This window comes from Eucalyptus grandis, chromosome 3 (genome assembly GCF_016545825.1).
Source record: "Eucalyptus grandis isolate ANBG69807.140 chromosome 3, ASM1654582v1, whole genome shotgun sequence".
Classification (NCBI taxonomy): domain Eukaryota; kingdom Viridiplantae; phylum Streptophyta; class Magnoliopsida; order Myrtales; family Myrtaceae; genus Eucalyptus; species Eucalyptus grandis.
The window spans coordinates 32,289,354-32,360,717 of NC_052614.1; the positions used below are offsets into that span (position 1 = coordinate 32,289,354).

General features: G+C 40.7%; 5 protein-coding genes, 3 long non-coding RNA genes and 1 pseudogene across 14 annotated transcripts in view; 4 read left to right on the top strand and 5 right to left on the bottom strand.

The window, feature by feature from the left end:
- Positions 1–8,380: 8,380 nt before the first annotated feature.
- Positions 8,381–9,853, bottom strand: LOC104437231. Its single transcript, XR_001985797.2, has 3 exons — positions 9,813–9,853; positions 8,923–8,995; positions 8,381–8,472 (listed from the first exon to the last, which is right to left on the bottom strand). It is a non-coding gene; the product is annotated as an uncharacterized LOC104437231 (long non-coding RNA).
- Positions 9,854–20,690: 10,837 nt separating this feature from the next.
- On the bottom strand, positions 20,691–22,768 carry LOC120291156. Its single transcript, XR_005549006.1, has 2 exons — positions 22,283–22,768; positions 20,691–20,817 (listed from the first exon to the last, which is right to left on the bottom strand). It is a non-coding gene; the product is annotated as an uncharacterized LOC120291156 (long non-coding RNA).
- Positions 22,769–25,556: 2,788 nt separating this feature from the next.
- Positions 25,557–27,350, top strand: LOC104437232 (disease resistance protein RUN1-like). The gene is made up of 2 exons (XM_010050140.3): positions 25,557–26,198; positions 26,347–27,350. The coding sequence occupies exons 1-2, from the start codon at positions 25,687–25,689 to the stop codon at positions 27,332–27,334; spliced, it is 1,500 nt and encodes a 499-aa protein (XP_010048442.2). The 5' UTR covers positions 25,557–25,686; the 3' UTR covers positions 27,335–27,350.
- A 19-nt stretch (positions 27,351–27,369) lies between these two features.
- On the top strand, positions 27,370–29,849 carry LOC120291291 (disease resistance protein RPV1-like). Its single transcript, XM_039308463.1, has 3 exons — positions 27,370–27,435; positions 27,590–27,898; positions 27,983–29,849. The coding sequence occupies exons 1-3, from the start codon at positions 27,370–27,372 to the stop codon at positions 28,550–28,552; spliced, it is 945 nt and encodes a 314-aa protein (XP_039164397.1). The 3' UTR covers positions 28,553–29,849.
- A 1,337-nt stretch (positions 29,850–31,186) lies between these two features.
- LOC104439541 lies at positions 31,187–44,234 on the bottom strand (annotated as a pseudogene).
- A 10,357-nt stretch (positions 44,235–54,591) lies between these two features.
- LOC104439529 lies at positions 54,592–55,997 on the top strand. The gene is made up of 2 exons (XM_010052583.3): positions 54,592–55,059; positions 55,187–55,997. The coding sequence occupies exons 1-2, from the start codon at positions 54,592–54,594 to the stop codon at positions 55,277–55,279; spliced, it is 561 nt and encodes a 186-aa protein (XP_010050885.2). The 3' UTR covers positions 55,280–55,997.
- A 2,359-nt stretch (positions 55,998–58,356) lies between these two features.
- LOC104446618 (transcription factor bHLH121) overlaps positions 58,357–71,364 on the top strand; it is a 50,959-nt gene continuing 37,951 nt past the window's right edge. For both annotated transcript variants that reach the window (XM_039308973.1, XM_039308974.1), the window contains exon 1: positions 58,357–58,627. In XM_039308973.1, the coding sequence (XP_039164907.1) occupies positions 58,538–58,627 (90 nt within the window). In that variant the 5' untranslated portion in view covers positions 58,357–58,537. The remainder of the gene's footprint in view (positions 58,628–71,364) is intronic.
- LOC120286124 lies at positions 60,008–61,947 on the bottom strand. 5 transcript variants are annotated; one of them, XM_039308978.1, is made up of 4 exons: positions 61,839–61,947; positions 61,695–61,757; positions 61,175–61,299; positions 60,008–60,704 (listed from the first exon to the last, which is right to left on the bottom strand). In XM_039308978.1, the coding sequence occupies exons 3-4, from the start codon at positions 61,277–61,279 to the stop codon at positions 60,246–60,248; spliced, it is 564 nt and encodes a 187-aa protein (XP_039164912.1). In that variant the 5' UTR covers positions 61,280–61,299; positions 61,695–61,757; positions 61,839–61,947; the 3' UTR covers positions 60,008–60,245. The 5 variants fall into 5 exon arrangements, with proteins under 5 accessions (XP_039164912.1, XP_039164909.1, XP_039164911.1 ...); XM_039308975.1 differs by having other exon boundaries at positions 60,008–60,707; XM_039308977.1 differs by lacking the exons at positions 61,695–61,757; positions 61,839–61,947 and adding an exon at positions 61,400–61,609 and having other exon boundaries at positions 60,008–60,707.
- LOC120291504 lies at positions 68,313–70,509 on the bottom strand. 2 transcript variants are annotated; one of them, XR_005549579.1, is made up of 5 exons: positions 70,435–70,509; positions 69,943–70,044; positions 69,718–69,828; positions 68,581–68,672; positions 68,313–68,409 (listed from the first exon to the last, which is right to left on the bottom strand). It is a non-coding gene; the product is annotated as an uncharacterized LOC120291504 (long non-coding RNA). The 2 variants fall into 2 exon arrangements; XR_005549578.1 differs by lacking the exon at positions 70,435–70,509 and having other exon boundaries at positions 69,943–70,090.

Below are 71,364 nucleotides of genomic sequence, written 5' to 3' on the forward strand. Positions count from 1 at the left end.
ACCATTAATGCTGGCGAGGCTTCGCGAGATAAGCTCGGATGGGATGCCGGTTCGGCCTGCGGAGGCCGTTCCGCTTGTGAAGATTGGCGGTCGAAGCTCCGTCCACCGGCCACCCCTCGCCTATAAATAGCAGGCCACAAGCTTCATCAAAGGGCACGGCGAACTCGGAGATCTTCCCTTGAGAGACTTCAGGGGAGAATCAAAGAGCGAGCACGCGAGAGATCGGGTCGCGAACCTCAAACGACCTCCCTCCAAGAGACTTTCGGGGAGGTCGGCAGTAAGGGAGCCCGAGGAGGAGAGATCCGAGTGGGTGGAGGTTGAGCGAGAGGGAAACCGAAGGAGAGGAGTTCTAAGCAGAGGAGGTTCGAGATCTGTAAGGCGGGGGTTGCAAGAAAGGGTCAACCAAGGTTCAGACGGGGTTCTTCTTCTTGTCGTTGCCACCGGACGTTGTGCCAACGCCGTTGCCTCGACCAAGTCCCGATGTCGTTGCCTCGAAGGCTCGCTGTCGTTCCCCCACGAAGTTGTTGCCGTGACTGATCCGCCGACGCCACGCCAGATCTGGAAGCTGAGTGGCCGCCATCGTTGCCCTATCACCGCCACCGGACGCTGTGTCGACGTCGTCACCTCGACCAAGTCCCGACGTCGTTGCCTTGAAGGCTCGCTATCGTCCCCCCAAAAGGCTGTTGCCGTGACCGATCCGCCGACGCTACGCCGGATCCGGGAGGCCGAGTGGCCGCCGTCGTTGCCTTGTCACCACCACTGTTCGCCACCTCGTCACAGACAGGTAACAGTAGCCGTCACCGCTGCCAGTCGCGTCGTCGCCATCGCATTCCCTCTCTCGAACCATGTCGCCACCGACCACACCAACACAGCTGCGTTGTTGCCCATCCTCGCCGTCCTCGTAAGCGGTTTGTCACCATCGTCGCCGCCATCATCCCCGTCAAGTTTGCCGTCATCGCCGTCTACTCAGCGACGCCTCAGTCCCCCTCACTAGCACCAGAAACGAACGAAAGGGAAAGGAGGCCGGGAGGCCGGGTCGATTTGCGGGTTCATCCGACCCAGTTTTCTGCTTTGGGTAGGGTTTCCCAGTCGGACCCGCACTCGTCGAGCCGGTTTCGAACTCGGGCCAGGTCATTTTCAAATAGCGAGCTGCTGGGCCGAGATTAAAAAAAAAAAAATTGTCGGGCTGCGTTCGGGCGAACGACCCAGTCGGACCCAACCGCGGACCCGGCCCGGTCGGCTTTTCTATTATTTTAAATAATATTTTAATAAATAAATAAAAATAAACAATTTATGTTCAAAAATAATTTATTTTCAAAAGTGATTTATTTTCGAAAAATATTTAAAAAATAGTAAAAAATATTTTATTTTTCAAAAATAAAATATAAAAAATTTTATATTTTCCAAAAATGCCAAAAATCCAAAAAATGCCAAAAAAGACTTGTATTTTCCAAAAAATACCAAAATTCCCCTTTATGTAAAAAAAATAGAAAAGACCAAAAAAAATGTTTTTCCTCCCCACAAATACATGGAGAATCCCTCAAAAATCCAAAAATCCAAAAGCCTTAAGGCTTAAAAAGATTAGGTACCGAAAGGGCATTAGTGATTAACTAGTGTAATCAAGTCCTTGATCCTAATTTCTCTAGTTGCGCATGAGCAAGTATTTCTCCCGATATTTCGTTTGGATTTCTAATCGACCCACCCCAAATTGATTAGTGGCGACTCTGTTTTAAAATTAATTTATAGGTTAAAAACTTAGACTATTAAAGTCGTGAATTGGTGGACTTGGGAGAGTTCGGGCCTAATAAATTCAACCAAGCCATTAGCTTCCATCAGTGCCCATACCCAATTGCCGGCGCCAAAAAAAAGAGGTCGGGACACCACTCAGACGTTTCTTCCCTTTGTTGTTATGGGTACACTAAACCTGCAAAACAAGGTTAGCACTCCGGTGTAGGAATCAGTATCTAAACACTTCAAAGATCATATTTTTTTTCTTCTTACTGTTCTCGTTCTTACCGACACCATGGTTAAGGAAGATTCATCAATTTTTGGAGGAAAAACCCCACAGGAATCAAGTGTGCAGCAAGAACACGTCATGGAGCGAGAGCCAAGAACCCAGGCCCAGCCGAACTAGGGACAACCCATCATGGGCTAGGCCATTTCAGGACAACTGATCGCGGCCCAGCACGTTTCAGGGCAATCCATCCAGTGGCTGCCTGTTCAGATGGCACACAGCCCATGGATCTATGGGCCCACACAGACAAACCCATGGTCGATGGGCCAAGGCATCGGAGAACCAGCTCAGCCCAGTGGAAGCCCACCAACCGTTCTCGGGGCAAGCCCAACCATTGGGCCAAATCCAACAAATGCGGGTTATTCATCTGAACCGGGTATTCCGCGTCCGGGGCCAAACCCCTATCTGTTTTCCCAACCCGGTTTCCTGCCGTATCCGTTTCTCGCTGCTAGCAATCGACCAGAGCTCGTGATCCACTCTACACGGTGACGAGCGACGGGCCGGAGTTACGGCTCATCACTCAACAACTATCAGGGCCTAACAATTATTCCAACTGGTCGGTGGAGTTCCGGCAAGCGTTGGTCACAAAGGACAAAGAGGTTTTTATTGATGGCACATTACCGATTCCGTCGGATGAACGAATGGCACGATTATGGAGGAAATGCAATCAATTAGTTCGAACATGGATCGGCAATTGCATTACCACCAAAGTCACAGCCAGCTTCCTCCGACGGAAGATTCGAGAAAAATGTGGGAGAATATCAAAGAAATGTATGGAAAATTAGACAGGGTTAAAAAAATTTCTTTGACCCAACAACTCTCGGATCTAAAATAGGGAAACATGACCATCGCCATTATCTACAACAAATTATCAGCTTTATGGAATGAATTGGAGGCAGTCGAGGAGAAATTAGAAGGCCTAGATCTTACCTTGCAGTAGTACCGCGCCATCAGAGAGAGGGAAAGGGTCACGAGATTTCTGTTGATATTGAATGAATCTTACCAAAATTTTCGATCTCAGATTTTGGCGTCACTTGGCCGAATTTATCAGCTCACCGTCTAGGAAGAAAGCCAGTGTCTTGTTGGCTCCAATTTGCACAGATCTAAGGAAGGGATGGCGCTCGCAACTCATGCGAGTCACGGAGAAGCCGCGGCCAGAGAGCACGAAGGAAAATGGGCACCGCAAGTCTGGTTTGCAGGAGCAAACCCTAAAACCTTCAAGAAAGGAACGGACGGCCAAGATCAAATGATCCGATCTGATGGTCCGCGAGGGCTTAACCCGTCCACTAGATCCGACGGCCCACGTTTTATCTCTCCAGCGGGATCGGACGGCCCACAGCGCTCCTTTTCCACTCATGGATCCAACGGCTCAAATGAGGCCGCAATGGCTTCTTTTTTTAAACCATCCAACGGACCACATTTTGCCACGTCACCAAAGCATAATGGACAAAATTTTAAAGGAAAAGGTAAGTTATACTGTGATTATTGCAAGCGTCCACATCATACAATTGATACTTGCTGGAAACTTCATGGTAAACCTGGAGAGAAAGGGAAGAGAGATTTTCCAACAGCTTTACATGTGACAGGGCAACATACTAATAGATCAAATCAGCCAATCACCCATGATCAGTATCAAGAGATTATGAAGGCTCTTAAGAGGTTGGATGTCTTTGATAGCACCAGAAGTTTTTCAAGTACTTCTTATTGTTTGATTAATTCAATTTCGAAAACTAATTGGATAATTGATTCGGGTGTTAGTGACCACATTATCTGTGATGAAAGTCTTTTTTCAAAATAAAAAATAAAAAATTAGACTTTCCTATTTCAATCCAACTTCCAAATGGGAATGCTACCCAATAGGGGTGTAAACGATTCGGTTCGATTCAGTTTTTGAAAAACCAAACCGAACCGAACCGTTAGAGAAAATTTCCAAACCGAACCGAATAAGTCCCGAACTAATAACGACCGAACGGAACCGAAGGTTCGGTTCAGTTCAGTTTTTCGGTTTTCAAATTTTGGGTTTTGGGTTTCGGTTTTCGGTTTTCAGTTTTTTTTTCTCTTTCAGGACGGCTTACCTTCTGTATAAGCTCCTTGAAGCATTGATTGACGTTCTCTCTAGTTTTTGCGCTATATTCAAGAAACGAACATCTATGTCGTTGAGCTAGATATCTTCCTTCTTCCCTTGTTACAACCCTTTCACTCTCCTGAAATTATCACATCATGAGAAGCAAGATGACTTCTCTTTGAAGAGAAGTCAAGCAAGAAGAAATCAGGGAGGATAAGAAGCGATGACGAGGACGGGAGCTCGGAATGTTGTGTGAGAATTCTTTGGAAGGAGGATGGCGTCCCGAGACATGGTTTCTTTTGTGGGCTTGTCCTAGTTGAGCCTGGAAATGGCTCGAGTTTTGTATTGCTTCCAATCTAGTTGGGTTTCAAAAGGAAGCAAAAGCTTCACTTTTGACTTTCTGGGTTTCATGGGCAATTGGTTTGGATCAAAAACTACCCTGCTTTTAGCTTTTGCAATCTTAATTTGTTCCCAAAAGGAATATTTGGTCCTACATGCAGTGTAGCGATTTTAAGTGTTTTTTTTTACACTAGTGATTCGTAAATACAGCCATAAGCATATGAAATAGTGATAAAGTATGCTAACAACTTATCTTCTCATCTGAATGTTCTACTATAGTCTTTATGCCTCACATCACATTTCACTCAGCAAGTATACCCATTTAGTCTAGGAAATTGTCCTTCTCTAAGGACAAGAGAATCAAGACCTGCTGAGACTTAAAAAAGATGCTGTGTAGCATCCCCATTGTACAACAAAAATCGGTGTTGACAAAGAAGAAGAGATAAAAAAGAAGAAAGAATCCCGGATTAACAAGAACTCAAAGGAAACTAGTGCTTTTCATCCATAAAACAAGTATCATAGGGCAATTAATTATTGCAAGAATCCAAATTATAGTCATGGCAAGGAGCAAAAGTAAATCACATTAGACATCCATTCAGTCACTTCTTTAACCCCACGATGCTGAGACAAAGCAACAACATATATCTCCATTATGTTACAACCGCATCTTCTATATGATTCAAACTACAGAGTTCTCCAATGGCTCAAGGCCATTCTGCCTCAGGAATGGCAAGTTTCTCAAGCATCTCCACAGGAGTTGTGTGCACGCTAAGCCCAATAACCACAATGCTGCTCCTTTCTTTTATATACCCCGACCAAAACAATTGAAATAAAATTAGTGATCTCAACTTAGGAATCGATGTCACAATATATACTTTTCGCTTCGTGTTTTCTATTTGCATCATTGCTTGAAAAGGAAGAAAGTCACTCTCTATGAACATGCAGGATTGTTTTAAGCTCAACATATCTAAGAAGAGAGGGAAATAAGTAGTTCCACCTCAAAGGTGAAGAAAGGGGTACATCACCATAGGTACAGAATAAAATCCAAATTGCTCAAACCCCAAACTAGATTCTCAAGTTTAATCGAATCATTACGGTTTTAACCCAATTTGGACATCAAAACATCTTCAGTTAGCAATCCTACACTACCACCTAACTCTAAACCTCTTGCTTAGCCTTGTATGCATTTCTATCTAAAACCAAACGTAGAAAATGGTCCAGACATACACTCTCTCCCTTACGCTACTATGAATTTACCTCTTTGAGCTTAAAGACGACATTCAATCATCAAGAGAAATTGCTATTGAATTCAGGTCCATGGTCGTAGATGACAACTCTGCATTAAATTCACAATGAAAATAAGAATTGAAATATCAATTGTAATATTGAAAAATATAAATATTCCATGGTTATTTTTTTCTCACCTGACTCGAAATTTTCAAGTTCTTCTAAGTTCTCCTCGATCGATTGTGAAAGTGGTGCGGATCGTAGCCAATCTTGAGTACATATAAGAGCTTCTACCATCAGTGGGGTCAAAGAGCTACGAAATACATAAAGTACTCAACCCCCGGTGCTGAATGCAGACTCTGATGCTACACTGGAGATGGGCACGGCCAAAATATCTCGAGCAATGGAAGATAAGATAGGATATCTAGAAGAATTGACTTTCCACCAATTTAATATATCAAAGGTGGAGCTATACCGTTCACATCCTTCTTCTAAATACTTATCTAATTCAGATTTTTCTTCCACATATTCTTGTCCCGTTTGGCTAAGATACATTATAGTCATAATGTCCGCACCAACCACAGGAGACATTGAAACGTTCACTGTCCTTGTCCCCTTTAATCTCATGTTGCTTTGGGGGCATGTACCGGTGCGATATTGCTCAAATAATAACGTCAAAGATTTTGTCACTCTATCTCGCAAAGTTTCTGCCCGGTTGTCGTCATACACTTTATTAATCATCCATTTCACATACTCCATCTTATGTCGAGGGTCAAGTATACATGCAATGAACCATGTGAGAGATTTATGTTGTTCACATTCCCAAAATACTTATTGAACTTGATCTTCATTCTCTTGGCTGTTTCTTGCAAACTCCTATCCTCATCCCCACAATATTTTTCAATCATCATTTAAATCCCATAGACATCTTTTGCCATATCATTGCAAGTGACGTAAGAAGAGCCCGATACTTTTAAAGTTGCATCATAAAACAACTTCAAGAAAGGAAGAAATCGATGGGCATAATCCCAATCATCATCAGTAGGCAACCCTCTCACCTTGGAAAGCTCTTCGACAAATCTTCTATCCTGAATATCTAATAAGATGAAGGCATTTCGAAACTTCAAAGCCACTTCCAACATCAGGTATGTTGAATTCCACCGAGTCTCCACATCCAAACATACAAGATTATTGAAATCAATATTTTATAGCAGAATACACTCCTTAAACCATTGCAATCTCGATGGAGAAGATCTCGCATAACGTACAGCCGAGCGTATTCTAACAATAGAATCATCTATATCTTTCAAACCTTCTTTCACAATCAAACTGAAAATATGAGCATAACATCTCACATGGAGTAACTCACCTGATAATATCAAAGCATTCCAAGAGTTAAGTCTTTTCTTCAAGTATTGAACTTCCGATTCATTGGAGCTAGCATTATCAATAGTGATAGAAAAAATGCCTTTGATCCCCCAACTAGTTAAGCATTTCTCAACTCCTTTCCCTATAATCTCAGCCGAATGTCCTGGGATTTAACAAAAATTCAAAATTTTCTTTTGCAACTTCCAATCAGCGTCTACAAAGTGAGCAGTAAGACGCATGTAACTTAGATTTTGATATGAAGTCCATGTGTCAGTCGTAAGACAAATCCTTGGAGAAGTATCGGAAAAATATTTTTTCAATTTGCTTCTTTCCTCCAAGTATAACTTATAACAGTCCTCCCTTAATGTGTTTTTTGTAAGGATTAAAAACTTTGGCTGGATTCTACTCACGAATTTCTGAAATGCTTCAAGTTCCACAAACTTGAAGGATAGTTCACCAATAATAAACACCACCGCTAAATCTTTTCGACGAGCATCTTGATCAAATTTCCAAGGAACAGCTGAAGTAGAACTACTAACCCCAACAGATTCATTTGAGGCACTTCTCTGCCTTTTCTCCACATTCGCATATGGATAATTCTTACATCTACTTAAATGATTATGCATCCCACTAGTCCCTTGAGTAGTAGAACAACCAATAATAGCCCCCACAATATAGACATTCGGCTTTATCTTGGCTATTTTCTATCCTTTTGAAGTGTTCCCATGCAATAGATCTCTGCCTCCTTCTATTTGTACCGCTAGATTCACTTATTAAAGATTCGCTCATTGTATATTTAGCTTTGCAAATGATGTTACTGCCTTGACAGGGAGATCTACAAATGGCTTATTCTGAGTAGAAAGAAATCCTTTTTAAATTCACAAGTTTGAAAAGTTGTCTAAAGTCATCAATAAATTAGATTAAGAAAAGCCATGAGATATATAAAAACAAATTTAAATTCTAGAGCTTGCTCTCCTACTGTTATTATCTTGAAACAAAGCATGAAATATGCATTACCCAGTTCATGTTTACCCCAAGTCTTATGTAATGATGGTTAACTATTATAAGAATCCTCGGAATTCTCTACTAATGACGCAATAACAAATTGTTTGCAATAACTTGTATAGTCAAGTATGAATAAACAAACAAGCAAACAAACAAAAAACAACAACAACAACAATTAAGCTTTATCCCACTAAGCGAGGTCAACCATATAAATAAATAAACCATGGAAGAACCATATGCACAAACATGTTTCCAGCTTAACCTTCAGGCAATTCATACCCGCCCCTACAAAGCTAATGAGTATCTTCTCAAGCAAACTAGATTCACAACTCAAAGCGTCAAGCCAATACAAAAATGTCATCACTATGGTTCCACATAGCTAAAAAATAGCATACCTCCCAGTAATTTTGAAGGGGCCCAATTTTGCTAAAGCTCGCTCCACTTCTTCACTAACCTGGTCAATATTTCAGAAAGTAAGTTCTTAAGCTACGTTAAAAACTTCAAACATAGCAAATTCCTTTATGACCAATTCTGAGGAACATTATATCGTTATGCAGGCAAAAGCATGATCCATTCCCTCAATTCCAAATTAAAAGTGTAAACTAAACTATCATAGTCACTACATGATATTTGGCAAAATCAAAGATGATATTGCTAATGCATAGTCACCCTAAACTCAAACATACTAAACTATACATGAGATTTTTACTTCTCAAGGCTCTCAAGCCAATTTAAGGAGACAGTGATACATATAGAATCAGAATATCACTCACTCCCACAAATCATGATAACCACTGTTCTCTAGTTTCTTCATCAACCAATTTTACTACTCTTCCATTAACCAAGAGAAAAGAACATGGAAACACAATAAATGAATAGCATGCGGCTGCCGAATTTATCTTACCACACGCCGAAGTATGGGCTCCAATGATGAGCAAAGTTTCTGCAAACTATCCACCTTGAGAGCTTCAATGACACTGCGTCAATATAAAGGAACATTAATATATTTATGAACCTCAAAGGAGCAACCATTTTTACATAAGATGCATAATTATAGATAAATTCCCTCTGAAGAAGGCAAGGACACATAACAGAGACAGATCCAGGGCCCAAAACTTTTAGCTACATTAGATGCTATCTATGGAAGATGGTAGAATTCGAGTTCGTATAGAAAAGAAATAGGAAAACGGACGAAAAGAGTCAAGAATCTACAATGAGAAGTTGGAACCCTTTTCCAATTGTCGAACTTGATACTTTTGTGAAAAAGAATAATTGTTTAAGCCAAACACAGATAAAGAGACAAAGGGAAAAAGAAAAACAGATGAAAAGAATCAGGAATTCACACACACAAAAAAGTCAGGACACCCTTTTCAGAAAGGCAGACATAACTATATTAGGAATAGAGAGATAATTTAAGCCAAACACGGCAAAAAAGAGGAGGTCAAATTAAGAATCTGTAACCCAAAGCCAGAACACTAACACCATACAAAATAGCAAGAATCTGCGTTACTTTGCACCTTCTAAACATGAAATCAACCTTGAAGTCAACCACTGCAAGCATTTGACCACTTTGAAACTTGGTGCAATATTTATGTTGGATCTATTAGCAGTCTATGTTACATAACACCGACAATGCAAAAAGGGTTCTTCAGCAAAAATCATTAATTATCCGGTAAACCACACGCAATATACAATTAGCAGCCCTGCAACTTCCCAGTCCGAGTCTCGCTCCATTTACATGTTGCCCAATATGATAACATCAAAACAATTAACCTCAACTGTTTGAAGACAAACCTGAAAGCGAGCGATGGCATTAGCAGCAATGATGGTCTAGGCGCTGCCCAGTGCCCATGTGAGGAGGGGCATTGACGTAGTAGAGCGGCGTCGTGAGGACAAAATGGTCAGTCTCCAAAGTGCTGTTGCTCGACCCAACACAGCACACAGCTCCACGAGTCGCCGCTGCCGACGAAGAAGGAGAAGAAGAAAAGAAAAGGGCGTGGCGGAACAACCGGTCCCTCAATCGGTCGCCGTCCCTGCCGCCGTCGCCGTCCTTGTCACCGTCACTGTCGCACCTTCAAGATGAGAGGAGACGGGAGAGAATAAGAAATAGGGTTGACCCTTTTGCCAGTTTGGTTAATGCTTAATGGTTATTGGTTCTATTTTTCGGTTTCTCGGTTCGGTTCAATTCGGTTAACCAATAAAAACCGAACCGAACCAAAAAATTTTGGTTTTTAATGAAAACCGAACCGAAAAAACCGTATTTTTCAGTTCGGTTCGGTTCGGTTTTCAATTCAGTTACTGACACCCCTACTACCCATGTCACAATGATTGGCACAATAATTCTTAATTCTCTTATCACACTCCAGAACGTGTTTTGTGTCCCAGAATTCCGCTTCAATCTCATATCAGTTTCTCGGGCTTGTGAAGAAAATTCATGTCGTGTCCTATTCAATCCTCATTATTGTCTATTTCAGGGCCTTTCGACTGGCAAATAGATGGGCTTGGGTAGAAATTGGCAAGGGCTGTATTTTTGGACCAGTTTTTCCAATAATTTCAGTTCATCTTGTACTGAATTGAATAAACAATCATTGTGTAACATTACTACCAATGATAAGCTTTTTCTTAGTCATCGAAGATTGGGTCATTCCACTGCTTTTCCTTACCCCCAATGTTCAATTTGTCCTCTGGCAAAGCAAGCTCGTGTACCTTTTGAAAATAGCAAATCTCATGCAAAAAGTCTTTTTTCCCTAATCCATGCTGATGTTTGGGGGCCCTATCACACACCCAATCGTGATGGTTCTCGTTTCTTCCTAACAATTGTGGATGATTTTTCTCGTGCCACATGGGTATTTTTGATGCAATCAAAGAGTCAAGTTCTTTCTCATCTCAGAAATTTTCTCTCCCTCTCCAAAAATCAATTTGGGAAATCAATTCAACGTATTCGTACTGACAATGGAAGGGAATTCTTCAATAATGAATGTGCATTATTTCTATCTTCAAACGGAATTTTGCATGAGAATTCTTGCATCTATACCCCACAGCAAAATGGAATTGTCGAGCGTAAACACCGTCACCTATTAGAAGTAGCCCGTGCTCTTAAATTCCAAGCTTCCATTCCCGAGACTTTTTGGGGAGATTGTGTGGTCACTGCAACTTACCTAATCAATCGAATGCCAAGTCGTGTTCTCGACAAGAAGACACCTTTTGAAATGATGTATGGAAAGAAACCAGAACTTCAACACTTGAGAGTTTTTGGTTGTTTATGCTATGTGACTACAGTGGGGCCGCGGGATAAATTAAGTCCATGAGCTAGACGATGCATCTTTATGGGATATCCGAGTCTCACAAAAGGATATCGGGTTTTCGATCCGTCAAATGGGGATTTCTTTGTCAACAGGGATGTAATTTTCCATGAGAATATATTTCCTTTTGCTAAAGATTTATCTTTACACGATGGGACTGATAGGGGCATCGACACTCATCGTTTTTTATCTTAAGAAGATCTATCTCCTGGACAATCCTACATCATTGCACCTCCAGCATATTTGCCACAAGGTACGATTTCCTCTCCAACAGTAGCTGTGGATACTTCCAATACACTGAATGAGGAGAGGGATACTTCTTCACCAATAACAGCATCTCCAGCATCAACTGAAGAATCACAAGTTTCTTCAGTACCTCCACAGAATAACCAACCACGGTGATCCGAGTGTGCTAAGCGTCCACCCACATGGACAAAGGACTATGTTTTTGCGGCTACAAATTCTCAAGGTACTCGTTACCCTATCTCCTCATATGTCTCTTTTCATCAGTTATCGTCAGATCATATGTGTTGCATTAGTCGTGTGTCTGAAGAAATAGAGTCATCCCATTATAATGAGGCAGTGAATGATCCACGATGGCAAAAAGCCATGGAAACAGAATTGCATGCATTAATGGAGAATCATACATGGGACATTGTCCCTTTACCGCCTCATCGAAAACCGATTGGCTACAAGTGGGTCTACAAGATTAAATATAAAGCCGACGGGTCCGTAGAACGATATAAGGCTTGGTTGGTAGCCAAAGGCTTCACTCAACGAGAAGGTTTTGATTACCATGAAACTTTCTCTCCAATAGCAAAAGATGTTACTGTCACGCCCCGATCCTCGGGCATGCACACACCCTTCTACTTGGTCGATTTTAAAATGCGATATCCCAGGACAATGTATCACCGACCCTTTCAATTATTATGCATATGCGGAAACAGTTATAAATCCCCAGACAATAAAACAATGGGATAGAAAAGCAAGGCCATATTTTCATATTGAAACTTATAACCAAACTTTTATACTAAACACAAACCACTTCATAACTATTCACATCAAAATTGGATTCTCAAAAGAAGATAGAATCTCAGCCCATCCGGGTCATACTCAAGATTCCTCTCAGTATTATCTTTTTCTTTCGAAAATCCTTCTCCTCAGGTTTCACCTTCGAGTTCTCCTTCTCATACTCCTCCTCAGCTCCTCATCGGGGTCCTGAAATGTTTTCCCCAAACTGGGATGAGACTACGTCTCAACGAGTTCTACCCCACTAAGCCTGATTAGTAAACCATTATACTATAGGCTGCCTAAACACGCACAGGTGAGAGGACTTACCTTGGCCTCAGATCCCACCTGCAAGTCAGTACAATTCATAATAGGCACCCAAGCAATCATATCACCGATCGAAGCATCGATCAAATCGACCTAGTCGATTATATGCCAACAAGACCACTCACGGTCATTTCCATTCAATCAATCAATACACAACATCAAATCAAAGCAATGATCAATCGACCTAGTCGATTTCATGTCAGCCTGACCATTTCCCAGTCATTCAAGCTATTGCTATTCAGTCTCAACTGATAAAACCAATCACCGAGCCACGTGCATTCTCCAAGGCGATATTGTTTATCACCGAGCCATGTGCATTCTCCAAGGTGATGGAACCGATCATCGAGCCACGTGCTCTTTAAAATGTCATTTTGAATCAGCGAGCCCACATGCATTCTCCAAGGTGATGCATCAAGTCACCGAGCCCACGTGTCTCTTCAAGATGCCAAATGTACTCATTGAGACCACGTGCATTCTCCGAGGTAATGCATCAAATTACCGAGCCCACGTGTCTCTTTCAAGATGCCATACTTAATCACCGAGTCACATGCATTCTCCAAGGCGACATACTTCGTCACCGAGCCATGTGCATTCTCCGAGGTGATATATACATTTAGTCACCGAGCCACATGCATTCTCCAAGGCGACATACTTCGTCACCGAGCCATGTGCATTCTCCGAGGTGACATATCTAATCATCAAGCCCCGTGCATTCTCCAAGGCGACGTACGAATCATCGAGCCACGTGCATTCTCCGAAGCGATATACCAAATCACCGAGCCACGTGCTTTTCATGATGATTCATCCCATTTCTAAAGTAATTATCCACAACCTTAATCCGTACTCAATTTACCCAAATAATCAATTTAGGAACATATCCTAAATATCTACAATTAAATCAATTCAGCACAATTCAAAGCTCAAATAAATAAACAGACTGCGCCATGACAATCAGCATGAGATTTTGGTCGTCGGCCATCTCAAACTTCATTTCCGAAAAATAATTAATTAATTAATTAATTTCGAAAATTAATTATTAAATATTAAATATTCCGTTTAGCTCAAAATAAGGCCCAATTAAATAAACGGACTGCACCACGATTACCAGCATAAATTTCCGGTCACGGGCCATCCCAGTTGAATTTTCAGGAAATAAATAAATAATTAATTATTTTCGAAAATTAATTAATTAATATTAAAAATTCAATTTAGCTCAAAATAAAGCCCAATTAAATAAACAAACTTCACCACAGTCATCAGCATAATATTCCGGTCACTAGCCATCTCAATTGAATTTTCGGAAAATAAATAATTAATTAATTTAATTCGGAAAATTAATATTTAAATACCAAAAATTCCACTTAGGCCCGAAAAGCCTAATTGAAGCCCACTAAGGGTCGGGAAAATCCCGAGGCACTTCCAATAAATAATAGACCACGTCTACTTGCTAATTGCACAATTAATTTGTCTAAATCGCATCACAATTGACTAATAATTGCTAATTTATTCTAATCTAACCACCTAAACATAATTAATTAAAACTAAACCAACCTTAAGCATAATTAGCCAACTAATCCGGGATTAGTGAGATTACTCACCAAATCGCGCGCAAATCGGATCAATCCGATGGGGGCGACACGAGGAATGATTCTTCCCAAAGCACGACTCGGGTTCGGGGTCCGGAAACGGCCCAAAATGGCCCACGAACCAGCGGATACCCACTACGTGGGTTGCTGTTCTTGGCTGGCCGGAGCTAGTCCGGCGGTCGCCGAGGAGGTCAAGCGGTGGCCGGACGAAGCTGGGCGGTGGCCGGAGGCGGCTGGTCAGGGCGGAACCGAGCTGAGCAGGGGCGGAAGTCGCGCGGGGGAGGGGCGGCAACGAGTGACGGATGTGGGGTGGAGCGTGCGGCGTGCGCAGGCGGGCGTCGTGGGCACGAGCGGCGGGACGGCGGGGCGGTGGGGCGGCGACAGTCCTTGGCGAGCTGCTGCTTCTGTCCGCTGGCTTCACACGAGCAAATAGGAAGAAAAGGAGGACGGCGACGCTTGAGGTGTGTGAGGGAAGGGACGGACGGCAAATCGGTGGGGCGGTGCACGCGTGAACGGCGGGACAGCGACGGGCGGTGGAGCAGACGGTAGTCCGGCAAGCTGCTCTGGTCTTCGGTCTTCCGCTTCTGTTCGAACAGTGAGGGAGAGAGAGAGTGTCGAGAGTGAGAGAGAAAAAGAGATAAGAGAGAGAAGAGAGAGAAAAGATAAGGGTTTGGGGGTTTGACGAGTCAAAAGGGAAGAGGAAGCCAATTTGAACTTGGCAAGAGTGTTCGGTGGGGGAGAGGGAAATCGCACGAGAGAAAAGAGGGAAGGAGAGAGAGAGAGAAAAAGAAATAAATAATACCATTATTCAAATTTTCCTTTTCTCTTTCCCTTTCCCTTTCTATTTTCTTTTGGTCTTCAATTTTTCCTCCAATAATTTCTTTATTGAAATTTCGGACTCGACAATAATTTGACGGACGATGAGACAGGATCCTAAAAATGAATTGTGACACTCTCGAATATTCGATTCCCGAAACCAAATTAAATTTCATGGTTAGAATCAATCAAACGCAATTTTAGTCCAATCCAACCAATTGAGTAGCTTTTAGAGATTTTACTGCAGATACATCCCTTAACGGCTTCACCCAATAGGTTAGTTAACTCGTGAGTGATCAGCTCAGAGAAAAAGGACCATAGGCACGTTGACGACATGCCCATTTCACTTTATTGAAACGGGGTCCAATTTCAGGATGTCACAGTTACAGTTTGCACCTTCTTGGCAATTGCTGCATTTCGTGATTGGTCATTGCACCAAATGGATGTCCACAATGCTTTCCTTCATGGTGATTTGGATGAGGAAATTTATATGGACATTCCACTGGGATTACGGAGACAGGGGGAGTCTAGAGTATGTCGTCTCCGCAAATCCTTATATGGTCTCAAGCAGCCTTCTCGACAGTGGTATGCGAAGTTTATGGATGCACTTATAGGAGCAGGATTCTAACAGTCCAAACATGATTATGCCTTACTTACATGGACAAAATGTATGTCGTCTATCTACTTGATGATATATGTCGATAACATACTTATTATGGGAAATGATGAATCTGTTGTGACAAGTCTCAAGAAGTATTTACATTCCACTTTCCATATTAAAGATTTGGGACTGCCTAAATATTTTCTTGGAATTGAGATAGCTCGTTCAAAGCAAGGGATTTCTCTTAGCCAACAGAAATTTGTCTTAGAAATTATATCGGAGGTAGGTCTATTAGGATGCAAACCAACAGTTATTCCTATTGAGCAGAATATCAAGTTGACCACTACCGATTATGATGTGAGTCTAGAATTTACAGATAATGACTCGTTACTCAAAGATCCATCAGGCTATCAAAGATTAGTCGGGAAACTTATCTATCTCACTATGACCAGACCAGATATATGTTATGCGGTCCAGACACTGAGTCAGGGCATGCATAATCCAAAACAGTCCCATATGAATGATGCATTGAAAGTTGTGAGATATTTGAAGAAATGCCCAGCTTTTGGGATTCTCCTTTCTCGTGATTGCAACATGGAAATGACAGCCTAGTGTGATGCTGATTATGCGGCTTGTCCCATGAGTCGAAGATCGATTACTGGTTTCTGCATCAAACTTGGAGAATCTTTACTTTCATGGAAGACAAAGAAACAATCCACTGTCTCTCTATCATCAGCTGAAGCTGAGTATCGATTCATGGCCAAGACCGTGTGTGAAGTAGTTTGGTTACGAGGCTTACTTAAGGATCTCGGAGCACAAGTCAAGGGACCAACCTTACTGTTCTGTGATAATGATTCCGCACTTAAACTTGCGGCAAATCCAATAGTACATGAAAGAACAAAACACGTAGAAGTTGATTGCCACTTTACTCGAGAGAAGATTCAAGAAGGGATAATCAAAACAGCAGGAATCGGGACTACGGAACAGCCTGCAGATATATTCACCAAGCCCTTATGTCAATGGCAACATACATATCTTCTAAGCAAGCTAGGTGTCTTAGACATATACAAGCCACCAGCTTGAGAGGGAGTATTGGAAGATATGCCAAAGATCTACCAGATTACGTTGGATATATCTTTGAGATTGTAATTGATTATTTTTTATCAATCTAGGATTAGATCTGATATACTAGGATTAGATACGATATACTTCCTTTTTCATTGAACATCCTCTGTATTATTTAATTCTCTTTGTACATTGAAACAATCAATGAAGTGCACAGAATACATTCTCTCTCATTCACGATATCCTTCGCGTTTCTTCTTTATTTTCTGACACTCCCTGTAACTAGTCATGCCGTAGGAAAGATTGCTGGTTTCAGGAGGCAGCAAGCCATGCAGAGTCCTCTACGCGGTGCAGTGGCCCACTGTGCTTCTTGTTCTTCCTTGCCATAGTCCTTGGTAGATAAGGCGATCTCGGTGATGATATCGGCTGACATTAGCATAACGTAGATACTCTCTACGTGCTCTCTCCATGTCACGCCCCGATCCTCATGGCACGCGCACATCCCTTATCTTTGGTCGATTTAAAATTTGCGATATCCCAGGACTATATATCGCCGACCCTTTCATTTATATATGCACATGCGGAAGCAGTCATAAAATCCCCAGACAATAAAGCAATGGGATATACAAGTAGGACTAGGAAATTGAACCTGAAAACCAACACCCTTATGCTCATATACAAGCCATACTAAATCGATTGGTTTCTACTCAAATTGATTTTATAACAATCGTCATCAGAATCCTACTCCGGATCATCCTCGGGGTCCTCCTCCACGTACTCTCCTTCGGGTTCCTCAACAGGGATCTCCTCATCAGATTCATGCTCTTTAGGCTCCTCATCCAAGTCCTGAAATGGTTATTCAATAACCACTGAGACAACGTCTCAGCAAGTTCTACCTCCTAAGACCCGATTAGTAAACTAATACACCTTAGGGCTGCCTATGCACAACATGAGTCGAGGACTTACCTTGGCCTCGCATTCCACCTGCATATTAGTACGATTAAATAGGCACCCAAGCAATCCCATCACAGATCGAAGCATCGATCAAATCGACCTAGTCGATTACACGTCAACAAGACCACTCACGATCATTTCCACTATTCCAACCAATTTACAACATCAATTCAAGGCAACGATCAATCGACCTAGTCGATTACGTATCAATCAACCATTCACCGATCATTCCATTAAATCAATCAATCCACAACATCAATTCAAGACAACGATCAATTGACCTAGTCGATTACATATCAACAAGACCACTTCCGGTCATTTCAACTATTCCAATTCAATTCCCAATTATGAATCACGGTCCTTAGGACACAACTTAATTATAGGTGGTAATCACGGCCCCACCGAGCAATTTTCTTAGATTTAGTGGCATCACGGCCCCACTCGGCAACTTTTAATATGTAGTGGCATCACGGCCCCACTCGGCAATATTATATGTAGTGGCATCACGGCCCCACTCGACAATGTTATATGTAGTGGCATCACGGCCCCACTCGGCAATGTTATATGTAGTGGCATCACGGCCCCACTCGGCAACTTTCAATATGTAGTGGCATCACGGCCCCACTCGGCAATATTATATGTAGTGGCATCACGGCCCCACTCGGCAATGTTATATGTAGTGGCATCACGGCCCCACTCGACAATGTTATATGTAGTGGCATTATCAACCGATGCCCGGTTATTCTTCAATTAATAACCAAAGATGATTCAATTTAGGAATAAATCCTAAAATCATTGATAAATCAATTTAGCACAAAATCAAGCTCAATTAAATAAACAGACTGTACAACGACAATCAGCACGAAATTTCGGTCGCTGGCCATCCCAGTTGAATTTTCGGAAAATAAATAATTAAACAATTAATTCCGAAAATTAAATAAATACATACAATAAATTCAATTTAGCATAATATAAAGCTCAATTAAATAAACGGAATGCACCACGATCATCAGCATAAAATTTGGGTCACTGACCATCTCATCCTTAATTTCCAAAAATAAATAATTAATTAATTAATTTCGAGGATTAAATAATTAATATTAAAAACTCAATTTAACTCAAAATAAAGCCCGATTAAATAAATGGACTTCACCACGGTTATCAGCATAATTTTCCGGTCACGGGCCATCCCGATTGAATTTTCAGGAAATAATTAATTAATTAATTAATTTTGAAAATTAAATAATTAATATTAAAAATTGAATTTAGCTCAAAAATAAAGCCCGATTAATTAAACGGACTTCACCACAGTCATCCACATAATATTCGGTTCCGGACCATCTCCCTTGAATTTTCGGAAAATAAATAATTATTTAATTTAATTCCGAAAATTAATATTTAAATGCTTAAAAATCTCACTTAGGCCCGAATCGCCTAATTAACACCCAATAAGGGACGGGAAAAATCCCAAGAAGAATCCCATAAATACTACAAGCAATTCTCTATCTAATTACACTAATTATTTCACTAATATGCAATGAAATTAACTAATAATTGCTAATCCATTCAAATCTAACAACCTAATTACACTTAATTAACACTAATCAACCTTTAAGTGTAATTAGCAAACTAAGAAGGCATTAGTGAGTAAAACTCACTCAAAACGACGGGCTCGACGCGAGGATTGACTTTCCTCAAAGCGGGCCGAGCATCCGGGCTCGGGAAGGCGGCCAAAACGGGCCAAAACCCCTCTGTCATACCCATATTCTTACTCTCGGTTCACTGCTGGTTGGGGCCGAATTGAGGACTGAGATGGCGAGGCAAGGCTGGCGAAGGGCGAAGGGAGCTTCGACGGGTCGAGGTGACGACGCACGGTGGCCGGAGGTGGTCGGAGGGAGCTCCGATGGGTCTCTACCATCCCTCATGACCACCGAACAGCAGCTGGCTAGGCGGTCTGTGGACGGTAGCTCAACTGGACGGGGTGGTCGGCACGGTTGGGCGGTCCCGGAGCTGTGACGGTGCATGGCGTGAGGCGGCAACAACGGCCTTAGCTCGAGATTTCGGTTCCGGTTGTGACAACAAGCTGCTGTCTCTGTTTTGCCCTTGCTGGTTCGAACGGCCGAGAGGGAGAGGAGGAGAGAGAAGGGCAGAGGGCATTCGAGCAGACGAGAGGGAGACGGACGACGGCGGTACTCTGGCACGACGGCGGCAGCAACTTCATCCCACAGCTCGCCGGTCGCTGCTTTTGCTTCTGTTTCCGTTTTGCTGGTTCGCACCAACAAGAGGAGGGAGAGAGGGTCGGTTACGAGAGAGAAGAGAGAAGAAGATAAGAGAGAGAGAGAGAGGATAAGTGTTGAAAAGTCAAAAAGTAGAAAAGAAAGGAGAAGCAAAGTTGAAGACAGCAAGGTATACGGTGGAGGGGCATTTCGCACGAGGGGGAAAAGGGAGAGAGAGAGAGAGAGAGCTTATGGGGAAAATGTGTTTGGCCAAAAGGGAAAAATAAATGGGAATAAATTCAAAAGAAAAGAATTTCCTCAAATAGAAAATTCTTATTTCAATTTCTTTTGAATAAGCTCATAAATTCCAAAAGAATTTCATATTAGAATTCTTGATTCCCCTCTTGTATTTTTGCATCAAATATCCCTCTTAATTTCTCTCAAATAACTCTTACAAAAATCAATTGATATCTCCATTATCAAATTGATTATTTTCTTCATCCAAGAATCCCTCATGCTTCTCAATTTCACAATCCTCGGCTTCAACTGAACGAAAACGGCCCTATTTATCCAGTCGAAATTAAAACCCGAAATCTGGATGTCACAATTATGATACCACTTAAATGGGGATGTCACGCCCTGAACCTCGAGCGCGCGCACATCCCTCGGTGGTCGATAGAAATTTGCGACGTTCCCAGAACGCGTCGCCGACCCTTTTCATTTTATTGCACATGCGGAAGCAAATTAACTAATCCCCTGACAATAACATACTTAGGATAGAAAAGCAGCACAACCAATTTCAAATCAAATACACTTTTATAAACACTTCAAGCTTATACAGAAGGTCTATGTCATAAAGAACTACTGAGCCACCTATGCTCCTGACCCTTCCGCTTCAAGCTCCTGGCTCTTCACACTATGGACCTGAAAATGGTTATTCAATAACCAGTGAGATATAAATCTCAGCAAGTTCCACCCCTAAGCCCCGGTTAGTACACCAACTCAACTCGGGGTATCTATCCAGAACTACCCCACCACAAGCAACAACCAACAGTCGATTCGCATACAACCTTACCTGGTATGCCATACCCTACACTTTATAATTCAGCACGATACACGCAATGCATATGACCATTAGATGATACATTTCATCAATCACATACGAGTCGCATCACAAGCGATCTCACCTGGCCATTGTCACACTCTGCACGTTATCGATTCATGCGTGTGTGCCATAAACGATGTGATTCACTCACGCATATAATTAATGCATCAATTTAGATCGAGCTATCGATCAATCGACTCGTCGATTACATGTCAACTCGACCTTGCCTCGGTCGCTTAATTGATACCGTACATTTCTCTCGTGATGGAATATCTAGTCGTCGAGCCTACATGCATTCTTCAAGACGACATACTTATTCATTGAGCCCACGTGCATTCTCCAAGGTGATGCATCAGGTCACCGAGCCCACGTGTCTCTTTAAGATGCCATACTGAATCAGTGAGCCCACGTGCATTCTCCAAGGTGATGCATCAAGTCACCGAGCCCACGTGTCTCTTTAAGATGCCAAATGTACTCATTGAGACCACGTGCATTCTCCGAGGTAATGCATCAAATTACCGAGCCCACGTGTCTCTTTAAAGATGCCAAATGTACTCATTGAGACCACGTGCATTCTCCGAGATAATGCATCAAATTACCGAGCCCACGTGTCTCTTTAAAGATGCCAAATGTACTCATTGAGACCACGTGCATTCTCCAAGGTGATAGACCAACTCACCGAGCCCACGTGCCTTCTCCGAGGTGATGTATAACCTACCATGGATCCACTATACACATTTTTGGCGTTGTAAACCGACGCCCGGTATTTTCTAATCAAAATACCTATATTTCACAATCACTCACACAATTACACAAGTCATCACTCAATTCATGCGGATGCCCATGCATTTACACATCCATTCACTTCATAAAATCAGCACACGTGAATTTTAGACATTTTTCGCATTCTGGATGAACAGTGCTCGTGAACAGTGCTCGGTGAACAGTACTCATGAACAGTAATCGTGAACAGTACATGTGAACAGTATCATGAATAGTGTCGCATGAACAGTAATTCCCAGAATTTAATAAACTATAAATTAAATTCAGAAATCATTAAAAGCATTAATTAAAGCAACCATCAATTAATTAAAGCCAAGCATACTTAATTAACCACATTAAGCAAATAAAGCAAGATTAAGCTAGACTAATCTAATCCATCCATCTAACCACCTATCTTAGGGCTAATACAACTTAATTAAATCACTTAAACTAGAATTAAATCTAACTAAACCAACCTAAGCAAGTTTAGGCACTAATCGAAGGATTATGAGCTAAACTCACCCGTTAAGCGGACCGGAGGCACCGACGCGGCGGCGACGACAGTGGCTACGCACCGGGACCTCAACAACGACGATCTAAGGCGGTCCCAAGCTCAACACAGCAACCACAGCTCGGACTCCCACTGAAAACACTGAAAAACAGCCCTGCCGGAGGAGAAACTGAGTTGAATGGCTTGGCCGGAGCTCCGGCGAGGGGTTTGGCCGGCAACCGGCGACACCTGGGGGTCTTGGGGTCTTGCTGGAGGTTGGGATGGGCAAAGGAAGGGTCGGAATTGGAGAAAAATGGCCGAAAACGCGAAACAGTGCAGGCTGCAGGCGGACCGACGGACCGGCGACCGGTTCCTTCACGGCGGCGTCCAGGCCGGCTGGAGACTCTGTTCGGGACGAAATTGGTCTCGTTGGAACGTTCTGTCTCTCCCGGTCACGGTGATAGGTGGCTTGTTGGCTGATTCATCCGGGAAGATCACTTTTGACTCGATTATTTACCGAAGGGTCAGCTGGAGCAGAAACTGGAGGAGAGGGAAAACGAGGAAGAGAGGAGCTCGTCCGCTTGGAGGCCGAATGGGGGAGAGAGAGAGATGTGAGGGCTGGTGTCACACCTCATTAAGGCCATTAAATGGCCACTTCAATTCCCCATACAAAGTGACATCATCTTCTCTCTCTTCCTTTGCCTTATCCACATGCTTTTAGGGGCATTTAGGTCATTTCCACCTTGCACAAATTACTCATCTGACCTTGGGCTGAAATTGGTGGATGGGCCTAAGGATTGGGCTTGGCCATGAATAGGAATGGGCTTGGGAATTGGATGGGCTTGAAATGGCCAAGAATTGGCCCATAGGCTTAGAAGATGAATAGTTGGTTTGGCCCAATGGGCTCATTTGCTTGACTTAGGCCCATTTGGTGGCTGTCCCAACTTGGGCCTAAGGCCCACACTAGCTTGGCTCGGCCCACTTCCTCACGGGCTTGCTTCCTCCGTCCGAAAATCCCTTTTTCAATTGCTCAGCTTCACTGGCTCGTTGACTGTTGAAGCAGGCTTCATCTAATGTAAATAGGACATTCCCGATAATTCAAGCTCAATCTTTAGTCCTCAAGCCATGTCAATTTCGCCTAATGCCATTTCGGTCACAACTCAGACTGACAGGCGGCTCCGAGGATTCACGCGTAACCGACTCGTGCCAAACCACGTTCAAGACATCTCGACGCATGGACGTCCTTGACTGCACGAAATTACGGAGGATAGATTCTTATTTCAAAGTACACGATCACTGAGGATCGACATAGGGTCGTTCACGGGTTCGATAATGGTAAACGGAATCACCCGTCGTTCCATTATGTTCTGTCCGCAAATCGACTTCTAGTCGTCCTTAGAATCGGCCTGCCTATCTACAGGATCATCCTCACGCAAGTTTCATGGTCAAGTCGTTTTCCTAGGTCGAGTCCTTTAGTCGTACGAGTTTTGTCCTCATTAGCCTTTCCCCTCAAGGTCAGTATCTCAGAAGTGATCAATTCCGAGTGAGATTAACCAACAATGCATTGACGAAATTCACATTCATTCATCCCTTATAGGGCTCGAATTTCAGGATGTCACACTCCAGGTCGAATTTCAGCAAAATCCAGACGTAATCATCCACGCAAGGTCGTGGCTTTGTCTATGATGCCTTGTTCTCCTTGGGCAACCTTATCCACCATCCAAGTATGTCAAGAGAAATTAGTAACCCTGTCGATAGAGTCAAGCAACAGTTTATCCAAGATAAGAATTTTAGGCTGGCGAAGCACCATAATTTAAAATAACAGAGAGACCGTATGGCAGGAATTGAGACATCGCATCTAGGTTAGGACCTATTCTAAGTAGTTGTCAGACCTTGAGTACGCCTAGCACTACACAATTTATATTATGGGTTATATTCATGTTAGTGTGACAATTAATCCAAATAATTATTCGACTTGCGAAATTCTAGGGTCTTGTGGGATTCAAAATTGGAAAATTTCAGCGTTGGTAGGATTTTAAGGCTGCTGATAATTTTTTAATCATGTTAGTGAAAAATTATAATTAGCAACTTGCTTATCATGTCACTTGTTAGTAAGTTATCATCGCCATCGGAATTAACGTCCATATAATATAATAAATTATCAACTTGTTCCAAGGGCTGACATTGGCTTTTTAATCGGGATATATATGAACTTCCATTGATATAGAAATTCCAATTATCAATTTGAACAGTGATGAATAGAGTAATACAATTATTTATAGCAAAATATTAGTTTATTCCGCGCATGTGGCATGGGGTGATGGACTTTTTGGCCCCTGACTCACTGTCAAGACAAATAATTTTGTGAAAAATCCAAATGAGGGTTTTCCAAATTCATGTTGCTTTTTGCCATAGTAGCTTCCGGAGGCTCTTACAGATGCAGATTTTCCATGTCTCCCATCTGCTTTAAAGCTCATTCACTTTGTGCTATTTATTTCCAGTGCGGAAAATGGAAGAGCATAGCTTTCTGAACCGTCAATGAAGATGGAATATGTTGAAATTAAACTAATCTTCTTGTGTAGGCTATTGAGTATTGACAATTAACTTTGTAAGTCAACATTGACTAAAAGCAGTAAGCACGTGATGGGTCATTGCCTATCCATCCAATGTATCATTTGGCCACATCCACAGACAAGAATGTACCTTTATCTTCCACAAAAATAAATTAGTTAGAGTATGATAATTAAAGGAGATTCAGACTTGAATATTTGGTTTTTAATATTTTCTTTTGGACGCACTGGATTTTTTTATTTTTTTGGTTGGAAATTCGTACTTGAATTCACCTCATCATTTTTGCCATATCTCCCCCTTTTTCTTTAATTTTTTTCCTCAATTCTTTTCCTCAATTTTCTTCCATTTTGCCTTTTTTTAACGCATGACGATTGGATGCTCAGAGCAATTAACTTTCAAGAAATATATTTCCAAATTACATATGTCGACTCGGTCATACTTTGAAATAATTAGTAAAAAAAAAAATTCATTATCGATAATAATTTATATTTAAATATTTATATTTATTTATTTTTATAAGGGTTATAATTTTAAAATTGTTTAATTTCCGCTGATCAAATGGTGCTTTGTCAAAAATTAGTCAATCCTTAACGAAAAATTGAATAAGATAAAAATAAAACCGCCACAGAGGCGTGGAAAATGACAAACGGTTTGACTTCCCAACGGTCATTGTTATTTGTTTACATCCAGGGGTTCTTGGAAGCCTCAATGGATCTGGTCCACTCCAAGGAACCATTTAACTGTAGAAATTCCGCGCGGACGGAGCATCTACTTCTCCAATAATCAACCGGGCCAGAGCATTGCATTGTCAAGAGTCTGTCCGAGGAAATTTTCCGAGCATCCGAAGTCTCCTTTCCTGCTGCAAATGTCGCAAGAAGGTCCTCACGGCGTTTCGGGCTCTGCATCATCAGCTCCGGTGACAGGAAACAACTTCGACGTGTTCCTGAGCTTTAGAGGAAGCGACACCCGAAAGGGAATCACCGATGTTATCTACGAGGGCCTTGTTCAGGCCGGGGTTCGCACCTTTAGAGACGAAGAAGAGATTTCCGATGGAGAGTCCATCTCAAAGGAGCTTCATGGAGCAATCAAGTGGTCGAAGATTGGCATCCCGATCTTGTCAAGAGACTATGCCTCGAGTAAATGGTGCCTCCGAGAACTGGCTCAGATGGTCGAGCAGCTCAATGATGGAATGATCATAATGCCCGTCTTCTTTGAGATCCCCGTGGATCATGTGAAAATGAAGGACGGGGAGGGTCCCTACGCCGCTAAAATTGAGGCATACAAGAAGGACCCAACAGTAAAACCGCATATGATCCAGGAATGGGTGGATGCCCTAAAGAAAGTGACGTCTTTGAAAGGGCGGCAAGTCGATTGTGGGTAAGGTTTAAGGATCTGTAACTAGTTCTGCAAGCGTTTGACCATTCAGTCACGTTCACCTTTCATCAGTCTCAGATCTTTGTCCACAGTTACAGTGTCCATGACGTAGTGTTCTTTCCTTCGTTCTTAAATTCTTTCTGTTTTCTAGGCAAGGAGAATTTGCAAAAATTATGGTCTCAAAAGTTTTGAAGAAATTGAGAAAGACTAAGCTCAATTTGTCCGACAAATTAGTTGGGATTGAAGAACACTTGACTAAGCTGAGAAGAATGTCGGATACTGACTCTAGTGACGTGCGGATGATTGTCATCTCCGGCATTCCAGGCATTGGCAAGACAACCCTCGCAAAGTCTGTCTACAATGATATCTGCCACCTCTTTGATCGTTGCAGTTTTCTAGGTGATATTCAAGAAACTTCTGCAAAGAAGGGTCTTGTAGCTTTGCAACATCAGTTGGTTTCTGACATCATCCGAAGGGACTTGGCAAACTTCAACTCGGTTGAGGAAGGAGTTAGCTTCCTCCAAGATAGATTCAGCACATTGAAAGTCCTCATCCTCTTGGATGATGTGCATGAGAAGACTCAGCTTGAAGCATTGGTTGGAAGTCTCAATTGGTTTGGTTTAGGGAGTATAATCATTATCACAACCAAATATAAATTAGTTCTCAGTGGGCGTGAAGTAACAGAAACTTATGATGTCACAGAGATGAATCATGGTGATGCTCTAAAACTTTTCTGTAGACATGCCTTTGCAAAGGATTGTCCAGAACATGACTATGTTGATCTCTCTCAAAGAATTGTGTCTGCCACTGGAAGACTTCCTTTAGCTCTTGAGCTCGCAGGTTCACAATTGTCTATGTTTCGGGAACAAAAAGAAGTATGGGAAGCTCTGCTGGAAAAGTTAGAAAAACTACCTGATGATGATGTCCAGAAGAAGTTGAAGATTCATTATGAACTATCGAGCAATTCCCAACGGCATATTTTTCTCAACATAGCTGTTTTCTTGTGGGAGTGGATAAAAAAAATAGCATCTTACATGTGGAAGGAACTTGGCTTGTTCCCTTCTCTCGAACTCGAGAAGCTCTATCTCATGTCCATGATAAAGATTGGAGATGGCGATAGGATATGGATGATCAACTGAGGAAGCTTGGCAGGCAAATTGTTCAAGACGACCGCATGAAACATGGGAACAACAGTAGACTATGGGCCACTGAAGCTCGGAAGATTTTTAAACAAGATGAGGTAAGATTTGACATTTCCTTTTTAGTCTGTCTATTGAATATTTAACTCTCCTTGTTTTGATCCCCTTTGGAAAGAGCAAAACATAAATGATCCTCAGTTCTCTTCTGTATTGGGGTTACACTGGCTTCTGTCTAAAAATTGTGTTTGACCAACAAGCCAAACAAAGGTCGAAGCTCTGTGTCTTGACATGGATACCACTGAGCAAAATGACATGGATGATCGATCGCAGACCTGTTTGACTGCTGATGAATTTAAAAGAGTGCCAAATCTCCATCTCCTCATTTTGGATCACTTTGATATCAAGCATGATTTTAGCAATCTTCTTTTGAAGTTACTTTGGCTCCGTTGGCATGGTTGTCCAATAGCGTTTAATGTAATCAATTTGAATTTGGTGGACTTGGTCATTCTCGATTTACCGTGGAGCAAGGTAACTGAAGGTTGGGAGGGTTGGAATAATATAAAGGTAGCTCAAATACTTTGCGTTTCCCTTTTAACTTGAACACTTACTGCAACATTAACAGATCCTGTCTACTTGTATTGCTTGCAGTTGTCAAGGAAAATGAAAGTCTTAATTCTCAGAGGCTGTGTTGACTTGATACAAACTCCAAACTTCTCTAATTTCAAGGCTTTGGAGATACTGATTTTAGAATATTGCTCTCATTTGGTTCAAATTGACCCATCGATTGGTCAGTTGCAACATTTGCAAATTTTAGATCTGAAATTCTGCACTGACCTCAGTAACTTGCCCAGAGAACTTGATTCTCTGGAAGCTTTGAGAGAGCTCCGACTTGATGGAACTTGTGCAGAAGATATTGTGGTCTCCGAAGATATGAAGCATCTTAAAACTGTCAGCGCCTGCAACTGTAAATCATTGGCACAAGTATCTAGTGAAATTGGTGATATAAAATCTCTAGAATTTCTTTCGATGGATGGCTCTGAACTTAGGACACTCCCAGATTCCATTGAGAGGCTAGAAAAGTTGAGACAACTGTCTCTGAGGGATTGTCGGTTGATGTGGAAACTTCCAGACGCCATTGGAAAATTGACATCATTAGAGAATCTGGATCTCTCGAGCACAGGAATAGATAAATTACCACGTGCCATTGGCAATATGTGAAATTTGAAGGTGCTGAAAATGGATGGAAGTTTCATTAGAAAGTTCCCTCAATCTATTGGAACGCTGAAGAAGCTTGAGGAGATTCATGCATCACGCTGCAGGAGTTTGGAAAAAATTCCTGAGGAGATCAAAGGTTTGTCTAGTTTGAGAATTTTGGTGTTGTCATATACCAATATTCCCAGCCTACCAGAGAACATCTCTAGTCTTTCCCATCTCCAAAACCTTGATTTATATGGCTGCGACAATCTTCATGCGGTTCCTCTGCTTCCCTCTAGTTTAGCCGCTTTGCATCTCACTTATGACTCAAGTAAATTGAAGTCTTTGGATATTTCAAATCTGACCAATCTCAAAGAGTTGTGCCTTGCCAATTATGTGGAGGAGGCATCTCCTGGCGCAGACGGATATTTAATGGTGGAGCCGCTCAGCCTTTCTGGGATTGGTGAAGTGAGAAAAGTTGAGACCTTGAAGTTGTGCCTCTCAGGCTTCAGTACACTGCCAGAAATGGGTGCTCTTTCACAACTAAGGAAGCTTGATCTTCAATGTCCAGATCTGCAACACCTCCCACAACTACCCAAAAGTTTGAAAAAACTGACCCTCCGTGACTGCAAGTCCTTAAAGACATTGCCCGAATTCGAGTATCTTAAGTCTTTATCTGGATTGGAGCTTCTCTCATGTTCAGTAATGGAAATCCAAGGACTTGGAAATCTCTCATCCTTGGTAGCCTTGCTTATTTCTCACTGTGAGCTGGTAAAGCTAGATGGCCTCGAATGCTTGACATCCCTGAGAACATTGACCGTCTCATATTGTGATTCCCTTCAAGGATTGCCAGATTTGTCAAACTTGAAGCAGCTGAGAACATTTAATATCCAACATTGCAAGAACATACCTCGAAAGGACAGCCTCTAGTAGTCGAGTTCCCTAGAAAGGCCTGATATTTTCGAAGTTCATGGTAGGCCACTGATATAAATTAGGAGTCGAGAGAGATCCATTTCATGCTTCCTCAAGCAAGTCTGAAGTTTCTGAGGTACATTCTAAAGTTCGTGCGTCTTTACAATTTAATGGTGAGCCATAAGTTCCAGTTCCATTGTTTGGACTTCCTTGTAACTGCAATTCTTCCTTCTTCAAAGTTTCTTTTTTATCTTTTCCCTTCTATAGAGAATGCAATATCTTTCCTTTATGAAATTATTCTCAACAAGGCCCAGAAATCGCCTGGTTTACTTTCCTAGCCTTGAAGAGAATACGTACTGTTTCTGATGACTTAGAATGGAATGCATATTACTTATACAGTTCAACTTCATTGTCCTGTTTTCACAAATATGCAAATAAGTGCATGAATCATCATTTCGGAGTTTCCAATTCATCCTGGTCATTGTTGTTCTTAATTTCTTTCATCTACCTGACCGATTATCATTAATAAGATAATTTGCCCATTTATTCAATATGCATGGAGTATTCGCTAGCGGGAGTATTGTAATGGAAGAACTAACTGGACGTGCAGTGATCTCTATTCAATTATTTTGCCAATTGATGATGAATAGAATAGTCACTCCAAATGCAATGCAGAAAAACCACATATATGCCTGTACACCCATATATAGACAATACTGGAAAAAAAAATCACCATGGCATGCGCCGTTTATGTGGGAGTTTTATATGTGATTAATGAGAGGCACCTGATAACCCTGATGATCTAGATGATTATAGGATGAAAAATTTCAAAAAGAATGATGAATTGATTTTACTGAACATCATCCGGCATTAGTTTGTTGTTTTTTTTCCCCATTGAATAAATTTTGTACGCAAAGTGGTTTATCTACTTGAATGAATATCATTTGACTAGCTTGAGTGTTTTTCGGGTAGTCTGAAATATCACTGTAAACTGATGTCTCGGGCTAAGCGGCCGACTTAGGCTGACCAGCAGGTAACAATGCTGCATCATAAATTACCTGGATTATTATAGCACATTCCAGGACGGTCCTGCCTTTCACAACCAAATAAAATGCATCTCTTTGTTGCCAGGTCTGATCAAACAGAAGATTCAGAAGCTGTGCAGAGACCCGCATACATCACTACGGGACCCAATTACTACAGTTTCCTTCTCGGTCTCAAGTCCCTGGTACTAAAGACCACGCTGAGGAATCTTATGTCACATTGGTAGTGATTTGAGGAGTAAGGCACGACTTTGTTCAAAGTACATGTTTCCAAATTTTCTCTTTTCAACATAGTTAATCTTTACTTGGGTCTCTGCATGATTCAGACATCAGCTTTTGATATTTACATCTTGCTTTTATTTTTCCTTTTCTTTTATTTTGGCCTGGCAGACCACTGTCGAGAATTGTTGACAAGGTCATGCTTCAAGCAAAACACAATTATTAAGATCCACATAAGATTCACTGATCGACTTGAACATGGCTACTTCGAGAAGAAAAGTTAAATCTCAATCTGTCAAAGAGAAAGCAGCCCCATGCATTAATCTGGTTACAGCAAAAATCTACAACCCTGACCGTGAGTGACGTCGGTTTTTGTTGTCCTTTAGACTAATAAAAGCCTCATACGCTTCTTCGTCGTCATAGCCCTTAAGACTAATTTCCATTTCTCACAATACGATCCCTTCTGCTTCGAATGGGAAGCTCTTCAGAATGTGTATAGCTGCTGAATCGAATTAATGTCCAAGCCTTTCAGCATGACCAGGGATTCAACTTGGCCCTTCAGAGGTTGTAGCTCTCGAAGCCTGCAACAACAGAGTCAATTTGCCTTACCATCAGATGTCAGACTTAAATGGCGAAAAGGAACTGCTAGCAGCGAAAGGTTTTTTATTTTTGGTAAAAGTAAGTAATTAATATAATGGGGAAAGGTCAAATTGTACAACCAAACGGCTCCAAAAACTTGCACTCAAAATGAACATGCTCATTTTAAGTGGAAGGGAGCCGAGGAAAAAACCAAAAGGCAACAAACCAAACGGAGAGCCAAGAGCCAAGCAGCAAACGCCTGGCAAAAGGTTTAAACTCTCTATTGAGAAAGTAAGCTTCCTAAACTCCTTAATACAGCATGGCCTTTAACCTTCAGTTATCAGGCAAGCAAACAGGTACAAAAGCGAAGTAGGTGAAACTATGTTTTTCAGTAAATAACACCATTTTCTTACGAGCATTGAAGCATGAGAATTAAGGTGCTCACCTCGCAACCTCTGCTCGTCATTTGGCTTGCTCTGCAATCTCTGAAAGCTCCCTGTAGCTACTCTTGTCAGAGAAAAGGTTGCTGGTTTCAGGAGGCTGAAGGCTGTGCAAGTCCCACCGTGCAGTTGCCCACTGAGCTTCTTGCTCTTCTTTGCCATAGTCTTTTTTGGTAGTGAAGGCAGTCTGCCTGATCAAATTGGCCAAAATTAACAGAATGTAGGGCTTTTCATAATACATAATCCGTGGCAGTGCCTTTTTTTTTAGTGAAAATGCCTTGTTCTCCGAGAGGGTATTCCATGCTTTCCCGCTCAGAATGTAGCGGATTGCGTATTTCAGAAAACTCAAGCAGAACATGCGTCACCAAGCTGTAGATGACAGTGGTCCACCCCCATCCAGTTTCTTTTATCCTTGCGAAACCCCAGATTGCATAAACCGCTGTAAGTGTTGCAACGTGTCCATGAAAAATTTTGCATCAGGGAACCATATTGGCGAATGGTGATTAAGTTCTCGATTGTCCAAACTAATCTGAGCACTTTTGACAATTGACTGTCAGTTAAGGCTAATAAATCTGTAGTTCTCACTTCCACCGGACTCCAGTGAAATTAGTCAGTAGAAGGTACCATAGCAAACTTATCGCTCCCAGTAGAAAGTGAACAGACCATGACCGAGAAATTCTCACCAGCTGAGCAACTACGAATGCGCTTGACCAAGAGAAGTCCCGGGAGTTCCACAAAGGACCAGCTGTGCGATCTGTTGACAAAGATTAGAGCTTGGCTAACTATTCTTGCAAATATAGGGCTGCCATCATTTCATCGGGGCTATATCTGATTGATTTTTTACACAAAACTTGTCCTGCACAATAGAATAGGGTAGCAATATTTTATTACTTCTTCTTTTTTTTAATGACCCAGGGAACCCGCGCACCGTACCAACACGGACAGCCTCGGTAGGCCCGGGGTGACAGGGGTAAACCCTGGGGCCCCACGGGAGGACCCACCACCCCCGTGGAACGGGTAAGACGCCAAGCGTATCCGCGGTGAATCGAACCCTCTCCCTCCTAGAAGGGGTCAGTGAGTCCCCCCACGGTGGGGAAGACTTAACCAACGGAGCCACCGCGGCCGGTGGTGCGATATTTTATTACTTCTCGTTTCAATAACTAAACAAAATATATACATGAGAGACAGAACTAGAAAACCACACGAGAAACAGGTTCTTACTGAGAAGTCCACATCCTTCATGGCCCAAAATAATATTACAGTTATTAGTGCCAGGTAACTTCCAAGAACAATTCCGGTAGCGAAATTTTCTTTCAACTTCGGCTTTCTTGCTAGGGAGATGGCCTCACTCAATCTTTAAAGATTGTCACGATAATTCCTGAGATTGGTACAAAAAACTATTTAAATTAGTCTTTCGTAATCTGCTATTTTGAAAACCAGGAGTACAAGAATACACAAACCTATCATCTTATCATTGTTTAATACGGCAATGATCAAAACCAAGGGCGCAAAGTCAAACTTCCAGATCAAAGCAAAGAACATAAAACCAAACTGCCAAAAGACTGGATGCATGAACTTTCATTAGGGAATACTTTATTATCTTGAGTCTATATTTGAGGGAGGACACTTACCACAATACCAACTATAATGGAGACGGCAGACATCTGCAAAATTTTAGTCAGCTCATGCATAGTAAGCTAGGAACACAATTACCAATGTGCAGAGCCTAGGTGCATTATCCATTGGAAATACAATCCAAATCACTAACAGTGGAATCCTTCTTTGAAATGTAGCCCAGCTGGTCAGCACAGTGCTTATAATGACACCCGAGCTCATTTCAGTGAGGACAATGTCCAAGCACTTCTAGCAGCATCAGCGGCATCAGCCACTGCAATCCAATGTCTACCTTCTATTAGAGGTCATGAGTTTGAGAGAGAAAAAGCGGTTGCTTGAAGTATTACATCAAGAGACGTCAAGTTTGGAAACCCTAGAGTTTTTATATGCAAGTTATTAGGCTCCGACCTATATGGACCCAAATGACCATGCTTTCACCTATTGGGCTTGTATGTGGACATATTATTTTGGACTATATTAATAATATATCTAACAATCTCCTCCTATGTTCACCATACATCACAATCCAATAAGGTGATCAGTGTAATGTTCAAACAAACATGAATAATCCACATTCAATCCAAGACAATCAACTCGGATCAGTCAAAGAGTATTAAACTAAATCATCATTTACTCATCATTCTTACCATGAATTTGTTCTGAGATCAACAAATCAAAATAAGTATTATGAGTTTTAGATTCAGTTCACAACTAACATATGCATACTAGTCAAGTAAGTATAAATAAGCCAGTCAAAATAGTCCAAGGCCTTACAAATATAAAAAATAATGCTCACAAAATAGAAATAGCAAAATGTAATTCTCAAATAAATAGACTCCACCATAATAGGCAGTAGCAGGTAAACTATCAAGTCCCCACACACTCTAAACGATATATATTCATTCATCAAGTAAGTCATCCTAGTCAAGATCCCACTCATTAAGCTCTCCTCCATATCTGCCATCCCCTGTAGAATGTCAAATATGAATTTCATATTATCATGAATTCAATCATTTGAATAAAAACTTAGCAACATTCCATCAGGCAGAGAAGAACATATATTGATGTCATAAAGCATCATAATATCATGTTTATAAGCATCAATCAAGTTTCATATATTATGAACAATACCTAAACAATGTGATTTACAAAGAGCCATCAATTTAAGTTTATTTGTAGAAAAATAACTATTGTCTAGTTTCAAAGAACATGACCAATAGTTAAGTCACCTATAATAACCTAGTCATGTAATATCAAGTTTTAATTAAAAACAAGACCAGCAGGCTTCTTATGTAAACAATTGTTTCTATGTTTCAATTTGGAATGTCACAGTTACTAATTCCTTGAAATCAAATAATCTAGCATCAAGTTTGGAATGAGATCATTTAACCAAAAAGGATAGTTCAACCTAATTGAATTGTATCATCAAGTTTGGAATGACACAATTTTCCCCAATAGAACATTTGAATTAGGTTAAAGTCATCTTCATCAAGTTTGGAATGAGATAACTCACCCTTTTCAAATTAGTTAGCAATTGTGAACATCGATGAAACATATAAACTGTGCTTATCATTGTAGCCAATAAAGAAAGATTCGATAATTCAAAACACACAATTAAAAGATAAGTAAATGGTAATTAAGACTTGCATATATAGTCTTTAACCCCAGTTCCCCCACTGTTTTGAATAATCGATCTTTAGGCATACCTTTGGTGAGAGTATCGGCTATGTTATCCTTCGATCTCACATCGATCAAGGTGATAACCCCTTGTTCTCTCAGATAATTCAACAACACATGTCTCAGTCTTACATGTCTTCTCTTTGAATTAAAGAGAGCATTCTTGACAACTTGGACAGCTGCTTGATTATCACAAAATAGGCTTAACGAATTAATATTTAGCCGAGTTAAAGGAATATCCATAATCAGATTCTTTATCCACTCTGCCTCTTCACCAGCTGAGGCTAAAGCAAAAAGTTCCGATTTCATAGACGATAATGCAATACAAGTCTGTCGTTTGGATTTCCAAGTAATAGCAGCTCCACCCAAAGCAAATACATATCCACTAGTGGACTTACTATTTACAATATCTGAGCACATGAGGCATAAGAATATCCATCCACAGTTGGAGGATAACCAGAATAATAGAGAGCATAATCTTTAGTACCTTTAAGGTATCTCATTAGCCTATCAAGGGCATTCCAATGCTCTTTACTAGGATTACTAGTAAAACGACTCAGCATGCCAACTGTAAAGGCTATGTCAGGTCTAGTGCAACTCATAGCATACATGAGACTACCAAATAGTTTCAAGTACTTTAACTGATCCACGCTGGTCCTTTCATTAGGACTCAGTTTATTATTATAATCACATGGTGTCTCACTCGGTTTACACTTATCATATCCCCAAGTAGAAAGTAGCTGCTCAATGTAATGAGTCTGGCTAAGGGAGATGACTTGCCGGTTAAAGCTTACTTTCATACCAAGAATGGTATTAGCAATACCAAGATCTTTCATGTCAAATTCTTTAGCTAAAGTAGCTTTCACATCATTCACTACAGAATGATTGGGGCCAAGAATTAACATGTCATCAACATACAAGCAAATGATGACTATCTTATTTGACGTAGAACGATGGTAAAGACATTTATCTGAATAACTAGACTGAAAGCCATAACTCTTTACTACTTTGTCAAATTTAAGATACCACATCTTAGGTGCTTGTTTAAGACCATATAAGGATTTATTCAATTTACAAACTTTGTCCTCAAGACCTTTCATAACATATCCTTCCGATTTTTCCATGTAAATTTCCTCATTTAAATCCCCATTTAAGAAACATGTTTTTACATCCATTTGATGCACTACAAAGTGTTCAATAGATACAAAAGCAAGAAGAATTCTTATAGTTGATAGATGATACGCAAGTGAATAGACATCAAAATAGTCTATTCCACTATGTTGTTTATAGCCTTTAACTACTAAACGTGCTTTGTATTTGGCTATTGATCCATCACTATTCAGTTTCTTCTTCAACACCCATTTACAGTCTATAGCTTTAGCCCATTTTGGCAAATTTACTAGTTGCCAAGTGTGATTCTGCAACAAAGAGCTCATTTTATCATCTATGACTTTTGCCCACAGTAAAGATTCCCTAAATCTCATTGCTTCCTAATAGGAGAATGGATCATCCTTAAGATGGTAAGCAACAAAGTCCTCACCAAAACTTTTGGAAATTCTCTCTCTTGTAGATACTCTAACTGAAATTGGTTCAATAGCCAACTGTGTGGAATTAGTGTCAGAAGGGTCTGCTTCAGATTCTACAAGAGATTCTGAAATCATATCTATAGATCCAGAAACATTCAAGCCTTGATCTCTGAGAAACTTATTTTAGAAGAACATTGCATCTCTAGATTCTATCACTGTGTTAGTAGATAAATCTAAAAACCTATTTGCAGCGCTATCTTATGCACTGCCTAGATATACACAAGTAATGGTTCTAGATCCCACCTTAGGTTTCTTAGGATCTAGTATACTTACCTAAGCAATACAGCCCCAAGTCTTAAGAGTATCATATCTACAGGGGTGCTTATGTCATATCTCATAAGGTGTCATGGACAACTTAGAGTGCGACGACCTGTTCAAGATGTGATTAGCAATTAGAACTACTTCTCCCCAAGCATGCCAGCTGTAAGTAACATAGATTTTAACATTTCAGTTAACGTTCTATTCTTACGCTCGGCAACACCATTTGATTGGGGGTGAATAAGGAGCAGTGATTTCAAGTATTATACATTCTGAAGCACAAAATTCCTTGAACCTTGACATAGTATATTATCATCCTCTATCACTCCTAAACCTCTTAATTTTCAAGTTAAGTTGATTTTCTACTCTAGACTTGAAAATCTTAAATTTTTCAAATGCCTCATCTTTCGATTTCAACAAATAGGCATGACAATATCTAGAAAAATCGTCTATGAATGTTATTAGATACTTCCGACCACCTTTAGTAATGTAATTTCTAAAGTCACAAATATCATAATATATTAACTCAAGAAGTTGTGTGTTTTTAGAAACCAACTTAAAGGGTTTTCTAGTGATTTTAGCCTGTGCACACATTTCACACTTGTCAAATCGAATATAAGTATCTAATGGAATGTTGTGAGTTTTAGCTAGATGTTGCATTTTCCTGTAATTCACATGTCCAAGTCTATTGTATAGCAACTTTGGATCAATCAAAGCAGAATTCACATTATTTATGCTATCAGTATCTAAACTCAACCTATACATACCATTAACCATGAATGCACAACCGAAATAATATGAGTTAACAGATAAAGTTACTCTATCATTCATAGTTGAAAAAGACATACCAGCTTTATCAAGCAAACTCATAGATATCAAATTTATTTTAAGTAAAGGTACTACTCTAACATGTTTCAGAGTTAGTAATTTACCCAAAGAAAGCATCAAATTTGTAGTTCCAACACAAGTCACCTTTGCCTCACCACCATTGCAATTTTCCACGATGTCTTTCACTTCTATAACTTCAGTGAGTAAATTCTTGTCATTTGTAACCTGACAAGTAGCACCACTATCCAATCACCACTCAGAAGAGACGCTGGCCTTTCCTTTCTTCATCATTCCAATAAAAGCTCGAGGCTCAGATCCTCTAATTAGCATATTGGCCTCATTTTGTGGTGTGTCATTATTTAGCTTTTTCGGCAACCTACACTCTATTGTCCAGTGACCCCACTTTCCACAGTTATGCCACTTGCCATTCTTCTTCTTTTTGAAGATAGTCTTTTTGGCCTCTAACTGTAAAGATGATTCACCTTTTGGTGACTTGGATTTTTTTTTTTAGGTTTATTGGAGTGTGAAACTAAGTTGGCAACTGACTTTTGTTGTCCTGCTTATTCCAAACTCTTCCTAATAATATTTTGATTATCAATGTGAATATACCTCTTTAATTCATCCAGTTTCATCTGTACCTTCAGTCTGTGCATTTCAGTTTTGAAATAACTCCATTCAATTGGTAGTTTGCTCAACACAAGATCGACAAAAAGATTATCGGATATATTAGAATTATCATCTTTCAGCTTGTTCCTCATGTTCTTAAATTCAACTAACTGAGAGGTGATGCTTGAATTCATAGTGAATTTAAAGTCAAAAAATTTATCCGCTATGAGAGTTTTAGAGAGCCCCTCTTGTTTTTGGAACTGAGCATTCAAGTGATCCCATATCTCTTTCGCCATCTTATACTCACTATAGGTCATAGCTAGATTAGGATTTAGAGAGTTCAATAAGTAATCTCTACAAAAATCCTCATCTGTGTTCCATTGATATTCATCCACTTCAGTGGTAGATGCAAAATCACTTAATACAGTATAGAATATGTCACGTTCTTTCATGCCAAATTGAACATGTAATTTCCAGCCATGAAATTCAGTAATATCAAATGATTGCAACTTTATAATATCATAGGAACTACATTTTGCCATTTTAATCAGAGAAAAGTGTTAGAAAGAGTGCACCTTGGAGTCCTCGGAGCCACAAAGTCGAATAACTCCCCTAACCTTTGATCAAATCGCTCTGTAGAGATGGAATTTGCCAAAACAAACCCCAAAAACAGATCTGGAGCACCCAAAAACCTTAAGATGGACTGCCATTGTCGTCGAAACTCACTAGAAATTTCCACCGCTGAAATTTGCTGGAAATTTCGTCGCTGAAATTTGCTGGAAATTTCGTCACTGAAATTCGCTAGAAATTCATATGGAAATTTCCGGGTGCCGTAACTTCTCCATCCGACCTCCGATTGACACGAGTGACCACTCAAAATGTTCGTATCGACAAGTAGAACAAAGCCCAAGTGGTTTCACCCTCTAAAATTGGCTATAATTTTTGGGTTTTTGAATCAAAGATTTCGGTCACCCAAATCTTCAAACTCAGATCCCAGCCAATACCACCGTCGAAATCGAAAGTAAATTACACCCGTGAGTTCATCTTGACAAAATCTTCAAGAAGACACCTTACTCGCTCAAATCCAACACATGAACATAATACTTCAAGATTGTTAGAGGTTATGGGTTTGAGAGAGAATAAGCGGTTGCTTGAAGTATTACATCAAGAGACGTCAAGTTTGGAACACTCAACAGTGTTACATCCACCGTAGAGAAATCATAGAGTTTTTATATGCAAGTTATTGGGCTCCGGCCTATATGGACCCAATAACCATGCTTTCACCTATTGGACTTGTATGTGGACATATTATTTTGGACTATATTAATAACATATCCAACACCTTCAAAGCAGGGGCTTCATTCACAGCATCTCCAGTCACACCTTGTAAGCGCTTCTTTCCTGCAGCTCCTTATGGTAGGATTTTACAATTCCATAAGGTGATCCAAGATAGTTGCAGGTGTTGATTGATCTGAGTAACTTTTCAATTGTGTGTCTGGTTGCGTTCTTTCTCAACATGCTCACAACTCTGCCACATGAAGAGGATGATTAGAACAGTAAATTGTGTGGAATACGATGGTCAGTCAAGGAATTCTTGCCTCAAAGGAAATGTATGCTGAGGATGTCTTCTCAATAGGATGTTCCATCTGCACAGTGATTTTATTTTTAGCTCACACATCAACCACCTCCAAATATGGTTCTTCATTGATAATTTTATTTTTGGCCTTTGGTCTATGTCTGGTTGATCAAGAGGACCAAAGTATTAGTAAGTATAACAAGAGATAATGATTTGCTAACCAATGTAACAAATCTACCTTGCGTAGCATGAAATTGCCATGCTTGAATAATCATGACAAAAAAGAACATGACTGTCTGAAACAGATGAAATTGAATCAGTATTCTTCTACTGGTCCAATTTGACACAGAGAAACACCACTAAGAAATTAAAAGTTGCCTGGGAATAATCTTTCAATATCCTTTCTCAAACAAGTGTGGCAGAGAATTTTAAGTCCGCTGGAAGTACAAAGACAAGCTGAAGAATGGGATCAAGAGTTCTCATGAGCCCTGCAGATGACGAAAGGGAAAAGCTTGAAAGTTGTTCAGTTGCAACTTGGGCGGAATGCTACAATATACATTATCTGAAAGGAAGGGAATAAGGCGATACATGAGCAAGATAACCCCAAAAAGAATAGGGTTGCTGCTGCTGAAATTATCAATAAAAACCATGTTTCGGTCATTAATTCTGAAGGAAGCAGTTCCTGATGAGGTTAAAAGCATCTATGTTCTTGCTCGACCAAGACTGCTTTGAAGCCATGATTGAGGAGTGGTGTGCTTGATAGTGAGTGAGTTACTGGTTTTTACTTGTATGATTGTTTCTAGGGTCAATACCATGAAACACTTCAAATTGGCACATCGTGACAAATTTACCCAAAACTAATTTGTTAACTGCAAAAAAATCCAAAATCGATACAAATGTGACAAATTTATCAAAAACTAATTTTTTTGATTACCAAAAATCCAAAACTGATACATTTGTGGCACATTTACCCTTTATTAATTTTTGTTAAATTAGATTAATATCACGAAAAATCAAAAACCACCACACCTATAACAAATGGAGGGTAAAATCCTAAACCGGTATACTCGTTAACTATCACATATCATTCAACTCAATTTAACGTGTCATCCAACAAAATTTAATGTATCATTCAAATCAGCAATTTGATGGTGAAATTTAACGGAAACTAATGTAGAGTAAATTTATCGCATGTGTATTAATTTAGAGTTTTTTGTGCTAAAAAAATTAGTTTTGAGTAAATTTGATACAAATGTACCAGTTTGAGATTTTTCATGGTTTTAATCCTTATTTCTATTCTAGTGTTTATTGTGATAAGGGTTAAGCTTAAGGAGAGGTGTCCAAGACCTCTTTTTTAATTCATATTTAATAGGTGGATTGTGCATGGGTTCGTCAAAATTTATGTTTTGTGAAGCCCAACTAGATATGGATTTTAATTAGTCTCGACTAAACTCGCGCAACTCACCAAACAATGCCTCCTCTTGTTTGGGCTGGCTGATGCTGTTTGGGCTGTTGCGGGGCCGAGCTTACAAATTTACTCGCATCTTACACATTTCGGACAACAGCACCCATGCCCATCTCATGGTCGGTCTCGCAGAATGTGCAACAAGATATATCAAACTCTTCCAAGAATCCAATCTCTCAAGTCCTAATTTCAACTAGATTTGAGCAAATTTCGGCAATTAACAGCTCCAAAGATTAAATCTGAAAGATCTAGCCTCTCGATGGACTTGCATCCAGCGATATTCCCCTTTTCCGCACATGCCCCTACCTATTATGGCCATGAATTCTAGCTAGATTTTGCAATTTGTAGCACTCTTCATACACGTGGATAATGGTTTTAGGCCTTTCAACGGCGATGCTCTGAGAGACATTGAACTCTTCTAATTTCGACTAGATAATGACAACCTGCAGCATCCAACAGCTTCATATGATTACCGCGGTTTCCAATTTCAACGAGTTGATCACCAAATAGCTTCAAGCCAGTAGATTGTAGAAAGCCCAAGCCTTCAGGGGACTTGCGCCGAGAGAAATCCAATAACTCCAACGTAAAAGCCCTTGAATATTTTACAGGCTTTCACATTCTCGAACCATCACTGGCTTGAGACATTTTGATTGAGAAAGGTTCATCCTTTCAAGGGACTTGCACAAAGAGATACCCAACACTTCGGAGAAGTCCGGTTCATTAAGGCATTGAATTTCCGGTAAATTTCACATTCTTTAGCATTCTATGAAAGATTCAGCCTAATAATAGAATTGCACGAAGAGATATCCAACACTTTTGACCACTTCAATCTAACAATTGCTAGAATTTCAACCAGGTTTTGGCAATTTGCAATGGCCAATCTCCTTATACCGCCTCCAAGAACTCGTACTTATTATGACCTCGAAATCCAACAAAATTTGCACAAGAGCATGCCTTCAATAGCTTCAAACAATCTAATTGTGAAAGGTCCAGCCCTTTAATCGACAAATCTAACATTTCCAAGACCCCAATATGGTCTTGGATTTCAGCTAGATTTTCACAAGAAGAAGCCTTCAACTGCTTTAGTAATAGGTCTAGCCTCTTAATAGATTTGCACTAGAAGATGTCTATCTCTTTCAAGAACTCTGACCTATGAAGGCCTTGAATTCCAATTAGATTTTCGTGACAATTCAATTGAGAGAGATCCAGCATTTCAAAAGAATTGCATGAGTTGATGATCAACTTATCCAAGGACATGGATCTATGAAGACCTTAACGTCAACAAGAACATTGTTTCTTTTTTTTTTAGTCTCAGTGAAGCTTTCATTCTATCAAAATATACAAAGGTTATCAAGACCTGATGAATTTGTACCCCATGCTTTATCCAATGTTGTCGTTTCATATTTTTCGTATGTTCATATGGAAAATCTAGAGATGCCTTCAGACTTTTACTACAAAATTCATTGTTAATTGACTGAAAACAAATCTTTAGTCGTTGCCTTCTTTTGGTCCTTGATGTACGCTCCCTAGTGGCCTTAACAACTAACTCACTGTCACTTCTCTATTGAAAAGTAATTACAGTGAACTCATATAATTGATGTAATAAAATAGACTAATTAATTGACCATGACTTAGGAAAGATGTATGCTACCTAGGCCTTAGCCACTAACCCACTATCCATTCTTTATTGAAAGGTAAGTACAGTGAACTCATATAATTGATGTAATAAAATAGACTGGTTAATTGACCTTGACTTAGAACAGTGATGAGCCGTTCCCTTCTAGCTCTAGCCATTATCCGGTTCTTCCATTCACAGCTCCAAGAGGGCCTTTCCTTTTCACCTTTAGGAGTCTTCCTATACGCGTTCTTAGTCGTTGCCTTTTAGGCATTATCCGGTGTTGACGCCTCAATTTTAATTAGATTTATTTTATTAATTAAGTTTTTATTTATTTTGTCTTTTCGGAATAATAAAAAAAATAATAACAAAAAAAAAAAACAGAAAAAACAGAAAAAAAAACACAAAAAGAAAAAAAGAAGCAGAAGCAGCCCTCACATGGGCCCGTGAGGCCCATTTTTGCCTCAGCCCGGCCCAGCCGGGTCTTCTTCTTCCTCGCGCAGTTGCAGCGCACACGCCGGAGGAGCGACGCCGGAGCATAAAGGAGGAACAGTAGCGCACGTGGAGCAGGGGGGCGACTGGCGTCGGATAAGGATGTGCGGGGAGCAGCTGGCGTCGGATGGGACACCGGTTTGGCCGTCGAGGGCCGCTCAGTGCGTGAAGGGGACCGGCAGTCGAAGTTCCATCGACCGGCCACCCCCTCGCCTATAAATAGCCCCCGATGTCGACGATGAAGAACACACAGCGAGCTCCGAGATCTTCCCACTAAGAGACTTCGGGGGAGGAATCGAAGAGTAAGCGAGAGAGGAATCGGGTCGCGAGCTCAGCCGACCTCCCATTGAGAGACTTCGGGGGAGGCCGGCGGCGAGCGAGTCCGAGGAGGTCAGATCCGGCCGGTGGAGGCTCGGATCTGGCCTGAGTGAGAGAGAACTTAGGCTGAGGAAGGTTCGGCTAAGAGCCGCGTCGCAGATCTGGGGCGACCGAGCCCCTCTGCGGCGCTGACACCACCCCGAGCCGCCGCTTCTCGTGCCGAATCCCGCTGTGCCGTCTCGTTGTCACCGTAGCTGAGCCCCGGGCCGCCGTCTCGAGCCCTGCCGTCGTTGTTCGCCGTGGTCGTCACCAGTCTGTCCTCACCTCGTTGCCGTCGAACGCCTCCGCCGCTGCTGCCTTTGATCTGGCACGTTGCCGCGCCGTCGCCGTCCCCGAGAAGGTAAAAAAGCCCGTCACCGCGCCCTCGCTGTTCATCGCAACCCCATTCCGTCGTCGTCACCATCATCGTAGTCGCCATCGCCGTTCTTTGCCGCGCCGTAGCCGCGTCACCGCCGTAACGCCTTAGATTCGGTCGCCGTCACCGTTGTCGTAGTCGCCATCGTCGTTGCTGTCGCCGCCGTAAAGCCTTAGATTCTGTCCCCGACACAGCGGATTTGCAAACCCTAGGTTTGCGATTTTCCGGGTCGCGAAGCGAATCCGAACCCGGAAAATCGGGTAGGGTTCGCGATCCTGGGGCGGCGGAAGGCCGAGTTGCGATTCGGGTCGATCCGGGTAGGGTTTTCGGCGGGAGCGGGGTCGCGAGGTTGGGTCGGATCAGGTAGGGTTCCCTAGGAACCCGGTCGTCGAGGCCGGGCCAAGCGTCCCTAAACGCCCGACCACGGCATCGTTAAAAAAAAAAAAAAAAAAAATCGGGCTCGCTACACGGGCCCGTCTCGCATTTTGGGCTGACCCGGGTGGGACCCGGCCAGCGGATCCGACTCGGGTCGGCTTTTTATATTATTTTTAATAATATTTTAATAAAAAAATCAAAAATAAATTATTTTCGAAAAAATATTAAAAAGTATTCTAATTTCCATAAAACCGAAAAATATTTAAAAAATGTTTTATTTTCCAAAAATCAAGAAAAAAAAAAAAATAATTTATTTTCCAAAAATATTAAAAAATATTTTATTTTCCGAAAAATAAAAAATAAAAAATATTCCATATTTTCCAAAAATGCCAAAAATCCGAAAAGGCCAAAAATTCATGAAAAAGCCAAAAAAATCAGAAAAAGCCAAAAAGACTTGTATTTTCCCCAAAAATACCAAAAAATCAAAAAAGATCCCTTTTATGTCCAAAAAAATTAGAAAAAGATCCAAAAATGTTTTTCCTCCCAAAAATGCATGGAAAATCCTTCGAACATCAAAAGCCTTAGGGTTTAAACAAGATTAGGTACCGAAAGGGCATTAGTGATTAACTAGTGTAATCAAGTCCCCGATCCTAATTTTCTCGGTTGCGCAGAGCAAGTATTTCTCCCGATACTTCGCTTGGGTTTCTAATCGACCCACCCCAAACCGATTAGTGACGACTCCGTTTAAAAATTAATTTACAAGTTAAAAATTTAGACTATTAAAGTCGTGAATTGGTGGACTTGGGAGAGTCCGAGCATAATTAATTTCAGCCGAGCCATTAGCCTTCTTAGACGCTCGTACCCGATTGCGGGCGCCGAAAAAAGAGGTCCCGACATCCAAGTGGCGGTTCTATCTTGGTGCTGAATGGAGTCGACCAACATGAGCTAATTTTATTATCATTTGTGCACCAACATTTTGATTAGCCCGTTCTACGCATGGGAGGATCGTTTAACGTTTACATTGCTGTCCTCTTTGGCGGTGACATTGATAATGTATCTAAAAGCAAGGAGAAAAGAAAGAAAAGGACGTAATAGCTATGGTTCCACTATAATTATGTTACTATTATACTAGTCTCTTGCTATGCACGCGAAAAAGACTTATGAAATAGATTACAAGAAATAACAATTCTAGAAATATACTTGATCAGTATGAGGATAAGAGATTTTTGTAATATCGAAAAAAGAATTATGTCTGTTGAACTAAATGGGAAAAAAATTATTTTCTTTAAAATGGAAAAACAAAAGAATTTTCTTTTTTTCGAAAGAAAGTGAAAATAAATGTCACTCATGAAAAGTATCACATGCCAGTCTTATTTAGATCGATAACGAGACAAATTTGGTTTTATAAGCCTAGCGCTAAGCTCTAAGAAATTATGCTTTCTTTGTTTTTTTTTTTTTATCAAGCACATAAATTTTTTTCTTTTTATTAACTTATGAACTTTAATAAAGAAAAAAACTCAATTTAATTATGGGACGTTCATGTTCTTATTTATTTTCTTTAACTTTTGGTCTTACTATTTGTTAAAAATTAGGCAACTTACTACTTTTGATGTATCTAACGACAGGTCTAGCGGTGGCCAGTGTTGTCTTCTGGGTGAAAATTTGGACTTTTTTACGAGACATTTGTCTCACGAATGAAAGCTCCAGGCTTTTTCCTTTTTTTTTTTTTTTTTTTTCGGCGGGGCCGGGGGGCGGTAGTGAGGGGAGGCCTAGGCCAGAAAAATGACCTTTTATTTTTAAGGGAAATGGTATATTCACAATAAAATAAGCAAGTGATCACAATTTTTCAGAATTTATTATTTAATAATAAATGTCGTTTTGATAGTATTATCTTTACTTTCACTTTATAGTGCATTTCCGATTAATATAAAGAAAAGTACCAAGTGCATTTTGTTCACTTAATCAATGAGCCATGATGATCAATTGCTAGAGCTGCGAATTTTTCATCCATCGTTTGAAGTATGTGCAAATTTTCCATCCAGTGAACTTTTTTGTGTTGTTGTTTATTTATTTATATTTTATTTTTCCAAATCTGCGTTTCAGGAAAAGAAAAAGGAAAGAATTTCTCTTACCATCCAATTAATGAGAATGCATGAAATCATCTTCCCAGTGAGAATATTCTAAGGGCTGGCGTTGGCTTTTTAATCAGGATATATGCATTTCTATTGATACTAAAATTCTAGTAATCAATTTCAACTATGATGAACAGAGAAATACAATTACCCATAGCAAAAATTATACTTTATTCTGCGCGTGTTGTGCAGGGTGATGGACTTTTTGGCCATTGACCCACTGTCAAGACAAATAATTTTGTGAAAAATCCAGATAAGCGTAGTGTCTATCGACTAGGGGTACCAAGCTGAGAAGTCCGTTGATAGATATTGTGCGAAGTATAAGTGGACTTGGTAGGAAGGTAAATCTTCCAATAGGGACCTCTAGCGGTAGTCCAGTAACTTGACTTACAGCCTGGATGCGTTCTTTATTTTAACATGTTGGTACCCTCACCCTTACCCCTTAAATCCCAACTAGTTTTTTCTTCTCAATTGAGTAGGAATACAGAGAGGTGACATTGGAGTCCCACTCCTCGGGGGTTCTTCCCTCTATCTTTTTCTCTCTTGAGCCTTTTAAGGGCTTACTTAGATTCAAAAGAAATACAACTATCTGTAGCAAAATTTTAGTTTATTCCGTGTGTGTTGTAAGGAGTGATGGACTTTTTGGCCACTGACCCGCTTTCTACTGTCTAGACAAATAATTTAGTGAAAAATCCAAATAAGCGTTTTCCAAATTCATATTGCATTAACCACTGGGATTCGCCCCAGTGGCCACTCTTCCAACATGGAAGGGGGGGTGAGGGGTTCAAATCCCTACCTTCTCAAGGGGGATGGGATGGGGACGCGTAAGTTTCAAGAGTGGGTTTCGACTCCCACGCCCTGCAAGAGGCAGGGCAAAAGTCTAAGAGTGAGTGTAGTGTAAAAATAGAGTAGAACTAACAAAAAAAAAATTTCATATTGCATTTAGCCACAGTAGCTTTTGGATGCTCATACAACTACAGATTTTCTATGTCTCCCATTTGCCTTAAGCTCATTCACTTGTACGTTTATTTCAGCGTAGAAAATGAAAGAGCACATCTTTCTGAACCATTAATGAAGATGGAATCTATTAATTAAACCAATCTTCTTGTGCATACTATTGAGTGTTAGATAATCAACTTTGTAATTCATTGACTGAGAGCAATAAGTGTGACGGCCCGAGCGGCGGTCCTTGGACGTGCGCAAGGAAGGGGTCTCTCTCTTGTCCCACATCGCCTAGGGAGGGAGTCTTGGGCTAGCTTATAAGGCTTGGGTTCCTCTAACTAAACATACGCGTTTTCTTGGGATAGTATGGGCTGCCCCAAAAGGAACAAAACCGTGAGGAATTAGTGTCCAAAGCGGACAATATGTGTACAGTGGAGACCCGAGATGTTACAAGTGGTATCAGAGCCGACTCCCGACGACTCCCGACCGTTTGTGGGGCCACAGCAAGAATGCTGTTCTGACTCCCGACCTCGGTATCAGAGCCGACTCCCGACCGCGTGTGGGGCCACAGCAAGAATGCTGTTCTGACTCCTAACCTCGTGTGGGGACTCCTACTGTTCTGACTCCTAACCTCGTGTGGGGCCACAACAAGAATGCTGTTCTGACTCCTAACCTCGTGTGGGGACTCCCGACCTCGGTATCAAAGCCGACTCCCGACCGCGTGTGGGGCCACAGCAAGAATGCTATTCTGACTCCCGACCTCATGTGTGGCCACAGTGAGGACGCTATTCTGTTAAGAGGTGGAGAGTGTGACAGCCCAAGCGGCGGTCCTCTGACGTGCGCAAAGAATGGGTCCCTCTCTTGTCCCACAATTCCTAGGGAGGGAGTTTTTGGCTAGCTTATAAGGCTTGGGTCCCTTTAACCGTACATACGCATTTTTTTTGGGTAGTATAGGTTGCCCCGAGAGGAACAAAACCGTGAAAACTTAGTGTCCAAAGCGGACAATATGTGTACAAAGTGGAGACCCGAGATGTTACAATAAGCACGTGGTGGTCATTGCCTTCCCTTAGACCTCGACTTCAATCTAATACATCATTTGGTCACATCCTCCAACAAGAACCTACCTCTTTCTTCAACAAATATAAACTAAAGGATTGTTTTCAAACGTGCGAAGGAGAGTGGTTAAAGTATGATAATTAAGGGACAATCAGACTTGGGTTTTTGGTTTTCAATAATTTCTTTTGGACTGAGATCGCACTTGAATTCACTTACTCACTTTTTGCCATTTCTTCCCTTTTTAAAACTTTTTTTTCTCAATATATCCCTCAATTTTCTTCTTTTTGCCTTTTTTTTTTCTAATGCATGAATAGATTATTGGAAATTTTCGATAATATGGGCTTACATTAATTAATTAATTTTCCATTTTAAATAATCGGTTAATGGATATTCCAGTATTTGTTGAACCCTACAATGATCTTATTGAATTGAGTATTAGCATCTATTAATAACGGGCTTAGTTGAGCAGCAAATTGTAGGCAATTATGTTCAACTAAAGCTTGGGAAGGACCCAATTGACACGCTATTAATTAGGATTTACTAGGTCCCATCTCTAGGCTATAAAATGGTAGGTTATACATATTAGTTGCTTTAATCCCATTGAAAGCTAATATACTGAAATAGGTCCTAGAGAGGAAGATCTAGTATTCCAATAGATCACTGATTATCAAATTGATCTATTTTTCTTCAAGTGAAGCAATGGCTCAAACATATATGCTTTAACTCCGCTGTGCTTATTGATCTCGGTGATTTACAGTCATTTATGGATCCGATTCTTCTCGATTGATTAGTTGCTTATGTGTATAATTTTCTACATAGATACCATTGTATAATGGTCATAGCAGTTAAATTTCAACGAACACATTTCAAGTTCGAGTCGACATTGATTATAATAAAGCCCATCGAGTTTTCATAGATCCACTTGGTGAGAGCCAATGCCTTTAGATATCATTTACCCTAGCACTCTCATGGTAAACTCGTCAATTTGTTTCTATTTTTCTTACATGGGACTCTTTTCCATTACAAATTCTCTAACAATTCCCAGCAAGCTGCTCTTGGCAATAGTACTTCATTTAAGATTCCATTTAGTTCACAGAAACCGTGACATATGTTGTCCGAGAAGACATTTTTTAGGAAAATGATATCCAACTCTTCCAAGAGCCTTATCATGGCCTCGAATTCCAACAAGATTTGCATTCAAACAAGATTTGCACAAGAGCATGCCTTAAATAGCTTCAAAAGATCTAATTGTGAAAGTTCCAGCCCTTCAATTGACACATCTAATGTTTCCAAGAACGACAAATGGCCTCGGATTTTGGCTAGATTTTCGCAAGAAGAAGCCTTCAACTGCTTTAGATGATTTAATTGTGAAAGGTCCAGCCTTTTAGTGGATTTGCACTAGGAGATATCCGACTCGTTCAAGAACTCTTACCTATGAAGGTCTCAAATTTCAACTAGAATTTCGCGATAACTTGCATTTACTTTCTTCAAATGTTTCATTTGAGAAAGATCCACGTTCCCATGGAATTGCAAGAGTGAATATTCAACATGTGCAAAAATTTGGATCTATCAAGACCTCAAACTTTAGTAAGATCATTGTTTTTCTTTTAAATTTTGACGGAGCATCCACTCCATCTAAATATACAAAGTCATCAAGACCGGATGAATTTGTACACCATGCTCTATCCAGTGTTGTCGTTTCATATGTTCAAATGAGGAAATTTAGAGATGCCTTCAAATTTTTACTAAAAATTTAATTGTCAATTGACTAAAAACAAACCTTTAGTCTTTGTCTTCTTGTGGTCCTCGAGGTATGCTCCGTCGTGGCTTTAACAACTAACCCACTATCGCTTCTTCTTTGAAAAGTAATTACAGTGAATTGATATAATTGATGTAATAAAATAGATTGATTAATTGACCTTGACTTAGAAAAGATGTATGCTCCCTGGTAGCCTTAACCACTAACCCACTATCCCTTCTTTATTGAAAAGTAATTACGGTGAACTCATATAGTTGATGTAATAAAATAGACTTGTTAATTGACCTTGACTTAGAAAACTGATGAGCTGTTCCCTTCTAGCTCTAGACTTTTATCCGGTTCTTCCATTCTCAGCTCCAAGAGGGCTTTTCCTTTTCACTTTTAGGAGTCTTCCTCTACGCGTGCTTAGTCATTGCGTTTCAGGCATTATCCGGTGGCGGTTTTATCTTTGGTGCTGAATGGAGCCAACCAACATGCGCTGATTTTATTATCATTTATACGCCGACAACTTGGTTAGCCGTGCTATGCATGGGAAGATCCTTTAACGTTTACATTGTCGTCCTCTTTGGCCGTGACTTTGATAAAGTATCTAAAAGGAAGGGGGGGGAAATAAAGAAAAGAACGCTCTAGCTATTTTTCCACTATAATTATGTCACCATTATACTAGTTTCTACACCCTTGCTATACACGAGAAAAAGACTTGTGAAATAGATTATGAGAAATAATAATTCTAGAAGATACTTGATCATTATGAGAATAAGAGATTTTCATAATATTGAAAAAAAGAATTATGTCTCATGAACTAAACAAGATAGAAATTGTAATTCGATTTAAGTGGAAAAATAAAAGAAAACTTTTTGACAAAAAAAAAGTGAAGATAAACGTCACTCGTGGAGAGTGCCGCATGTGAGCCATCCATTGAAAGGGTTTTAGCACCCACTTTACATTTATAAAAAAGATAGATTTAGTATATCTAATTTAGATTGATAATGTCACATTTGATTTTATAAGCTTAACTATAAGCTTTAATAAATTATGCTTTCTTTTTTTGATCAAGCAAAAAATTTTGCTTTTTATTAACTTATGAAACTTAGTAAAGAAAATAACAATAAATTTAATTACGGGATGGTCGTGTTCTTATTTATTTTCTTCAACTTTTTGGTCATCTTATTTGCTAAATTAGACAACTTATTGGCTTTGATGGGTCTAAGGGCATGTCGAACAGCGGGTAGTTTTGTCTTTTGCGTGAAAATTTGGGCTTTTTTACGAGACATTTGCACCACTAGTGAAAGCCGGGAGCTTTCTTTTTTAGGGAAAAGGCCTATGCCATAAAAATCATCTATTACTTTTCAAGGGAAATGATATATTCATAACAAAAGAAGTATCTGATCACAATTTTTTTTTTTCAGAATTTCTATTTTAATAATAAATGTCGGTTTAATGGTATCATCTTTACTTTTACTTTATAGTGTATTTTTCCCATTAATATAAGGAAGAGTACTAAGTACATTTTGTTCAATTAATCAAATAAGCCGTGATATTCTATTGCTAGAGCTGCAAATTTTTCATTCATTGTTTGGAGTATATGCAAATTTTCATGCGGCGAACTCTTTTTTTTCCTTTCAAATCTGCATTTCAGGAAAAGAAAGGGAAAGAATTTCTCTTACCATCCAGTTAATGATGACGCATAAAATCATCTTCCCAATAAGAATGTTTAACTATTTATCTATGTATTGAGGTAATATTATTTCTAATTTTTCTAACTAATTATTCTAAGGGCCGACGTTGGCCTTTTTAATCAGGATATATGCATTTCTATTGATTCCAATAATCAATATGAACAGTGATGAATTGAGTAATACAATTATCTATAGCAATTTTAATTTATTCCGCGTGTGTTGTGTGGGGTGATGGACTTTTTGGCCATCAACCCACTGTCAAGATAAATAATTTTGTGAAAAATCCAGATGAGCGCTTTCCAAATTCACGTTGCTTTTGGCCATAGCAGCCATTGAAGGTTCTTGCACATGGAGATTTTCTATGTCTTCCATTTGCTCTAAGGTTCACTCCCCTTGTGCGTTTTGTTTCTGTGCAGAAAATGGAAGAGCACATCATTCTGAACCGTGGTGGGTCATGGCCATGATTGGGAGCAGTAAGCACGCGGTGCAGAAAATGGAAGAGCACATCTTCCAAATTCATGTTGATTGATCGAGAGCAGTAAGCACGTGGTGGATCATTGCCTTCCCTTGGACTCCGTCCGATGTTATCATTTGGCCACGTCCTCCGATGAAAATCTACCTCTATCTTCCACAAAATTAAAAGAATGTTTTTAAAGCGTGCGGGCGAGAGGGGTTAAATCTAAAGCAAGTTATACCATTAAGGGTCAATGTCAATAAAAAACCCCAAACTGATACATCCGTAATAAATTTTTTATCCCAAATTAAATTTTTCACCACAAAAAAATTCAAATTGGTACATTTGTAACAAATTCACCATCCGTTAGTTTATATTAAATTTTACTGTCAAATTACTGAGTTGAATGACACGATATCCTCCATTTGTCATAGATTTACTAGTTTGTAGTTTTTCATAGTATTAATTAAATTTAATATAAACTAACATATGATAAATTTGTCATAAATTGTACTAATTTGGGGGTTTTATTGGTCAAAAAATTAGTTTATGATAAATTTGTCATAGGTATACTAATATGAAATTTTTCATGATATTAACCCTTTGATTAAAGATGTTTTACAATTATGCTTATTGTTCATCAATCTAAAATTACGACAATAACAATCATTCTATATTAAAACAATGGTTTTTAACAACTCAATTGATGATATATTTAATTATTATGATGACTATCAATTTATTAATTGTGATTTTAGAATACATTTTTGTAAATGAATTATAATGCGTATCTGTATATTTTTATTAAAATCATTAGAATTAATATCCCATTCTACTTTCACAATGCATTTCCTATAAATAAATAAATAAAAAAGCAGAAGAACCCTCATTGTATTCATCCTGTAAACTTACCGAATAAAAAGTTATCTCATTCCGGTTTTATTGTACCAAACCCAAATTTAGTGGAAATTGAATAGGTTATAGTTGATTGATGTCGCTTAGTCTATGAACTTTGAAACTTTTAAATTGATATCCATTTGGTTTGTTTGCCGGTGATAAAAAATTGTGACTTTGATGGATTAGCCTTTTCCCAAACTTGTCCATTTGATCTTTGGGTTCAATAAGTCTAGCGGTAATTCTTATTTGTGTTGGATAAGTTAGGTTAGATCCATCATTAATGACCATTGAATTTATGATTGTCACACATTAGACCCACATAAGTCTCACAGATTCAAGGTTTGTAATTGATCCCATGTAGCAGACTTTGATTTAGGGAAGAAATATCGCAACCCTAGATTGGCTGAGCAAGGCAATCACTTTGTTTTCTCCCTCCAAAAGGCCTCAGTCGCTTTGGTAGCGATGAAGTGCTAATTGGATCCACTATGCCTTTCAAGTAAAAAACAGGGAAATGTTTCTTATTTTATGACAAATCTAATTGGTAACTTATCAAGATCCCCTTGTAACCCAGCAAATTACTTCCATCCATCACAATCCATTTACTCCCAAATTTTGTAGTATCACAAAAAAAAATTCTCAAACTGATGGACTCGAGCCACATTTATTTTTGCAATTCTAAAACCAGTTTGGGATAAATATGATATGAATAATACTAATTTGGGATTTTTTTTAATGATATTAGCTCAAAAAAGTTCAAATTTTAGTTTATATTTTCAAATAGCCATGTAAGCGTCTTTAAGATCAATTAGGGGAAAAAAAAAGAGCATTTAGTTCAAAGACTGAATTGGTAGAGAAAAGTTTTGTTCGGGTCGTACATTTTGCAAAAGTTTAAAGGTTATGGGCGTTTTTTCTTTTTAAAATATATTTTGTTGTAAATTTATACATGCATCTCGCCGTGGTCGCCGGTCAAAGACGACCTCGTAAAATATTAATATTGGGTGGGTTTTATACGCGAAATGTATCACCATACAAAAATCGACACGTACGCAAATTTGGGCCGACCTGTCAGCACCCACTTCCTCCTTTAACGAGAAAATATTAGGTGCGCCGGGCGCTCCACGTCACCATGCGCCCCACCCAATCAGGATACGACACGTGTCGACACGTGGAGCCGGGTCCCGCCTTTTCTTTTAGTCAAATTTTTGCCGCGTCCTTCTCCCGCCCTTCGCATTTGAAGTGCCCTTTCTCTTCTGTCTTCTCCCGCACGAAGTCTCTCTCACAAAAATCTTTCTCCGCCTCCTTCGACACCGACGATCAGCACCGGCCGAGCGCCCTCCTCGTCCGGCGCTACTCGATCTCCGCCGCCGCCGCCTCCTCGCCGCCCTTGCAGCTCCCGCTGGCCTCCAAGGTCCAGAGCGGCTTCGAGCCGCGGAAGTCGTCGTCGACCTCCGCCTCCTTCGACGCCGACGACCAGCACCAGCCGAGCGCCCCCCTCGTCCGGCGGTACTCGATCTCCGCCGCCGCCGCCGCCTCCTCGCCGCCCTCGCAGCTCCCGCTGGCGTCCAAGGTCCAGCGTCTCGCGGACAATGTCCAGGTTTTTCCGAAACGCTCCGATCGTCTCGCGCTCTATTTTGGCTCCCGATTGAGTTGGGGATTTGACTATTTCGAATTTTTGCTTCTTGCTTCGGTTGATTCCTTCTCTGTTGCCGAGCTTTGACAAGAGCGATTTCCGGATGCAGCTTGCGAGGCAGGATTACTTGGAGGTGCCACAACGACATCTGCACAGGCCACAAAAGGAATATCAGGCAAAATGAACAGCGCATAATTAAGGCGAACATATGTTAGTTTCAGTTTAGCAGAGAAAGTGCGAGCGCGCGTGTGGCAATGCCCTTGATTATCAGCTTCTTACCCATCCACTTGCTACAAGTTACTAGCAGGCAATAAGCCGCCAACTACAGCCATAAAAGAGAAGCAAATGCTTCTATTTCTTCATCTGTTAAAGAGATCGTAAAATTGAAAAATGCTTACAGCAGAAGGCGTAGAAATATCTTCGCATCCAGTCACATGTTGGACAGAAGCCGCAATTTTTCCTTGGGAAGCAACGTGGTGGGGATATCTAAGAGAAGACCGCTCACCTTGAGCAACGGCGCATTGTTTTGAAGGTTGCTGCTATGTGCAACTCAAGAGAGTTTTAGTTCCGCGAGTGAAGACTCAATGACTGAAAAAGCTGACCCCGAGGATTTAGCTTGAGATCTGTAGATTGTGCTCGGCCTAGTTCGGTTTCATACCCACGAGGTTCTTTTGCGTTTGGGGGTGTATGGTTTTTATTGAGGTTTTGGATACATCTTCCACTTGTACTAAGTAATTTATTTCTCCACGAGGATATTAGGTTGTTGCAAAACTACGAAGCGAGCAGGGCAAAGCCACATCTGAGGTGCAAAGCCATTGCCCATGTATTTTGCGGGACGATGGACTGGTAGTATGTATATATGTTCACTTGCATCAAATAAAAGTTAGTAGTCCATTTCAGATGTTCGTGTATTTTCTGCTGAATCAGAACCCAAGACTTTTACTATAAAATTTGGAAAAGAAGATTCTTGAGGTGGTAAAACCTGAGTTAACCTTAAGTCGGTACTTCTAACCAGATTTAGATGCTGTGTATTCCACTATGTACCAAAATCACTTGGCAAACGATCTTTGATCTAGTTTGCACTGCATCCATTCATTGGTACTTTGTACCATCAGAGCAAAGAGTACTCGACAACTGATTACATCTATGTGAAAAAAAATTAGTATCATGTACTTCAACACAGCGCAACGCTTATGGTAAGAATCGGGGCACAACCCCATTTGACCTATCAGTATCAGTGAGTTTGTTCAACCTTTTCACTTCAGCTAGAAAGCCGATACTAACTAGAGAAGTACAAAAACTAGCATGCTAACAAGAGAGAGTCGAGTTCCACATATTTATATACATTTTCCCTCTTTGCCTCCATCCCACCTAAAAGCCTACCCATCCTTAAGCCGACTTTTCAAGGTCCAGGTTGCTGTTCTGAGAGATCACCTCACCAAATTTATGGAAGAGTTGGGCATCCGAGGTGCTCATGGCTGAGCAATTTACCAAGTGCAGAGTCTTCAAATTTGCATACTCGTCCATGTAACTAGCGATCTTTGTGCTCGGGAGCAGAGCGGACCCTACCGCAGATAACTGCTTCAGTGGGGTTGTGGACAGCAATAGGCTTCCGAGGACTCTAGCCACTTCATGCATGGTAGGACATTCCGATGGTTGCCTCTTAGTGCACAAGGGAGCAAGTTGGAAAACCTTCTTCAACGCTCTGAGAAACAATAAACAGAAAAAGTTTAAAATTTAGGGAGCTTTTTGAGATCTTCAGGATCCATCATAACATCTTAAACATGGTAAACAAAGTTTTGAGAAACAATGACCTAGCGCCTAGAAGGAGCTTCACAAAAAGGATGATCTGAAAGTTTCCAGGGACAAAGAAAGACCAAATATTTAGACTAAATGCACTAGACATGGAATAAAACAAAATCCTCAACCAATTATCATTCTTGAGGATACATTCTATGGAAGTATTCCCTATTTTCACCTCTCCTTACATATGCAAAAATATGAAATTTCAATTACCTTATTGAATTTTAAAATGAAAACACCTCGGTTCACTTGTGGTAGGCTTGTTAATTATAATTATTTTCCTAGAGCAGGATCTTCAAACAGCAACGAAGTTAATCACTCACAAGACATGATGTCCCAACTTTATCACTTATGCATATGATATCATCGAACCTAGCAGACTGGAATTCTTTCAACCAGGATGAACTTCCATGAAGAGAAGGCAATAAAAGTGAAGAAAAAACACGGAGAAAACCTTGGCTTTGGTGTCTTGTGTATCAACAAGTAACAGCAACCTACCTGATTTCTCCAGTGAAAGCTCCACCTTTCCCAGTCCAAGAGTTTTGAGAAGCTATCTCAATCCGTGGCGTTAATGAGTTCTTAACCTGGTCAATGTATACAAAGGGAGGTGCCACAACGACATCTGCACAGGCCACAAAAGGAAGATCAGGCAAAATGAACAGCGCATAATTAAGGCAAACATATGTTAGTTTCAGTTTAGCAGAGAAAGTGCGTGCACGCGTGTGGCAATGCCCTTGATTATCAGCTTCTTACCCATCCACTTGCTACAAGTTACTAGCAGGCAATAAGCCGCCAACTACAGCCATAAAAGAGAAGCAAAAGATGCTTCCCAATAACTCCATCTAATGCATTTAACATTATACTAGCGATGGTCAATCTCGAAAAGGATGGACACATAAGCATCATTTATCAACTCCATGGGAGAGATAGTCAAATTTTGCTGTATAGATAGATATAATTACCGAGACAATAGTCTCGAACTCCAATTTTTAGACAATAAATTTTGCTGTATAGGTAGATATATATGCATATATATTTCCTGATAAAAGAAAAGGCCAACAACAACAGCTACTCGCACTAGCCTCAGTACCTTATGGGTAGCGGCAACTGGCGAACTCTACAATCTGCACAGATCATTTGTTTTTTAACAAATCAAACTAAACAATGAAAGACAAGAAGCTCTACCGCATTCCTGCCTTCTTTTTGATAACTAATCTACTATGACAGATGTCTTCACAACATGTAACAAGCAACTGCACAACACGCGCTCAAGGGTATCCAAGGACAAGCACTGCACACCTTAGCTGCAAAAAAAAAAAAAAAAAAAAATTAAACAAACAAACCACTTCCCGCAACCTCAATCCCTCGTCCGACAACACAGCCCGACCCCACAAGACGACAAAAATTAGATTGCGACCAAACTGTTCACGCTCCATCATCTTCCTCGGATTAGACAAAATCATTGCATTGGTTTGCTACTGCAGGGACATAAATGCTGTGGTTATATTATTTAGCATGCGCCGTTTCGCTGTAATTAGAGCTGCCTTTTGTTCATGCTAGACTTTTGAACAACTGCTTTGTCTTTCCTATATGAACTACAGATCCTGATTGACCTAAGAATGACAAGGCAACCATTCTTATGGACACAATCCAGGTGCTGAAGGATTTAACCACGGAAGTTAACAAATTGAAAGCTGAATGTGCAGCTCTTATTGAAGAATCTCGTGAGGTGATTTTATCTTCATCCAGTATCCTGAGGTTCTAATGTCCATTGTTTGCCTTGATGCTAATAGTAACTTTGCATTACAACCAGCCGATGCAGGAGAAGAATGAGCTCACAGAAGAGAAATCATCTTTAAAATCTGAAGTTGAAAATCTTAATGTCCAGTACCAGCAAAGGATGAGGGTTATGTACCCTTGGGCTGCCATGGATCCATCCGTCATCATGGGTCCAGCCTACTCATATCCAGTTCCAATACCCGTCACTCCAGGTCCAATACCCATGCACTCACAACTTCAGCCTTTCCCTTTCTTTGGAAATCAGAATGCAAGTGCTATTCCCTGCTCCGTGTTCTACCTTTATCCCAAATTCAATGCCTGCCAATCCCACATTTGAACAGCAGTCAACCCAATATGCTTCCAGTTCTCATGTGTCAAATAAAAAAGACTCCAAAAGCAGGTCTTCAGATCATCAAAGGGGCAGCATTGCAGAGCAAGACGAAGATTCAAATGGCATGGCAACAGACCTTGAACTTAAGATGCCTGGAACATCATCACAGCAGGTTTTTTTTTATATTCTGAACCAGAGCTAGATCTACTCTGTAAATTGGCACAATATGCATAACAGTATATATTATGCGGGACTTGACGTCCGGAGAAAAGTAGGGCAAGCAGACCCAGAGGAAGGAGATAAGTATTTTACTGATGGGAGCTCGTTGAGCAAGCTTTCCTCATCTCAGGCTTTTCCAGATAGTTCCTCCAATAGTCTTAGTGACAACCCAAAGTCCAGTAGATGAAGAGTTAAGTCCAGAAAATCTTAATGCCACAATTTTCTTTTCCTTTTACAGGCCTAACTCATTTTCTAGTCCTTTCGTAGTTTGTACCCTAGTTAACCGAGGCTGGTCAGTTGTATATTATGTTGCGGTTGCTTAACTTACAGGGAATTTTTTTAGTTTATACAGATTTCAGAGCATATGCCTGAAACTTGAACAATGAAGGGCACATTCATTACTTTTTTAAGGGTTTAGCTCCAGCAACCATGACATAATTGATTGGAGCTCAGATTTTGCATCCAAACTATCTTGCGACTTTTGACCTGCCATGAGGCATAAGCCTGGTTGTACTCCTGCATGAGTCATTCGCATCGTGTATTTGTGATGCCCTGTTGGTTATTAGATAAAAAAAGTCTCCAGAGATGCTGTCGTCAAGAGGTAACGAATCAGTGTACCGATGGAGATGCGAGCTAGCATACGCTTTTGGGTATTCCCAACATCATTGACCGGAGCAGAAAAAGGCGAATTCTTTATGTTCTGCGCATCACCTCCTACATTCGCTATTCTATTGGCCATGATTCAACGCGATGATGAATGGCTCTTGAAACCAAGAAGCGTCACCCTAAATAATATGATCAATTTATTTTCGTTAATGGCTGCTCAGCATACATCTCTAAATCCTTCACAGAAAAAGCAGGTGCATTGCCCATCTCTGAGAGAGACTGAAAAATGTTTACACTTAATTCATTTGCGATGCCAAAAAAATTGGGAAAAGAGAAGGCCTTACAAGTAAAAAAGCATTGCCCATTTCTGTAATAGAACAGGACCCCAAATTCGAGGGCGTTAAATATACACTCAGCAGCCTACACATCCCACACTCATTAGAAGACGTACGCCCGTATAGCCCTTCCCTCTCACCAAGTAAACGACCACAGCCAGCAATCTCTCCAAACCTTCATCCTCAAGCACTTCTCGGCTAACTTGGGGTGCCATGCAAAATCCCTCGATACTAACTTTTGTACAGGGATTTCCATTGGCAATGGAGCGGAGTACAGAGGCGGTCATCATGGTTGGCTCGGTATATCTTGAGTAACCAAAATACGTAACCTGTCTCGTGCTCCCTCCTCTCTTTTTAACACCCAAAAGCTCCAGAATGGATCTCAAATTCCAATAACCAGATGGGCTCGGCAAGTTTTGAGAGCCCATGCTTGCAGTTCTTAACAGCCTTCTGAACTCCGATAAACTTATTTTCCCATCTTTGTTGACGACGTCAGCTTCCTCTAGCAGAGGACCGACGGAGCCTTTCAAACCTGTCTGCTGAAAAGGGCATGGGAGCATCATGTCAAGGTTACACGTTAACATGCTTAACCATTTCTTTGTACCAAGCAACATAAAAAACCTGCGCCACAACTTTGTGCAGAATATACAAGAAGAGGCAATACATTCGGCTAGTATTTTCAGATGAGACAATAACCAAATTATCAAGGTCACAAGCTGAACAGTTTCTTTATGTGAAGCTGCAACAGAAAGTAGCTATACTACTATTTTGTGCCCAATATGCAAAAAGACAGACGACTTATCCCAACTTTTGCGCAATTTTGCAAGAAACAAACTTCAAGCTCCCAAGAGACAGGGTCAAAATTCAGTTACAAATTAAAACAAATACATTTAGCCCTGTCTACGTAATTTAATTTTCACTCTACCCATACCCATAGTGACACAAATGAGAACTAGAGGGCAAATGAATGTGGAAGGGATGAATAAATGAAGATAGTCAAAATTACCAGTCGAAGTTCTTCTGGGGTTATATAACCATCACGATCAATGTCAAATTTTTCAAAAGCGGCCTGTGACCGCAGCTGCCACTTCTCTGAGTCATGTTCCTCCATTCGATGCACATGAAGAGTAGCTGCAACAAACTCAGTAAAATCCACTTAGCTCATCCGTGTTGCTATTGATCTACATGAAGGAAAAATAAAAGAGATTCTTATGCACCATTCAGGACTCACATGTTTGTGCAAAATCTATAAGCTTGGCAGTAGCTCATCTTATGAACGAAAAAATCAGTCCAACATTTCTTGGCTAACAACACAAGCAAGTTTTCAAAATGATGAAACATGAAGCAAGAACTAAATGGAAGCTTCAAGCATCGAATATGAACAAAAGAGAATCACCAAAACAATAAAAGAAGAAAGTGAAACTGACAGAAATGGTATTCCACAAAAACCCACCAGAAAAACAAATCTCAATCGCTAATACACGAGGAGAAAACAAGGCCATAACAAAGGTAAAGATAAAAGTTACCGCTTGAAGAATCTCTAAGACACGTGGTTCCTTCATCTTCCAGGGAAGATCCTGAGCAAGGGCCTGCATGCATACAACACTCATGATCATGATGTAATTAAAATATTCATCAGAGTGAATGTGGAATGAGAAAGAAATGGATACCTCTTTCATTTCTTCAAGACTAATAGAACCATTTTTATCTACATCAATTGCAGCAAATTGATCCTTGAGGTCAGCAAGTTCCTCTTCATCAAGTGTGCCTGCTAGTGCCTGCAAGCAATATTTGTTAGACATTGACATGATATAATATCCTTTCCTCCTTGAACAAATCTTACAGAGCAGTTTTGTAAAGCAAATTGTTTCAGTCGACCATACTTCATCAATTATCTCATATTGTTAAAAACAGATATATCAATAGGGATATCTGATGCATTTCCTCCTTCTCTAACCCATGGATATGCTGAAAGTTGCAGCAATGAATAAAGATCAATGTTAAGAGGAAACAGAAATCCTCAGTTCCAAAGAAAATGAAAACCTCAGTTTTCAACCTCAATACTAGACTTGCGGCCTTTTACATGCCAAATCTCATGCCATCCAAAATTCCAGTTTGATAAGCAATTCAAGTGGGCTTGATCAGAAAGACTCTTAATATGAAATCTCATTTCTTCGCAGAGAATATGGAGAACCAATAAACAATCCACAAGAAAGAATAGTGTCCATCTCTCTCTCACATATCAACAAGAAATAAGTTGCGAGAATATATGTACACACAACATATATAGGACATTCCAAAGTTTGATTTAACTGGCAGTGACAAAAGTTGGGAAAGGGTAGTGTCACCTCAACAAAAAGATAAAGAAAAGGGACACCATGAGGAGCAACCATGATTTTCAAAATGCTCCATTTATCCAGTCTTTTCATTTCCACAACTGTATAATGGGCAAGCTATACACACCGTTCACGCAAAAGTTCGCAACCATGCTCTACAGGGACCTGGGTAGCTTCAGAGCTACCCAGCTTAAGGTTAGCACTCATCCTCAACAATGCTTTAAATATCATGATCATACAAAACCATGTACATGATCAAGTCTCAGAAAATTGACTCTGTAATTCAGTACCAAGTCCATTAGCCTCAGAAGTCCTCTTAATTCGAAGTCTCTTCACAGAATTCACGAACATCCTGATATAAAAAGTTTAATTCCAGAATCAGATAGAAAGGATGGTATGCATAGAGAAAAACTTAAATGAGAACACATACATAGATATCAATTTGTCGAGCATTTTCTGTCACTACATCGCCTAGTCGGTGCTCTTCTAGTATCATGCACTAACCGCTTTTATCCACACAACCCCAAATATCCCAGAAGAAAAGCCATAAGAGTATTAACATGGCACCAAATTCTACCAAGTAGAATCCAAAAAAAAAGAAAAAAGAAAACGAACCTTGGGACGTACGGGAGTCGCCAATGGGATGCCTATCGGTGGGGCTTGGGAAGGCGACGATGTTGGCGGCGTCCGCGTTCAGGAGCAGGGGGCGCTTCGCGGAGGAAAAGAGAAAGAGCGAGCAGAGCGACCTTCGCTCACGGAGAGGGAGGCCAAAACGCGAGCAGGGGTTCGTCGGCGTTGGGGTTGGGCGCTCCGCAGAGGAAAGAGGGAGAGAGCGGAGCGGAGGTCGCGAGAGGGAGGCGAAGGGGCGTCGGCTTCGGCGTCGGCGTTGGTGTCGGCGTCCGCGTCGGGCGCGTAGGCGGAGGCGTCGGCGTCGGAGTCGGGGCCGACGGACTCCGACGCCGACGGAGGCAACCGGCGGAGGGGCGTCGGGGTTTGCTGGAAGAGAGGCGAAGGAGCGTCGGCGTCAGGGTCGGGTCCAGGGGAGGAGGCGGAGGCGGCGTCCGCGTCGGAGTCGAGGGCGACGGAGGCAACCGGCGGAGGCGGAGGCGGAGGGCCGTCGGCGTCGCGTTTCGCTGGAAGAGAGGCACGACTTCGCGGAGGGGGGAGAGAGAGAGCAGAGCGGAGGTCGCGAGAGGGAGGCAGAGGAGCGTCGGCGGCGTCGGCGTCGGCGTCGGCGTCGGCGTCGGCGTCGGTGGGGGACGATGGAAGCAACCAGCAGAGGCGGAGGGGACAGAGAGAGAGGAGAGAGAGGAGAGAGACGATCTGCAGAGGAGAGAGAGCGTCAGAGGGCTTATGCTCGAGAGAGGAGAGGGAGAACTTCCCGCGCCGTTGGTTTGAAACGGAGAAGTGGACGACGTGGACTGACACTTGTCCAGGTGTCACGCTCTGAATGGTTCAGAGCACGGATTGCGTGGCACTATTAGGGGTACCCCATTTCCTCTCGAGAAAATACAGTACGTCTTATGTATCAACGTGGCAAACAAAGGCGCTCGCAGCGCGACACGTGTCCTCGTGGGACCCACAATTTCGGGGCGCTCATTTTGAAAATTTCCGATCAGTAGGGTTTACGGTCGCGGGTTCTTTCTTTGCGCCTCTCTCTCTACCCTCGCTCTCTCTCCCCGACGAACTCCTCTCTCTCGCCTCGCTTTTTCCGACCGCCGAAGCACCGCGAGCAACCGCGAACCGGGAGGATACCGGCGAGACGACCGCGAGCAACCGACCGGCGTGCGACCTCCCCTCTCTCTCTCGCTTCCGGCGTGCGACCACCCTCTTTTCGACCGACCGGCGTGCGACCTTCCTCTCTCTCGCCCTCCCTCTTTCCGACCGGCGAACCACCGCGCCGCACCTCGGCTCCGGATTCCGGCCCCAACTCGTCCGTCCTTACTCTTTCTCTCTACTCGCGTCTCTCGTCGCCCTCCCTCTCTTCGACAAATAACCACCGCGGACCGGCGAACCACCGCCCCCTCTAGCTCCAAGATCCGCACCGCTTGTCAAGGTAATTCCTCGCTTTCTCTTTTCTCTTTTCTCTGTACGACGGGGTGACGGAAGGGATTTTATAGGAGTTCGCGATGCCCGAAATGTCATTAGTAGTATGCTTTTCGCCCGTAGTTTTCTTTAATCTTGGGTTTGGCTATTCATCATGCCGTAGGACATACTCCGAAAAGGCTCTAAAATGAGTGCTATTGTTGCAAATCATGGATAGTCCTTGAAAAGCCAGATCTGTTGTTCTTCCATATTGATGTTTATATGTATATTCCCCAATAACTTTGCTGAGATGCACGGCAAATGCATCCAGTCTCAATTGATTATTGTCATGCAGTGTAGATTTTTATTGCCTCGAGATCATTTGGTCATATTTGTTTCCGTGTGTTTGCGATGCTTATGGTATAGACCTATGTGATCTCCCGATGATGATTTTTTTTTTTTTTTTTTTGGTCGGATTTTAACTTTTCTCGTATTTAATCCAATTGCGGGATGTGGCGGTGAAGGTATTCTCGATGCAAGAATATTCAGAAGAATTGATAAATTCCTTTAGACAAGAGGTTTGTTTTCTTTTTTGTTTTACTATGTCTCATGAGTTCTCTTTGTTTCTAATATTATTCACGGGACATGCCGAGGGTCGCTTAGACTTTTTAATTTGAATAAGGCATCTCTCGTAGGACATGATATGCAGGCTATGTCTTGCTCTAAGCCTCGTTGGCCTGTCATTGACTTGTTAATTGAAATCATGAAAACATCGTTATGATAGCGTTTAGTGATTGCTGGATGCGAGGTGGCTGGTTTAATTTTGATAAGGGCCTTCCTTGACGGAGTTGTAATTGCGGTTGATGGTCTAGATTCAGGACCGAGGCAAAGTGAGGGATAATGGGTTGACCTTTAGTTGATAATGAGCCCAAAAGTGATCTATATTATCCCAGGATGTGACGAGTCAACATCGAGGTGCCAAATGACTCCATCTATTGTGTCACTTGCCCCTACATCTTCTGATTGTTCTTTTTTTCTTTTTCCTTTTCCCGATAAGAACTACATAGTCAAGATGGTTTAGGAAGAACATTCTGAAAACCAAGTGTGATAAAGAGATGAAGTAAGATTGACCAACATGTTCGAACCGCATGCATTTATCTCTCTCTCTCTCTCGCACTTGTATGACTAGCCCGTATTTTATTATTTTATAAAATTCTGAAGCCTTTTAATGACCAGAATTTTTGGTGCTTATTCTGTAGCAACCGGGATTTTTTCCCCAAAGCACGGATATAGTTTATTGATGTTGGGAGCGGCACCGGGCTTGCTGGTTTGCCTTTACATTGTGTGATTTTTCTCCACTGCAGTCTGTTGATTCATTTGTCCTTGTAAGCTCTTTCCTTCCCAATGGTGGTCCAACTTTTTCCATGGCTGTTTACCCATCTGAGTTCGGGATCCAGCGCATGGAAGAGGAAGAAATTTATGGCCCTGTTGGGCTCTTTGATGATGAGGATGATAGGAATGAAGATTATTTGGACGAGAAACAGACACTCTTGGTGAGATATTGAATGGAGATCGCCTAGTAACGCTCCATATGAAGTAAAATTTCTACGGGGAAGGATCAAGAGGTTGCGTGTGCAAAGAAGTTGACAAGTGAAGAAGTCTCTCAAATCCAAGCTACAATCAAGCGCTTTTATATATTTCGGATGTACTTGTGATGACTTGCCAACTGGGATATATAGGAAAGGTGGAAGAATCACCTACAAATATTTCGAGCACAAATATCTCCTTTACCAGCATTTCGAAATTGAAATCTTTTTCAATAAGGATCAAATAATAGAGGCTCATTTGTTGATGCACCCTAATGAGGTAGTGGAGTTGGTCAAGGCAGGAATATGGACATAGAGCTACAGTTCAGCGTGCATTGGATGGTCCCGGGTTTCTTGTGAGACCTCAAAGTGCCCTAGAGAGGTCTCGTCACTCCAATGGTACAGGGCACATTTCAACCGATGGTCTGGCTGGTTTCTTGCCTTTTTTTTGTACAATCTACATGCAGCTGCATTACATGTTAATGAGCATGTGGGGTAATAGGGTCTAAAAGTTTCACTTTTGTTGTTGAAAACAGAAAACTAAAAGTTTTATTCGATAAACTAAAGGGTTTATTTGCTAGCATTCTTATTCTAAATTTCGTGCTGCATGTGTCATATTGCGGGTGAAGGAAAAGATCTAAAATTGGTGGACGCCCTCGCTTTTCGGGTCATGTTAAAAGAGCTTGAGGGAAGTCGATGACTTCTTATATGGATGTGGACAGGTTTTAAAGAGTTATGGACTTATTAATGTGCAAGAAGAAGAATCTTATTGTCATTAAGGTTTTCCCTACCGATGTTCATGTGCTACGAAGCATGCAAGAGGATTATGGTTGAGGATGATGAAGAGGCATAACCACATATTTGACAAGAAGAAATGCGAGGTCTTTTGCTATGGGTCATCTATAGAAAGAGTGGATAAAGATCACTATTTTGCATACTACGATTTTTTTTATTTTGGTCAGATGTATACTGTGATTGAATGGTTTAGTTTATGTTTTTTTCTTTTGCTCATACGATTTCTTCAAAAGAATTCTTCAAGGAAGTTCTTGTTACCAAGGTTGGTTCTACATGCACTCGCAAAGATATTTGAGGGGTTTACTTTTCTTTTGTGGTTCAATGTGTTTTCAAGAAGGTACTGGCATGTTTTGATAATGTGAGTATTGCGTTTCATGAGAAGATGAGTTGGCAAGAGTCGTACCAAGAAAGATGGCCAATTTGTCCAATAACATGCTAATTGAGATGCAATGTTTTTAACAGGGGCTACTTTGTGTGCATAAATCTCTTGGAGTACCTAACATAGGGAAAGCTTTTTGCTTACTTCGGATTGTCGATTTGAATGAATAACAGTTTTATGTTTGGAGTTTGCTATTTCAATTTTACGTTTGAGTACCTTCAGCTTTCTTTGACAGAACAAAGCTTTGTATTAAATGATCTTGTTAGATGTTGATTTTATTTTTGATCCAAACTGTGGCTAGTTAACTTGCAAGGCAAAGCTCTTGCTGCCCTACTAATCTTGGAAAACCCGCGAGTCCAAGGGATTGCTACTTAGTATGAAATCGAAAAGTGGCAATAATTCATCCGTCGAGTTTGAATTTGACAATATACAAAGAACACAACATCACGTTTCAATTATTAGTAGTGTGAGAGAGAATTAATTGACGTGCGGGAAATGCTTTCCGTAGAGCCTTGCATTGATAAGAGACCTGTTGACAATTTACAAGAGAATTGTGGGAACATTAATAAAGCCATAATTTACAAGATAATTGTGGGAACATTAATAAAGGCATCGACTTAAGCTTGACCAATGAACTTGTTATGTATTCGACCTTTTAAGTGCTGAATTAAGTTCGAAAGTGTTACATTCTTGTGATCAAACAATAAAATACTGCACAATAAATAACAAAAGACGAATCAATGGTTCGGGCCAACCAGTGGACCCCATGACCGATACCCACCGTTAATCGCATATGACACCTGCTACAATGCCAATGATGTTCACGATAAAACTGTGGTCGGAGGAATGAGAAGCGATGTCATTTGAACACAAAGCTCAGCAAAGTCTCCTTCCTCATCGGCTACTTTCGAAGTGACTGAAGTTGGTATCAATGCCAGCAAGCACTTTAAGAAGCCCTTGGAACACAGCAAAAGGTGAGCAGATGTACCACCGATGACCAGCACTGCTCATTCCTCCACGAATCCTCAATGCTGAAACCACTCCAACAGAGCTCAAGAATACCAGTTGCGAAAATTGAGACGAAAAGGAGAATGAACCACATGCTAGCAAAGTTGCTTATCTGCAATTTTTTTTTTTTTTAACATCGATCAGTCATCAAATGAAAGAAAAGAGGAAACAATCTCTAATTACGCTGAAATTACTAACATGTAGCTCTAGATAGTCTAGCGTAGAGACAACTATATTTAGTTTATGAAATTAGTAGTATAGCATGATAAGGAGAAGCACCAACAGCTAAAGCCGGTTGCTGCCCTAGAATTGAAGGTTGAGGATTCATCATCGTGGTGTTGGGGATTGTGTAGTCTCGCTCCGATCATTGTTAACCTGGAAAAATAGTTAGCATATCAGTCAATTAACAATCTCCCACCTACTTTCTTCGAAAGTAAAAATGTAAGAGAACAATATCAGCAAATTAATGTTCGCATATATTCAAAGACAAGACAAAATTATTATGACACGCCGTATATATCTAACATAGAAACTGAAATGCAGCACAAAATACTAAGACAATTATTTCCAGCCAGTCATAACAATTCACCAAGCTAATAAATCATAACCTCCCCACAGAATAATCAATGAATAACAGATGAATAAACAACAGATTCTAGAACTGTCTAAACGAAAATGACCAGGCTTCCGTACTATTTTATCTTAAAATAACATTAGTACATTCTCACAAAAGGAAGCGCTCACAACACTTGCTTCAGTTTTCAAATTCCCACCAATTCATGATATAAGAACAAATTACACAAAATGCCTCATGTTAAAGGGACCAAGTTTAAATCATGCTAGCACCTAAGTTTATCTTTCAAAGCAAGGGAAACAAGAGAGTTCGATTCCCGAATGATGACACGTAAAACACAACGCAAATGGGTGTGACTTATATACGGTCACGTTGAAAATGGTAACACCAGATCCAAGGAGATGAGCAGAACCTTGAACGTGTGGCATATTTGAAGTCAACAGCCAATGAAAGTTCTTGTTGCCAGAGACATCAATGAATGTTTCACCACTTTTCTCAAAGTGAAACAGCTTATACGGCGAAATAGAATAATGCCATCCCTTATTCATCAGGTTTATACATATTTCACGTCATTTGCCCTTCTACGAGGAACAGATTTCACTTTAACTGTTTTTAAGTGAAAACTAAAAACAAGTGATTGACATACTAGTGACTCTTTGAATGGTAATCGCTCTTGATCAAATGGTCAATTGGAAGTGGCATCTTTCAAAATTCAACTGGAAAACTTGATATAGGAGAGGAGTTTTTCCTTTTTGTATCAAAAGCAAGGAAGTGTACATCCACGGTGTAGGATAGTCACAACTTGCCGAGATAAACGTAATACCAGGGGGCAGCAGATGTAATTACCTTTATGCTAAGATCCGTATGGCGCGAATACGAGATATGGAGTTTGCAAAACCCCGTCATATATGCAATGCCCTTCCAAAGCTTCCTTTGCAACTCCAGCTGTCTAAACATCTGCATGGACAGCAATGCGACAACCAACATGCACTTCATTAAATGCATGCATATTTTTCACCCTAATACAAGAAAGATATTCTTCATCCAGAAAAATTCATTGCTCTTACTAACCAGGGTACTGAATCGCAAACACATATGATCAAGAGCGATTACCGGAAAAAGTTGGACCACCATTGGGAAGGAAAGAGCTTACAAGGACAAATGAATCAACAACTGCAGTGGAGAAAAATCACACAATGTAAAGGCAAACCAGCAAGCCCAAGTGCCGCTCCCAACATCAATAAACTATATCCGTGCTTTGGGGAAAAAATCCCAGTTGCTACAGAATAAGCACCAAAAATTCTGGTCATTAAAAGGCTTCAGAATTTTATAAAATAATAAAATACGGGCTAGTCATACAAGTGCAGAGAGAGAGAGAGATAAATGCATGCAGTTCGAACATGTTGGTCAATCTTACTTCATCTCTTTATCACACTGGTTTTCAGAATGTTCTTCCTAAACCATCTTGACTATGTAGTTCTTATCAGGAAAAGGAAAAAAAAGAAAAAAAGAACAATCGAAGATGTAGGGGCAAGTGACACAATAGATGGAGTCATTTGGCACCTCGATGTTGACTCGTCACATCCTGGGATAATATAGATCACTTTTTGGGCTCATTATCAACTAAAAGGTCAACCCATTATCCTCACCGCCTCGCCCTGAATCTAGACCATCAACTGCAATTACAACCTGTCAAGGAAGGCCCTTATCAAAATTAAACCAGCCACCTCGCATCCAGCAATCACTAAACGCTATCATAACGATGTTTTCATGATTTCAATTAACAAGTCAATGACAGGCCAACAGGCTTAGAGCAAGACATAGCCTGCATATCATGTCCTACGAGAGATGCCTTATTCAAATTAAAAAGTCTAAGCGACCCTCAGCATGTCCTGGCTGAATAATATTAGAAACAAAGAGAACTCATGAGACATAGTAAAACAAAAAAAGAAAACAAACCTCTTGTCTAAAGGAATTTATCAATTCTTGAATATTCTTGCATCGAGAATACCTTCACCGCCACATCCTGCAATTGGATTAAATACGAGAGAAAGTTAAAATCCGACCAAAAAAAAAAAAAAATCATCATCGGGGAGATCACATAGGTCTATACCATAAGCATCGCAAACACACGGAAACAAATATGACCAAATGATCTCGGAGGCAATAAAAATCTACACCGCATGACAATAATCAATTGAGACTGGATGCATTTGCCGTGCATCTCAGCAAAGTTATTGGGGAATATACATATAAACATCAATATGGAAGAACAACAGATCTGGCTTTTCAAGGACTATCCATGATTTGCAACAATAGCACTCATTTTAGAGCCTTTTCGGAGTATGTCCTACTGGCATGATGAATAGCCAAACCCAAGATTAAAGAAAAACTACGGGTAAAAGCATACTACTAATGACATTTCGGGCATCGCCGAACTCCTATAAAATCCCTTCCGTCACCCCGTCGTAGAGAGAAAGAGAGAAAAGAGAA

What these genes read in the sequence shown, in the direction of transcription:
- LOC104437232 (XM_010050140.3), top strand. Translation starts at nt 25,687, where the DNA reads ATGTCGCAAGAAGGTCCTCACGGCGTTTCGGGCTCTGCATCATCAGCT. An exon ending in GGGCGGCAAGTCGATTGTGG is followed by an intron (nt 26,199 to 26,346) that starts GTAAGGTTTAAG and finishes TCTGTTTTCTAG; the next exon opens with GCAAGGAGAATTTGCAAAAA.
- LOC120291291 (XM_039308463.1), top strand. Translation starts at nt 27,370, where the DNA reads ATGAAACATGGGAACAACAGTAGACTATGGGCCACTGAAGCTCGGAAG. An exon ending in AGATTTTTAAACAAGATGAG is followed by an intron (nt 27,436 to 27,589) that starts GTAAGATTTGAC and finishes GTTTGACCAACA; the next exon opens with AGCCAAACAAAGGTCGAAGC. An exon ending in AGGGTTGGAATAATATAAAG is followed by an intron (nt 27,899 to 27,982) that starts GTAGCTCAAATA and finishes TATTGCTTGCAG; the next exon opens with TTGTCAAGGAAAATGAAAGT.
- LOC104439529 (XM_010052583.3), top strand. Translation starts at nt 54,592, where the DNA reads ATGCGCCCCACCCAATCAGGATACGACACGTGTCGACACGTGGAGCCG. An exon ending in GTCTCGCGGACAATGTCCAG is followed by an intron (nt 55,060 to 55,186) that starts GTTTTTCCGAAA and finishes AGCTTTGACAAG; the next exon opens with AGCGATTTCCGGATGCAGCT.
- LOC120286124 (XM_039308975.1), bottom strand. Translation starts at nt 61,279, where the DNA reads ATGGAGGAACATGACTCAGAGAAGTGGCAGCTGCGGTCACAGGCCGCT. An exon ending in CCCCAGAAGAACTTCGACTG is followed by an intron (nt 60,708 to 61,174) that starts GTAATTTTGACT and finishes TGCCCTTTTCAG; the next exon opens with CAGACAGGTTTGAAAGGCTC.